Raw genomic sequence first — 72,089 nt, 5'->3', positions numbered from 1 at the left:
AGAAAAGCATTTGCATATTCTAGATTTTTTTGATTGATCAAGACTATTATCCCTCTGAAGTCTGATAAATATGTAACTGCTAATCGGTGTAACTGGCAAACGATTTCGGCACATATTTTCATAGTACATCTGGGCCTTAGAAAAGTATATATACAGCAGCGACGTTCCTTCCCAAAGGATGTATATTTAGTTTTTTAAATAAATGGTAACTTAAACCTTTTTTCTAACAAAGCCTAATTTTAATGTAAAAATATATCGTTTACTGCTCTCAATAAGATAGTACGAGCATCAGATAAGAGCATAGGAATCAAGTTTTCGGACTCAAAATTATTCTGCTAGCAAAGATAATCAATCTACTTCCTTGGAGTCGTTGTCACGCATAGTCACTTTAAAAAATCCATTTATTTAACCCGCAGCTTCAAAATTCCTTTTTCAAAAACATTTTTAAAATTTGAATTACTTTTCTTATTGCTTAGATCAGCGGTTCTAAACCAGTGGGCCATAAGAACATTCGAGGTGGGCCACATACCCATTTAAAAACGCTAGATTTAGTTTCATTGGTGTCATTATATTAAGTTTTACAGGAATAATGGCTTGGGGAGGAATTAAAAAGGAATGTAAATTTATCATTCAGCCGCAAGTATCTCACTAGTGCACGGTTGAATAAATAATCTGTTTTGAAATATGTTCTGCTGCTGTGTTTTGTTTTAAACCTATTTTACAGTTTTTTCCTTTATAAAACCATTGGGCCACACAATTTTTTTTTTGCAACGTAAATGGGCCACAAAAGAAAAAAGGTTGAGAACCACTGGCTTAGATCACTTCAACGTGATCCCGTCCCGCGTGCTTGTTTTCAACCATCAGTAGCCATAGTAAGCGTTGCCATTTTAAATCGTACTGTGTGTGTTACTTTCTAGATATTTGCGACATGGTTGGTTCCTCCCTGTCATCTTCCAAGACCGTGCTTCCCTGCCCGGCCAATTGCCAGGGTAATTCCCCAGTTGTGGGAACCGACGTGTACCACGACACTTCAAAAGTTTGCGCGGCCGCCATTCACGACGGGAGAATAGATGGTGAGATCTTTTATTTTGTTTAAATAAATTCATGTTTAATGAACTTGTTGTACACTATGCACGGATCTGTAATGTGGCTTGAAAAATAATATATTGACATCATCTTAATTAAGACGTTTCGATACGAGCGTGTATCATCTTCAGGTAATGCCATCTTCTGTTCCAAATTAACTGAAGATGATAGAAGCTCGTATCGAAACGTCTTAATCAAGATGATGTCGATCTACTCGACCTTTCTAGCTTTCCAATTCATTTTATCGATAAACTTGTATTTTTTTTCATTGCTTGCCCTTAAACAAAAGTTGTAATGGCAATCTTGGCTTTCGGGTTTTTCAGTCACCTATAAGCAAACATGGTTGAAATAGTGTTTTTTTTTCTGAGAAAAACAGCTGAGAATAGCCTTCGATTCGCAGCTTACTTGTTGCGTTTTTTTAACTGCACCAAAGTTTAACTACTGAATTAATCTTTTCGTTCAGCTCAAAATTAAAGTTACCAGATGGGAAAAAAACTATTTTGTGTTGTTACATATTGTTAGCAGCGTGCTGCTTTCCTAAAGTTTGGGTATTTTAAGTACATTTTTATTTGTAATTTTTTTTATCTAACCCAAAGCTCGGGGATTTCAGTAAGGTGAGTTGTGACTTACAACCATACTGTATGTTTTATGTTTTAGTTTCTGGAGGCTTGGTGGTGGTTTATAAATCTCCGCTAAGCTCGCAGTACAACTCGCGGATTCAACACGGCATCACTTCGCTCGGCAAAGTCGTTTCATACGGAGGCAGTTTCTTGTTCCACGGTATATATTTAACAATGTATTATAGAAGGATATTTTTAATATGTTTTAAAACAGTGGTTAGGCCGCGGCCCGGTCCAGAATTTCCCGGTCCGTTCATCTATATGGCCTGGCGGCCTTACAGAATGCTTTAAAAAGTTGAAAACAGACAACCAATAATTATACTTTAGTGCAAATTGAAACGGTTGGCTAAAAACATTTTAACAAAAAAATATCAAATTGAAAAAGGAATAGCTCGAAAATCACTATATTAAGATATAATCAATATTTTAAGATATGTTGTTTGTTTTCATTATAGGGATTACATTACCGTCAGTTGTTAATTTTTCGTATTCAAACCAAGTAGAAAATGCAACCTAATGGTGCCTTTAATAACTCTTGGCGGAGTACGCCCTTGGTTGTTTAACTTTTCACAATATTTGCTTGAACATTACCATTAGGCCGCGGCGATTACAAGTTTAAAATCCGACAACGTTTCATTATTTAAATTTAACGCCAAGTAACCCTCATGCACAATAGGTGTTCAAAATGCTTTACAAACTCGTTAGCAGGTATCCTAATAGGCCTACTTAATGCCAATTTGAAGAGTTTTCCAAAAACATTTTTAACAAGATAGTATAAAATTAAAAAAGGAATGGCTAGGAAGATCATTATATTAGGATATTTTGTGTTCACGACAGGGACTACATTACCTTTAGTTGTTACCCCCTTCTTTCTCCAAATGGAGGACAAATGGCAATCTAAGGGTACCTCACAATTTAGATTATTAAACTTTTAATTACCTTATTAACTTGAACAATGCCTCAAGGGGGAAAAATCCATACTCAATCTATCTCATGGCTTTCTCGCGATGATAAAAGCCAGGCTTTACCTCTGCACAGGTTTGGCACCATTTGACCATCTCCTCCACTATCCCACCTAACACTTGAATATGGTAAAATAACTTTTTGGGGGTGAAAAAAGTTATACACTCGACAAAGTTGCAGTTTTTATTTTTAACGCCAAGTAACCCTTATGTACACAGACACCTGCCAGTTGAAGGGCGACGGGATTCCGATGACCAGGTTCTCGCTGATGTGTGTTCCCGGCTGCGACCGAGATCCCGGCTTCGTGTTCGGAAGTGACGTTTACACCGATGACTCTTACGTATGCGCTGCCGCAATCCACGACGGAAAGATTAGAGGTTTGGAAACCTACATTTTAAAACCTCAATTGTTTTCCTTTTAATTACCCTGAAAACAAATCCTAAGCGGGTTTAAGGCAAGGCTGCAGAGTCCAACTCGGGACTTGATAGAGTCGGTTTGTTTTTCTGGAGTCAGATTCGGGACTCGAATAAGACCACGTGAGACTACCCAAGTTCCGAGTCCGACGTGCGCATGCGCAGCACCAACTGTTGAAACTGATATTGCCGCAAACTGTAAATAAATAAAGGTGGAATAAATTGTGTGGTAGATTTTTCAACCATGTATTGTGAGTGGATGAGTTATACGACATCCCTATAAGTGGATTGCTGTATATCCAACTTAACTATAAGTTACGTAAATAGATAAAATACAGGCTGTAGAGTCAGACTCGACAAAATCGCAAAGTCGGGTGATTTTTAACCGACTCCGCAGCCCTGGGCTTTAAGGTGTAAGCGTAACTTGCAAAAACGCACGGTGCTGAAAACAAGTAACATGCTAAAACACATGCTGCTGTAAAATATAATTTAAACAATGAAGACCTGAAGTCATTTTCCCGAAAATAAAAACTATAATGATTTGCGCTAGTTGTTTTGTTTAATATTTATTTTCTATTCATTACGAACCCGACTATAAGCATTTTACTATCTTACATGTTTGTGTTCACAGCTCCACTCCCTTTTTTGCGTTTATAACGAGGACTATATATGTAGGCTACAGCACTATTGCAATTTTGTTAAAAACAATATTAGGAAGACCGTTTTTCGAGAAAAATAAATAAGCAACTGTTTTGCGCAATTTGGCAACGTTATACTTCTACAGTATGCAGGTTTTCGATTTTTTTGACAATTTTAAACTACATGCAAATACTTTTTAACTTCCTTCTAGTTAACAATGTCCCTTTGAATCAAGAATGTAATGTAAAAGTTAAAAAGTTCAGTTTTGTTCCGCATTTCGGCCGTTTTGTTCTTTTGTCCCACGGTTTTCGTCCACCTTTACCGGAAAGTGTTAAAAACATCTATTCATTTGACATTTTTGAACTAGGACCACCTTATAGAACATATAAACAAACTTTTGAAGTCCTGACATACAACAACAACCGAGTTTTGTGGCACTAAAATCCGCTACATGGTAACTCGTATGGTTTATACCTTGGGCCTGGGGCAGCTCGTGTTTTGGGAATCATAAAATACATTGAAGTAAATTCAGGGGGTACGTCAAAATGCTGGGGGGGGGGGTCCTTGAGAGTGAGATTGAATAAATAGAATTTCTTTTAACCAAGGCACCAGTAGTATTTGAATGTGAGTAGTTTTGAATATGAATTCAAATACAAAATTGCTTTAGAAGTTCACTCGTATTTATAAATGAAGGCGTAATTTTGCAATGTTATTAAGACTAAAGTTAATAATAAATATTTCGTATAAAGCTAACGTGGGAGGCAAATAAACAGGCAACTATTTTAAATTGGCGTAATTTGGCAATGTCCTACTTCTACATTATTCAGGTTTAAAAAGTTTTTCTTGAGATTCAAGTATTTTTTTTTTACTTTCTAACTTCCTTCAAATTAAAATTTAACTTCCTTCGAATTAAAAATTTAGACGCTTTAAAGTCAACTGTTAATATTCTAAACGCTATACCAAACACATCGAACAAATTCAGTTTTGCAAACAAGCCTCCAATTGAACAGTTATACAAGACGTATTCGTTGTTTCAGTAGACCAGAGTTAATAATAGTTATTTTACATGCAGCTGACGTAGGAGGCATGGTCCACGTGAAAAAATACCCGGGTAGGCGAAACTATGTTGGATCAACACGTTACGGAATCACCAGCAACGACTTTACCAACTGGCACCGGTCTATGCGCTTCAGGAATGTTTCTCCTGGCCGTTAAATTTTGCGACAACCATGCTGCTAAACATGCTTGTCTAACATCAATATAGAAAAATATTGTTGTGTGTAATGTGTACATCTGCCGCTAAAAAAAAAAGATTTTCGACTAAAACTTATATCATTTTTAAATAGTTACGGGTTGTTACGCGAAAAAATATCACTTCTGTACTCCATTTGGATTTTACAGCAGTACCTTTTTTGTTGTGTGCAGTGTTTAGCGTATCGTTATAAGACAGAATGACAAAAAACAAAAAATGTTACTAAACATGCTTAAAACATTTTCTAATTTTAGGTATTTGTGTTTTACATTGCCCGAAAGAAATTAGTTGATGGTGATTTTATAAGTGCCAAAAGGATTCGATAAATTTAACTTTTTTGCCACAATTTGTGATCTTATAACAGAAAAATACCAAAAAAACCTTTGGTTTGTTTTTACGACTACTATCATATGTTGAAAAAACATTGTTGACCAACAGCTTCCTTATATAAATCGGGAATTAACAAATTAAATATACGCTTTTTAGACGTAAATGTGTATGTTTGTAAAAAGTAATGAATTTACTAAACTATAAATTAGACTTTTATGTCATTTTCAAGTGAGGGGTTCTAAAAAATAACACGGTGCAAATACCCTGGTAGATAACATAGGAATAAGTCAATGGAAAATAATCGGATTCATAATGACAACTTAAACGTCTATCTTTTTGGTGCGCTAAGTTGGTCAAAGTATTATTCACTTTAAAATAGTTTGGTGCTATAATAAATACATCAAGTTTAATGAGCAACAGGACATTGAAGGTTACGAGAAAGACAAGGCTGCCTAACGGAAGAAGGTTTAATGCCAACACACTCGACAAAGCAAATAAATTTATCGATGTCTTTGTTTTAACGGGTATAGTTGGTAAACACGGTAATGAGGTAAAACAGAAAGTCTTTTCAATTTAACAGGGCTGTTTTGTTTGATTAGTAGTTGTATAAAATCTAGGCATGTTTAGAAACACTTCCATTCATAAATGGGTGTTAACCAGTAATGAATATATAGGTGTCAGCTATGTTTATGTACAAATTTCTGATCAGGACAACACTTGTTGTATTCCTGTGTAAGCATCAAAGTAATGGACTAGATCGTAGTAAGTATGGTTTAACAATAGATCTAAACAGCTGGCAATAAAAATATCATATCATACTTTAAATTTTTGGCAGAAGATACAATACCGTTTAGCCCAATGGTTTATACTTAAGTCGTCTGATGATATCTGATCGGAGTCGATATCCAGTGCTAAGTGTTAGTATTGGCACTTTTTTGATACTCGTCAGTTTCGTTGTCGGTTTGATAGCAAATCAGTTGTGTATTACAGCCGTTGTTGTACTGAACCAACGTAGAATTTTCTACCTTGTATGTTTAATTTCCGATAAAACATTACAGTAAAAATCCAAGATAAAGAGGCTGTGTATTGGAAAATCAAATTTTGGCCTATCAAGCCTAAACTCGTTACGGCGGTTACCAATTCGATCGTTATTAAAGCTATTTTGACTGATCGACTTGCTCGTACCGCAATAGCTGTGAACTTGTGCAAACAGATGTAGCCTAAAATGAAAAGGAATTGTGTCTATGCATGTGGAATTTCTAGCGAATCGCGAAAGTTAATAAGTCTAACTAACATTTGCACCGCACTTGAAGTCTTTTTGTAGATTATTTAAAATACCTACTATATACGTAAGCCAAATTAAGGTCAAATTACATTCTGTTTTACCATTTCACCTCCTATAATCTCGCTTGTGTTGTATACAGGTCCTACCATTACCGACGAAGTGTGTGAAACTAACTCCTTTGTGCGAACTTTCAATCAGCCAAAAAAAGAACTATTTAAAATAGAGCAGAAACTTTCGAGATTAGAGGAAAAGCTACATTTTACACTACACACTTCAGAAGATAACTGTTCATTTGTTTTGGATAAAAACGTTTTAATCAATTGTGATATCGACACTGAAGGGGAATGTAGTAAATTTAACTTCACATGCACGTACTTCATAATTGGTAAATTTGTAACCGCTACCATCGAAGCTGCTGAGAACCTGGATGACATATATGCCAATACCACGTTAACGTCAATCTATTATAATGTTTCGAAATCAATAACACTGCAATGTGGGTTTATATTAATAACTTGTTGCATTTACGTAGTGTTCCTCGTGTACAATTACAATAACTTAAAATAATATATGGGTGGCATTATACAGAGGAAATGGCGATGATTGTTTACTTGTAGATTGCAGTCTTGATGATGAAAATTTATCAGTTACGTCAAATTTGTCGTATGGGGAAAGTGTTGATGTTCAATGTGTTGACAAGGGTAGTCACATCGTACAAGGCGAAAATGTCCCTTCTAACAATGAACTAACCTTAACATGTGATGAATGCGGCCAATGGAAAACAAATGATCCTGTCTATTGCGTTAAAGGTAATATATTAATAATAAAATTAGGACGCCTTTTCTGCCAATTTGGATTAACAACACTTGTGTACATAAACTTCCAATCGCCAACCCCTATTAACAAAAAGCACTAGTGTATTGGATTAATACTGTTTGCTATTGTTTTGTTCCACAAGATTTCAATAAAAAAAATTACATTTGAAATCCTTACGGTTCCGAAACATTCTTAGATAGGCATTACACGTGCATCTGTAAAGATAGTGACGTGCACTTTGTTTTGTCGATCACAGTAACACTTGAGACACAGCTGGTATATTTGGAAAACGCAACAGCGAATTTTATTTGCAAGAGTAATGAAGACGTTTGGTTGGATCGCCCTCCGAATTACTATCTGAATAGAGAGGTAATTTGCTTTATCAACCAATAAAAAACATGCTTCAAATAATATTTGTTGTAGAACATTACTGGGCAACATGACAATTTCTTGCTATATCGCCAACACCACAACAGCATTGGCTATTGCGTAATGTACTTCAACAACACAAACAAAAGTGCAATATTATCTTCGTTTAAAACAATTACGGTTCATTGTAAGTACAGCCAATTTTCGAATAATGGCGTAAACTCATTTACCTTTTAGTATTGTATGACCGTAGTTGCGATACTTTGCCTGTAAAACTTACGTTATTTCTCAGATCAACCGTATGACGTCATTGTTAACGTTTCGTCGACATACGTCATTGTTCACACCGATGACGATTTAGTTTTAATTTATGATCAAAACGTCATAGTACATTGTTCGAGTGACTCAAATCCTACGGCCAATTGCAGTTTTAACATTGGAAGTGAAACTATCAAGTTGGATGGAACGTGTGACGTGGCTTATCGGTTTAGCCAATCAGCTAACGTTACGTGTACAGCAAGTAACGAGTTGAACAATGTTACCTCATCAACGATTGAAGTAGTCCTACTTCAACCAAGTAAGTGTAATAGGTTTCAACATATGCTCACTTTAATGTTATAAATTAAATTCTTTATTTCAGATGCATAACTTTATAATTTAAGGCTATGTGATACATGCAGTGATGCAAAATGTGTACGAAATATTACATTTTTGTGTTTTTTTAAACGAAATTGAGATATTTTTTACAGAAAAAAGAGGAAGGTATTATTTCACATTTTTTTCAAAAATTAAGAAAGGTTGTTTTTACAGGGGAAGATTTTACTGCCAACCTTTCACAAACCAACCAAGAACCAATAACAGAAAGTGATTTGACTTTGGATTGCAGCATTCCTTATCAGGAAGAGCTCAGGACAATTTTTTCATGGACAATTCCATCAGATCGCGATTTAGAAAAAGGTCGTTCGATTCTTTATTTAGACAACCTTACAAGATTTGACATAGGCAACTATACGTGTACAACGTCCGACGTGTTTGGAGTCTCTTCAAGAACAACATTTGTTGATGTGTATTGTAAATAGCACTGTATTTTCATAAATGTTGAAATAATATCTTAAAAATGACAATTTTTAGATCCTCCTGAGGAAATAGAAAGCACAACTCAATGTCATTGGAGTGATGTTGAAAACAACGACTGCTTGGTAACTTTCACTTCTAATCCATCTGCTGAAATCTACACTCTTACACGAAATGGTAAGATGTTCGACAATATTGGAAAACGTCAACAAACAAAAAAAATAACCACGTTGAGTGGGACACTAAACATTGTTGTATAAACTTGTAATGTTTCTCGCTTTTTAGGATCAAGCTACCATTGCTCGTACTGCAGATGGGAACAATCGTTGGGGGATAAATACAGACAAACGTTTATACTGAAGCTGGAGGTAAATATGTAAAATGGTAACAACTATTTATTTCCCACTTTTAATTCTTGAATTTCTCGCAGGAACCAGATTCCCAGACATTTGTTTATCAAGTGCGTTTGACTTCAAGTTATCATCTCTTTGAAGATCTTATTGTGGAGTTCGTAGTCAAAGGCAGCGATGTCACTCCCCAAACTGTCAATCAGACTGCCCTTATAGTTGGGTGTGTGGTGGGCGTGGTCCTACTTTTAGGTGTTGTTATTGCACTCGGTTGTGTATATCACCGAAACAAAAATAAAGTGTTGTCAGAAAAAGAAATAACCGAGTTTTCCTCCACGAAGAAGCTACATGGGCTAAACAGCAAAGGTATATATTTTTATGTAAACAAAATGTTCTTTACGATTTTGCTATGAGTGGTTTTCTTCATGGATTGTACTATTTGGCTTTTGATGCAGACTGGTCATTAAGTCTTTCCAGAGTAATTATAAGCTGTTAAGACAGATCATGACATTGAAAACGATTTTTTTTATTCCATTTCAGCTGCAAAGTGTTCAGATGCCAACGTTTATGAAGATATAGATTTGAAGAAGATGAACAAGGACACAAATGATAGTAGTAAGACCAGTATAACAGAAACAATATTTAGGGGCGGGTAAGTTACATGGTATCAACTATTAACTTTATCGCAGAACAAGCGTCGAACGAAAAAGAAGATCGCTTAAATCCACTATATGCTGTTCGAGAGGATATTTCTGATGTTAAGAAATCTTCCACAACAACTAACTGTGACAAAGAGACTGAAAATAATAGCGGTATGGCAATAACCAACGTTTAGGAAAAAATACGTTATTATTATCGTGTTAATATTGCTAAATAGAAGGGTAAGTCTTTTTGTATAACCACTTGTAGTTTAAGGCTGTTCCTTTACCTGATCCACTGGCATTATTTATTTTCCTATTTTGTGTGTGAATTGCATTAATCGTGGATGTGGAGAAAAATCGACTTGAAAATTGAAACTTAAAACTTGTTATAACAATGCATGTATAAATATGTCCCTGAAGATTGATTTTTGCCCAAATATAGACGAAAAAGAAGACCGCATAAATCCTATTTACGACATTGGGCGCGAAACTCCAGTTGAGCACGTTTACGCCGAAGTGGAAAAAACGTCAAAAAAGAACATAAATTCATTGGACAATCCTAACGGTAAGCTGTGCAGCCTAATTTGTACAATTGTAGCCGATAAAACTGAATAAATCATTGTACGGTCCACTCCTGAAGTTGTATCCCTTATTAGAACCAGTTACAATCTGTGTTTCCAATTTTACAATCAGCTAATCAGTGCACTGATGATTAGCCTATACTTTGGAGGCTCAATTTTACACTGTAGCGCATGTTTGTTTAATAAAATACAACACAACAGTTTAACGAAGCGAAATCCCTTCATCCAACCCTTTGCTGCTTCCACGTGCTACAATTAAAAGAGCAACAGCTTCTTTCCAAAAAGTTGTTAACGAAGAAACACAACGTAAATCGATTGGAATTACTTTTTTTCTGATCTGATCTGTTTTACAGAACAAGAACAGAGCGAAAAGGAGGATCGAGTAAATCCACTTTATGCGGTGAGGGAGGAAAATGCTGATGGCCACCATTTATACGCGCAAATTGACAAAAGCACCAAGAAAGCCAACGAGAAAGGTGAAAAAAAATACTCAATGAGCAAATGTGTTTTTGTTTGGGAGGGGGAGGGGCGCTCTATAATACTAACACATGTCTTATATTTTGAACTACCGCATATATAAATTGCCTGCTGTATAAAACCTGCAAACTGATATTAACTTGCAACAATATACCAGTCTATAGTTTCAATTTTAGTTTAACTCGAAACTTTTGTCACTATTGCCTTATGCTGACATATGTAGAGATTGTAGCTTGTTGTCGATAATTTGATAAAACTAAGCTATTGCTTTGGGAGTGTTATAGAAAGTAGAAACAACTCGTTCAAATAATGTCTCACGTAGCCTATACAGAGCTAAACACACACGATTGCAAAAGGTCTTTGAAAAGATAATTAGGCCAGAAGCAAAACAGTCTTGTCATTTCAATTAGACTTAACCAGCATCCTGCGAGCCAAAACGTATTCTGTATTTTTAGGCCAAGTCGAGAAAGAAGAACAAATAAACCCATTGTATGATGTGGGGCAAGGGAAAGGGGACAAAAACGTTAATCTGGACGTTATGAGAAACGACACAGGTAAAATATTTAGGTGATTTAAAAATCGAATTAGCAAATATTTGCTATTTGTAATTTGTGTCCTGTTTCTGTTTTTAGGCCAGGAAGAGCAAGTGAATCCGCAGTATGGTGAAGAACTAAGGCAGAAAACAGAATTGGAGCACAACTATGACGAAGTTCATTTTTAAAATATCGTAGAAATATGATGTGACCTTTAAATTACTTTAATATCACATAAACTTGGTTTAAGTGAGTTCTAAAGCTCCGCTGATGCTATTACAAAAACTCTTTAATTTCAATAAAGATGTCATAGCGGTTCTTACATGAATTTAAATTTGATTTATAAAAGAATGATTCTTTTTGCCCGTTGTTCAGTGATTTTCTTTCCTGTTAATTTTATTTCAGTTTAAGAGTCCAAATGAAACCGATTTCAAAAGTCAATATTTGATTATGTAGCAACGCGTGATGCGATGTGTACAACGATTTGTTAAGGGACGACATATCTATTTTGGCGTATCTGTAACTACCAATGTTGTAAATTCTATATTGACCACACGGTTAATGTGTGTATACTCAACGATTTATTGTTGCTTATCGGTATTGCTTTAAAGCAGTTTGTGTATTCATAAAATTTAACCGTTAAAAAGAAACTGTTATGACCGGTAACAGCAATGTGTACTTTACATAAAATTCGAAAATAAATGCAGTGTTCCGCTATAATAATGTTTTATTTTCTCATTTTTTCCAGCTGCCTATACATGTCTCACTGTAGAAAAAGTGTTATTTCCTTCAATTAAGATCGAGCCACCTGTATTTGTTGGTTCCCCTAATCCGACAGAAATATACCTTTACAAGACGCACATACATTTCATATAGCGACTATTGTCTTCCCAATTTTGTGATAACTGTTGAACCAACTAATTCTATTCTATTCGCTCTTGATTGTGCAAAAATATATTATGTAAATATTACACACAAACCAATAAAACTTTTGTTCAGATATTTGATATTTTGTGTATTTGTCTATAGTCTATGCCATAATGATTAAATTTGTTCATACTGTTAATAAACAAACTGCAGTGCTTATCGTTATGTTATGTTTTGCAAATCTTATGGTAGTTTGTTTGTCTTCGCATAAGTTATTTTCGTCATTTCATTTTTGAAAACAAACTGTCTGGATTAAATCAAGGAATATGAAAGGTTAGAGTAAAAAAATCTAACGAAAGTTACGGAGTTAACTATAGGTACTATATTAATCAAGGAGTCGAACCGGAACCGAACCGGAACTTTATGAACCGGTTTTGGATCAATTTTTTCCGAACCGTAACCGAACCTGAACCGTTGATTGTAAGATTTTAAGTAGCCGAACCGGAACTAAACCGGATAATTTGAAAGTACCTAAACCTTAACCGAACCCGAACCTATAAACAAAAGCGGTTCACTCCAGCTAACGTCACAACTTCTATTATACAGAGTCAAGTTACGCCATTTTCGAAATTTTATGAAAAAAATATAAATATTGAATAAAAAAATCGTCCATTTTTTATTTTTCAGATATTTCAATATTGAGTTGCTGTCTTTTTAATAAGTCACGAAACTTAGATTAAATGACTTACAATTCAAAGATTATTCTCTACATTTATCGACCCACATTTTGAGATTTAACGCAAATTATATTGTATCTGAACCGGAACTTTATGAACCGGTTATAAAATAACGATGTTCGAACCGGAGCTGAACCGGAACTTTTAAATTACTCCGAACCGAAACCGGAACTGAACCGGAATCTGAAAAAACCTTGAACCCGAACCGAACCTGAAAAGTCAGACGGTTCGACTCCCTGATATTAATTGCCTTGGTGAAGGTTAAAATGCAGCACTGCGTCCTGCAGAACGTCTTGTGTATAAGAGCGCTCTGTGTTTGACTGACAGAAATATTTTAAAGTGTAAATGACTTAAAAACGCAAATTATTTATCGCTTATAAGAAGAGATATTTAAATTTACTTGTAATTTAGAAAGCTGCTAATTATCCAACGTGCCTATCGAATACTTCATATGAGAAGTTAAATATAAGGTTTGGGCCGGACATCAATTTTCGGTCGAACTTTAGCAACTTGATTATATAGTTAAACCAAGAAAATGTAAAACTACTTTGCAACAAAAGTGCTTTAATAAATTGTAGTTAGGTTTACAATTTTGTCAAAATTTAATTTGGAATAGCATCCAAAAAAGTTTAACAGTACTTTATCTTCATTAAGAAACATATGAAGCGGGCTGTATAATTATCCAGATCATGCGGGCTGCGGATTCGGTTAAAAATAACCAGAGCTCGACTCCGGCCAAATTTACAATTTCCAGTTGGCGGTCATATCAGTTTTAAAATTTGGTACTGCGCATGCGCACGTCTGACTTGGGACTCGGGTAGTTTTACGTGGTCTTACTCGAGTCCCGAGTCCAGCAAAACAAACCGACTACTCGAGTCCCGAGTCCGACGTGTGCAGTCCTGCTCACAGGTCGTAGTCTGGTGACCCCTTATTATAATCTATGGGCTCTATGGGCCACTTCAAAATAACACAAAATATTTATGTTCATTTGTATTTGACGACAATCACCGCATTTCGTTGCCTTTCATTGGCAACCAAACCATTGCAAGTCTTCCCTTTCAGGCTTTTCCTATATCATTCAAAATTTGTTCCGGAAAACGGAACATCCGCACCGACAGATCCTGCCGTTTTCCGTTTTTATTTTTTGGAAACGGCGCGTAAGTGGAACACCTTTATTTCTCGCTTTCTGTAACATTTGCTTCAGTGTCATCAGTTTTAGTATTACCCTTTTCCGTTTCCGTTAGTTGGCTTTGCTTTTCCGCTTTAGAGGTATCGCAATCATTAATAGAAGAATTGCCCGTTTTTGCGGCATCTTTTTCCGCCATCGCTTCCAAACTTTCCCAAAAATCTGTTGAAAGGGAAACTTTATTTGATGTTTCCATTTCCGCTTCCGTCGTTTTGTTATCGCCGGGAGCCGGCTCGCCCGACTTATTTTTGTTCTCTACATTTGTTGCAGCCTCGGCAGAATAGGAAACGCCGTTTTCCAATTCAGTCTTTTTATCATGGTCAGGTTTTTCCACTTCCGTCGTTTCATTATGGTCAGGTTTTTCCGCTTCCGTCGTTTCATTATCGTCAGGTTTAACGCCGTTTTCCGCTTTCATTTCTATTTCCGCTTCCGCCGTTTTGCCAGCGCCCGCTTCTATTTCCGCTTCCGTCGTTTCGCCAGCGCCGGGAGTGGGAGCTACTTTTGCTCCTCTCTCCTCCCTGGAGCGCTCCGCCTCCTCCTTGACCTCTTTCTCGTAGATCTGTGGGTCCTTGATGCGCTGGAAGAGCACGACCACCTCGCAGTGCTTCGTGTGCGGGAATAGATCAAGAGGTTGGGCGAGAAGCGGTTTGAAGGGAAGACCGACCAGTCGTTTCGACTGAGGGCGACACAGGCTGGAAAAAAGAAAAACATAATAGAGAGAAGGGGAAAAATAAAAAAGCGATTGTGATTTTGTAAACCCGAAACATCTTATACAATTTTGCTTGTACAATTTTGCATAACATTTCGTTTGCTTGTAGCTTTGTAGTTTATAGTTGTACAATTACTCCGGCTAATCGCACTAGCCAGGATCCACTACAAGCACCTTTCAATTGCAGTTGAATTGACGAGTTTCCTTCCGTATTTAAACACAGTTTATAGACTATGTTTGAATTTGGAACTTTACTTAAAAGGGAAACTTGCTGGAAAAGGAAAAAATATCGGCTTTTTTTGAAAAAATTATTTAAAATTAATTTTTTTTTCAAAAAAAAAATTATTTTTTTTATTTGAAAAAAAAAATTCACTTGTACGACTAAAATCTAATTAAACAAAAAAATACTTCAGTTTGCCTCAAAGTTTCAACAAAAAATCTAGTAGGACCGACCAGACGCTTCGATTGAGCGCGACAGAGACTGAAAAAAAATAGGAAAAAGGAAAAAATAGCGATACACAAACCCGAAACATCTTATACAATTTTTCTTGTAGCTGTTAGTCGTCGAGTACCGTATTTAAACATAGTTTACAGGCTATGTTTAATTTTGACACATTATTTAAACGGGAAACTTGCTGGAAAGGGAAAAATGGCAACTTGAAACTCCATGTGTGAAAAAAAAAATAATGCACATTTAAACAAAATATTCAGACAACATTTTAATGCCGCTTATGTAAAAGGGAACTTTTGTGAATTAAAATGTCTGCCGTAAAAGGAAACAATCATGCCATTGCCAGAAATAAGATTTAAAGTCGAAAATTAGCCGAACAAAAGATGTGGGAAAACATACAAGTGTTTAGATCAGTGGTTCTGAACCTGGGGGTCGCGACCCCCAAGGGGGTCGCTAGGGGTTGTCTAGGGGGGGTCGCCATGTGGAATTCCATAAAGAAAATAATTAAGAATTAGGCAATATGAACTAAAAGTTTAGCACTATAGAAGAAGCAAAAGCAATTATCTTTGTTTGGTTTTTGCTGCAGTGAACCTGTCGCGTTTATGACGTCATCATTACACTTATCAATTAATGAATCTGTAGCGGATTAAACGGGAACACACAATAAGACCTAAAAAGCAAAAATACCTAACGCAGAATAATCTATATAAAACCATAATATTAAGACCAACGACGTAATACAGCCATATACGCAGTCATATCCCGTACAGCATAAGATCAAAATCGTCAGGATAAGACCTAAATCTGTCAGAATAAGGTCTAAATTCATCAAAATAAAGACTAAGTTCATCGGAATAAGGCCTAAATGCATTGGAATAAGACCTAAATGGCCAGAATAACGCCCGAACCTGTGGGTAGAGTGTATGGGACGGTCGGGGGCCATCGGTCTGGCATCGGCCGTTTTAGTGCCAAGGTTTGGACGCCATAGTCTGACCGGCGCCGTCAGGGCGTCGCAGTTTTGGCAACGGATTTTCGGTCCTGTTTGGGGTTATTGGTGGGTAATGGGTGGGGTTAGAAAATGGGTTACTGTTGAAATTATTAGGGGAGTTAGTGATGTACTTAGGGGTGGGGTTTGGGGTTAGTTAAAGTGTTGTTTAGGCCTGATTCTGACCTTTTAAGTCTTATTCCTACGGATTTATGACTTCTTCCGATTTAGACGGTAGCAATACCATTAGGTAGTCCTATTTTGGATTATTCCGAATTGTGTTTTATTCTGACGTTGGTGTTGTTCTTATCTCGGTCTTATGGCTGGAGTCCGCTTAAACTTTGGAACTCTGTGACCCCGTCAACTCTGTCCATTCTGTAAACAGCTTGCCAGCTGAATCGCTCATGCTGTAACTTTAATTTCCCGTCGCGTGTTGTAATTTCGTTGGTCGTATGACTGATTTCCTAAGTCGTGTTATGTGTCGCGTTTTCTAACGAATTAGTAATTATTTACATCTGTCCGATGTAGGCTATATAAGAAATGTTGTAAATCGTTAATTTAGCAGTCTTGCATACTGTTCACTTAGTTGGAGTCAGATCGCGTACGTTACGGAGGTAATTATTGTATATATCGTAAGTACCTGTGTAAGTACTGTTTGTCGTTGGTTTATTTGCAATAAATTTCTTTCATTGTGGCTGCACCCCCAAAATCAAACTGCTATAAATGGAATTAAAACAATAAATTGTCCTAATTTTAACTGCTGTGCTAGACGGTTTGTAAATCATTAGGATAATAAGCTTTCTGTCCTAATTTGGCCTAATTTATTTGAAACATTTTGGGATATAGTGTAAAAACCACGAGCTCACGAGGCCTACAAACTTTGTTTATACCAACTTTAACAACATAAATACGATTTTGATGCGTATTTCTACATTAACTCTGGGCAGCTCAATCTGGGCAGCTCAAAAGCGTCAGGTCAGGTGTAGTATAGGACGCTCTAGTTCCAAATTGAAATTTGACAATAGGAAACACGGTGAAAACATACATGCTTTAATCGTATTTCTGCTTACTGAATCTACTAGAAATTTAGCTTTATGATGTTGTCAATCCCTACCTTTGCAAAGCACGTAAAACTGATCCTCCATAACCAAAAGCTTTACGCAACCCTCTAGTTCCAAATTGAATTTAATGGAATTGAAACATACACTAAAATTAGGGGGTCGCGCAAGTTATCGAAAACTTAAAGGGGGTCGCAAGAACAAAAAGGTTGAGAACCACTGGTTTAGATACATAGTAAGACAGATTTTACTTAAGCAAATAAAATACCGCCAAATTTTTTCAAGTGCAGAGCCTTACGTATATTCGCGAGCCCAGAAGTTAAACAATTCCCAGGTTTAAAATGTGTGAAGGTTTTGTCTTCGCCTTAAATTATGGTCAACAATACAAAGGCATCCACGTTTTTTACATTGTTACTTACTCTAGAAAGTTGTTCTTAGCTTGTGGTAAGCTGCACGAAACATAGACAATTTTCTTGATTGGCCGACATTGGCGAATCGTCTTTATAACCTGCAAATAATAGCAAGGAAAACAGTTGAAACGCAACAGGGTACTTTAATTTAGGTCCCCGGGGCTGCCATAAAGTTCCAGGGAAATCGCTATAGATTTAACGAAAGTTTTTTTTATTGTTTGAGTTTCAAACTGCAAATCCAGCCCGATTAGTTGGAGTCGCAAGTTATCTCTTGCCCCAGCAAGTCGGGTTAAGTTATTCAATGCAACATAAGGCAACTATAGACGTACATAATCGAAAAATGATTTTTAAGAATTATACAACCGAGCAAAAAATCGTTCATACTACCTTCTGATGGAGTCCGCACCTGGGCGGGTCGACCACTGCAACGATGTTATGGTCTTTCGAGGAAGCAAATGGGGCGATGAGGGTCGAAAGAAGGTCTTCCGCCTTGCCGCAATGAAACTCCGCGTTCGTGATAGCTGTGTTGACAAATTAATTGACGAATTAGGTATTGCGTGATCGACAGGCAGCCGTACACAGCGGTGTAGGTTTAGCTAGAAACCGGTTTATTTTTTCATTAAACTTAGTCAACACTGTTGATCTATCTAAAAAACAACATTGGACTTTTTAAGTACATCTACAAATCGATTTAAACCATAAACCGCAGCATACCTAAACTCTTTAAAATATGTTTTGATCTATTTTCACGCTTTGAAAAATCCGTTTGTCCAGTTATTTGGGCACTTACGCTTAAAAACCCGACCCGGTTCTGGCATTTTAGCTTGTTTTTCGTATATTTTAAAGGTCCGTGAAAAGTCTACGCAAGTCTACGCAGCCAGCAGTCATTCACCAAGCTTTTCCGCGCGGCGGCGGCAAAACTGCTTGCGGTTTATCGCTTTGCCCAAACATGAGAAAATCGCAGCACCCTGAAATTGGACTTCATCCCCATAGTATTGGACGAATACGAATAAAACGACCAGCGATTAAATGTACCTGCTCCGATTTGATACCGTCTTTTTTTTAGAACCTGTAAGTTTCTAGGGGTCACCAAACAACAGCGCGGATCAGATCCCGCAGAGTTTATTCTACTGGTCGTTGGAATATTTTCTCAATGAAGATAAAGTACAGATGAAAAGCGAAAAAATTATTTAAGCTCACTACAGTTTTTTTTCGCATAGGAAGGAAGTAATATATTGTTCATTAAACTGCAATCAAATTAATTAAATTAGACACAAACTTACATCAGGCCCGCGATTGTCAATTCTTACAGGCCTGCGATTGACAGGACTTGATATGCGACCCTTTATGAAAACGTTTGGTGAACCCCTGGTTAAATCAAACCGCTTTACGCGTATACATGGATGCCTAAACCCTGATATCTGTTTTAATATATTACAATTAAGCTCGACGTTCTTCTGTGCGTCTTCAACGGCGGCCGCGCAGCTATCGAGTCCGATAACTCGCTTCACGGCGCCGGCCAAGCTGACGCCGATGGTCCCAGTGCCGCAGCAGACGTCCAGAAGAATCGTTTCCTTGTTCTTTTCCGTCTCGTCGCTCTCCGAGTACTCGGTGCCGTTCACCAGGGTCTTGAGCGCCATCTCCCGGACGCAGTTGTACAGAACTTCGGCCGCTAGGGTGTTGCACTGCAAAAATGATTTGCCGATTGACTTTAACGCCAAAAACAAAACTAAACCTTAAGAGCCATCTTTACCAATGACGCCCTGTGCTCATTTGGAATTCAAGACTCAGTTAAATGTGTTCTGCTGCGAAACATTAGAAAGTGTGGCGCACGTCTTTTATTTTCGTAGCAAAGTAGTAACTTTCTGGGAATAGGTACGGTCAAATTGGCTCAGAAATCAGAACAGCCTATCGCCACTAAACATATTAATATGAATGACTTTCTCTGCAGATGGACATGGCTCTTTTAAAGCCCAGTACAATGAAGCCCGAATCCCCAGCTGTATTTTAATGCCTTCCTGCTAAATCGTCGCTTTCTGACATAAGTTTTATCTCGCCTTTTATTGCTTTCGCACTCCTTTTGTTGAATATAAAAGATAAAAACACGTTGAACACTGCAATGCGTCGACTAGATTTACGCTTCATAAAATGTTGGCTGTGTACTTAAAGGGTTATTTCAATTTGGGTGGGTATTAACAAAACCTATAACCTGTTTGATTGTAGCATTTAAACATTTTGCGTCATTTAACATAAATCTATATAAGCCGCCAATTCCTGATTCACAGAAGACAAACTAGTGTTAAAAATATTTGGGCTCCAAAACAAAAGAGAATCACATGTGTCTATTAATTGTAGGACAGTGGTTCTTAACCTTTGGCAACCTGTCGAACCCCTATGTCATACTGCAAGCGTTTGTCGAACACCAGATTTTCGCTCAGTATTCGTTTCTTCCTTCTAGCAACCGAAACCGGGCATATTCAAATTATAAACTTGCATCTACATAGGCTAAATTGGTCAAACTTTCAATTTATAACGTTACTTGACACCTTGCCCATAAAGAGATTCAAATTTAGCCTGAAATAACAGCATTTATGTTTCAGAGGACGTTCTCGCCGTTGAAACAGCTGCGTCGCACCCTGTTAAGAACCACTGTTATATAAGACCTTCTGTATAAGCTCATAAAAAGTGGGCCGTAAAGTAAAGGTTGTCAAACGTGAACCGACCAGATGGAAAATGTTTGCAGTCGGGTAAAAAAAGGTTGAAAAACACTTGGTTAGCCAATGAAGTAGAGTATATTAGCTCGTTCGGTACAAAAAAGCTCATAGGTCTAACATGTTACCTGAAAAAAGGCATCCGGAGAAATTTGAAATGTTAGGTCGAACAGCTTTTCATAAATTATCCCAGTTCCAGTTACAACGCTCATAGCGGACACTGCGTCGAAACCTTTGTGCGTTCCAACAGTCTGGAAGAGCAGAGTGTCAATGGGAACGTTTTCCGACTCGAAATGTTCAACCACTGAACGTTGTTCGGCAGACAACTCCTCTTCAGACAGTTCCTAGAAATATAAAAAAAAATTTCCTATAAGAATTTATAATTATAAAAGCGATAATAAGGTAAAGGCATATTTTTCTAAACGTTAAGGTTTGTGTCTAGGTATCTGTCTGGCAAACAGACAATGTAACCTAAAAAATTTAACTATTAGTTGTCTTAAGTGTAAACTGCTTTATGGGTCATTAATTTGTTCATCCGTGCTTGGAAATAAACAACCAGACTTTTATAAAAAATAATGTTTACGTATAAAAACCACTAAACAGAATAACGATAACCCAAGAAATGGCCGCGCTAGGATGGAAATTTGCAGACGGCATGCCAACAAATTTGGCGAGTGTTATTTCGTCTGGGCGAGTGCCAATTGATTGCCCCTCGCCCAGCTGGCAGCGAGTGTAAATTTTTGCTTAGGAACAACCCTGACTAATATCCAAAAGTGACAACAATTCTGATGATTAAGAAATAAAATTTCGAGCTAAAATATTTTTACAGAAACATTTATACACAAGTGTGTAGAATCGCAATGTAAACCTTCAGTAGTGGAAGTACTGCCAACGATACCAATTAAGAACGCCAGTACTCCAGTAGCCTTCAATACACTAACCCAGTGTTTACCAACCTTTTTACACTAATGCCCCCTTGGGCCCAATACACTTGAGGGGCGGTACCACCAACGTTGGGAACCACTGTACTAACCGAATCATATGATCAAGGAGGGATTTTTACAATGGCAGGCTAAAAAATCTATCCTGCAATGAAGTTCGTACTTAAGCCCTCTGGGACCGTCGCTCAACTCACTGAGCTACTCAGGCTGAGAGGAGAAAAGTCGACATAATTATAGCGCCATCATCTGGTGAAACATTCATTGCTTCAGTGATCTAACATGGATGATATAATGTCAGGAGTTTGGACCTTACAGCTAGTTAATTTTTTTAAACTGGGCTTACAAGCAAATTTTTTTGATATATCAACTGATTTGGGTTAGAGTTACATCTGAAGGCCCCCGATATACAATATGTTTTCTGTTAGTTATACAATTAAAAGTATCAAATTCATTGTAACATCACAAAACCATCTTTTGTTTACCTGTTTGCATAGGGAAATGGTGACCATTATCATGTCTTTCAGGGTCGTGCGGACGGTAATCTGCTTCCAATGTCCAGTGTGGTCAAACAGATTGTAAATGGTTAGCTTGGATTTTGGAATGTAGCGAGTAAAACTGGCCGCAACCTGCTTCATTCGTTCTGGAACGTGAACCAGACAAGTTGCAGCTTCCACGGCACAAACCTTTTCCCTAAATAGAAAAATAAATAAAGAGAATATAAAAAAAATATTAATAAAAATATGGTGAAGGAGCTTGCCTTTTAACTGATCGACTCATGACTGAAATAAAATAAATCATTGCGATTTAAATGTTCCATTATTTATTAGAAATAATAGCCAAGGAAATTTAGCAAATTAATAACCTTGACTTTAAGTCTTTTCAACCACATTATTGTAAACAATATTCACAAAATATGTGTCTGAAAAAAACTTATTTTTTGAAAAGTAGTTGTACGGGATTTTGCGGTACCTAGACTTAAATTAAAAAAAACGCTATTTAAATGTTTCATGATTTGTTAGAAATATAAGACAAGGAAACATTATGTAAAGAAAATAAAGAACCTTGGCTTTTAGGCTTTTCAACCACACTATTTTAAACAACATTTATAAAATGTGTGCCTGAACTGTGATTTAGTAATAGCTAGAATTAGCCCTTATTCATTGATAATTAGTAAGATGGGATTTTGCATTACCTATATTTTCCCAATCGGAATCCCACCATCGGTTTCCCGGAAATATCTTTGCCAATTGTGAAGCCGCATTTGTTTCTGTAATTCTCTGTGACTGGAGAGGGAAGAATGGTACGGACAGGACAGCAGAGACCAGTGGTATTTTTCAGTTGCATAAACCATCTGAAAACCTAAATAGATACTTACAAATTAATTTCCAATCCAATCTTTTTTTAGTTTTGAGATCAAGCCAAGCCTTTTGCCCGTTTAATTGAAAGAACTACGTTGTTTTGTGCATTCCCTTTGGTGACTCATTTCTTTAAAATAAATGGTATATTACTATATACTAACATAATAGTAGGTAATAATTCAAAAGCATAATGCCTTCTTTAAATAATTAAAATCTTCTCATTTAGGCCAATATATTTTTTTCCATTTTATAATTTTTGCAACTAAATATGCACTTCAGTACCATGTTTATAAATCAATACCCATACCTTATAGACTAATAGTCCTTCAACAAAGTAAAAAGTTCATATTTCATGCAAATCTTACCTCCAAATCGAGCTGTTTGATGTAGGTCATTTGCTTTCTTATTTCATGCAAAGTGTCACGGACAGATCGCTGTTTTTCTTTTAACTGTTCCTCATAGGAAATCTTCCACCAAGGTATTACAGTGTTCTTCAACAATTCTAAACAAAGCAAATTGTTTAGTGTTGGGTAATCTCTTTTAAATCTCATTTCTTAAAGCCATACATGTTAGTAATTAATGCATAACACCCTGAAAAGCGAAAACCAATGTTACTCATAATGTGAACAATTAGTCTCTATTGAAACCAATCAAAAGTTACCAGGTAAGAAAACAGCCAACAATAAAATTAAGATAACATTTTCATGCAAGTCCAACTTTTTTAGTTCTATTTCATCAAACCTTCTGGTTCCAGGTTTTCGTCTAACTTCGGCTTTTTTGTGTCTGTTATTTCAGTTCCGTCACCATGTCGCTTAAGAGCCATAGCATCTTGTTTAGGTCGTGCAGTTTTAACTTCTATCTGTTTGCCTTTGATGGTGTAGCTTACATATAAAAACAACATTTGAACAAGTTAGGAACAACTCTAACATGACACTTCACCAAACCATTAAAATTTTGCAAGAAACAGGTAATTTTTAAAGTAATAAAAATTGTACGGTCTAATGTTTCAATTCAATTCTAATATTTAAAGTAAATGAACATCCTTTACCCAGTCTGCATTATGTGGCAAGTTTTTTGGAAACCTAGGTTTTTTTTAACAATATGTGTAGACATAAATTAGTGAATTGAACACTTAAATTTTGGAAAATAAAGTTTTGTTGATGGGGATTCAGAACCCCAGGTGTGCTTAACAGCATGATTGTACACCTGGACATTTTTTACGGCACACAAGAGATCTTGGTTAATACACCAGACTTATCCTAAACTTAGTCTACAACCATTTGACACAAAAAATATCAATGACTTACTTTTGAAGCGTTTTAAGTGCTTCAGCTTTGTCTTCTTCATTTTTAAAAGTGACATATGCTCGCTGAGAATGCTTCAAAACATTAATTTTGTGTGGCTTCAATTTGAGCTTTTTTGAGAGAAGTTTCTTGCATTCTCCTATTAAGAAAATGTAAGATCTTGTATAGGTTGCACTGAAAATGAATTATGTTTGAACGTATTTTGAATACAGACCAAAATACTTACCATAACCAAAAAACCTTGGAAGCTTTGAAAGCTCGATTTTGAACACTTCAGAAGTGAAATTAGTTGCTTTGGTATAATCGAATTCCTCCTTTACAGGTTCTTGGTCCGGTTCTGGCGCGAGTTCTGCAGTAGGTGATTTAGAACCAATTTCTTCAATGGCCTCCATTGTTATTGATGCCATTCAACATTCAACCAACGATACCAAATAACCACGCGTTGACAACGTTATGCCTTATTCGCATTTGGCGCGAGACAACTTCGATTAATGTCGCTAAACTCCGCGTACCACATCAAAAGGCATTTAAAATAGAGTCCGCTTACCACATGCCAACGGAAGTTGAAACAACCTTTAAACAAAATTTGTACAAAATGTAGACAACTTGACGGTAAATATTTAAGCCTTTAAAACCTTTTGATACCGCAATGTAATATCGTTGAGAACACTCATTGGTTTAGAACAGGGTCACCAAACTTATTTTTAAAAGAAGCAGATAACTGCAAGATTGGTGATCGTGGGTCGGATAACTGTAAATATTGAAAATTGCAAGCTGCATATAAAATTTTGTATCGACCTTTTAATAAATTATTCATACCGCTGTTTTGAAATATGTCTCGCGGCCCTAAAGAGGTAAACGGGGAGGCTGGATTTGACTCTTAGGCGTAGTTTGGTTAACCCTGTTTTAGAAAAATAATAATAAAAAAAGTAGTACGACTCAACCATATGTACATTAATGCTATGTCATAATGCTTATACTATTGCTCTATTGTCAATACTGTATTGATCACTCAAGGATTTAAAGCATTTTTAAATCAAAGAGATTATAACTCTTTGTTTACATCCCCCTTTTTAATTTTTTAGGAATAAATTGATCTCCCGCCAATCCTATAAAACGGATGAGCGATATTCACAGTTGCCGATATGTAAATAAAATTAAAATCACAAATTTGTCCAAAACATTTTATAAGCATATGTTTGATAACTTAACGTTTATATCAAGTGCGTTCCAGAATATATGTTAGCACGTGCGTATGGGATAACTGAAGATGGTTTTGTAATGCTTTCATAATGAGTAGAATGTGCGATGTCGATGTGTATAAGTCTCTCGGGTTTAGCCTTGTGAAAAAACGTTTTGTAACTTATTGTGGCAACATCTTAAATACAGAAACGTTACCTTTTTTATTTTATGCGCACTCAAGTCAAATCCATTAACATCTAGAAATAAATTGCACAGTAAAAAATGCACAGTTTTCATCAGAAACTTGCAGAACGGTTCCTATAGCTAACAACAAATCAATTTTGCATGTAAAAAGCATTTTAAAGTCTGTTTTGCGACACTCAACAAATTAAGCTGCTATCTTGCAATTGTCAAAAATTATTATCTTTTACAACTCTATTTTTTTCATTTGCTATTCGTTGAATAGGTTGCATACAGTAGGTGAAGTAAACGCCTGGAGTGCAACGATGAATGGCTACCTCGAAAGTATTGAGGTTGAAAACTTCAAGTCTTATCGAGGAAAAATCGTGATTCCCTTTAAGCGATTTACAGCTATAATTGGCCCAAATGGATCAGGTACAAACTTGCTTTAATATTTGTTGGACTTGTATAAATCTATGGTAGATTTATAGATATTAAAAACACTGTTAGTATAAAATAGGAATATTTTTTTGTTTCAGACTAATTTTCCATTGAAATATCATTTGTTTTGTGTGTCACATCCTTTTGATTGAGTTTTATTGACACAACACCATGTGTCAACTTGTAAACATTACGTTACATTTGCATGAGTAATGATTTAAATGTTGTAGTAATTATTGCAGCATGGTTATAAATAATAGTTCTTGTTTATTTAGCCTCCACATTTAGGAAAATATGTGTACAACGCATCTAAATATAGAACATCCTTAGCTCTATAGCTTTTCAATGTATGACAGAGTGACTTTCTATATTCAACAAATTATAATGTGTTTTTTGACATATTTAGGAAAGTCCAACCTCATGGACGCCATCAGTTTTGTGCTTGGCGAGAAAACCAGTAGTCTTCGTGTCAAGAAACTGTCAGACCTAATACACGGAGCTCCTATTGGCCGACCTGTAGCAAATCGTGCGAGAGTGTCAGCAACTTACTGCGATGGCCAAGGATCCAAAACGGAATTTTCCAGGTAATTTTGCCTTATAGGTTTAGAAGTCTATATGCCTTTTATTATACTGCAACTAAAACTACAAAAATTGCACATCAAACCTTGAAATTTGATGTACATTATGCAATCCATTTTCCATATATGGAAAAATTAAGCCAGTTCTTAAAGTTTCAAATTGAAAGTTCGAAAAAATGACAACAAATTAGTTTACAATTCTGTACCGCGATATTACATTATGCCTGAAAAAATGTATTGCCCTACAGGTAAAGCTTTTGATGTATATTCCAGAACGTCTGGCAAAGGAACTATTACTAACCATTAAAATAATTTAATGGAACACCAAACAAAACTTTATAAAATGCAGCCATGTACAGTAATTCGAATTGTGAATTTAAGTACAGACAAACTGTGACATTAGCGTCTTTTAAACTATTATCCACATTAGAAATACAGATTGTTTTTTTAATTTTATAACAAATTTTAAATTTTGTTTGATATACCTTTTGTTTATTGTAGTAATATTAATTATATATTGTTTTTAAAACAAATGTCATGGATATTTTTTCTGACAAATTACCTTAAGTTTATTTGATGTCTAGGATAATCAAAGGATCTTCAGCTGAGCATCGGGTTAATGACAAAGTTGTAACACATGCTGAATACAACAAAGAAATGGAGAAAATTAACATTTTTATAAAAGTTAAAAACTTCCTCGTTTTCCAGGTTAATTATATTTATTTTTAATTTTCATTATCTCCTATTTTTTGCAAGATTATTTCATTTTTTTAATTTTAATCATAATTTTAGATGAATTAATTCACAAAAAAGATGTATATAGTTTCAAAACTTAACATTTTAACATTTTTAAATTCAAGAACATATTTGTGGTAGGGTCAAGTCGAATCAATTGCAATGAAAAACCCAAAAGAGCGAACCCAGCTGTTCGAAGAGATCAGTGGTTCTGGAGAATTCAAAGAGGATTATGACAAAATGAAGGTGGAGTCGACCAAAACTGACCAGGAAACACAATATTCTTACCACAAAAAGAAAGGTTTCTGAATATTAGCTATATTTAATGGTTAAAACCTTTTTAGGATTTTTTTATTCTAGTAATTAGTTAAAAGTCAATAAAAATTGAATTAAAAAAGAATATATGCATATATATATATATATATTTCAGATATCCTAAAATTACCTAATATTGTTTATTGCTGTTAGCATTCCTCTTATGCAATGTGATCTCTCGGAAAGAGTTATATTGTAAAACAGTGATTCTTAAACTGCAGCACACTAGTATTTCCCAAAAGATTGAAGTGCCCCACAAAACTTTTCGTAATTTGGGGAAATTAGTTATTTGTAATTGTATTACAACTAGGCATACACACAAGCATTTTAGACTTAAATACGCACTATCCTTTAAATATTAGTGAAATTGAGAAATTCTCATATGATTTGTCTTGTGTTAAGGGTGATTGTAAAATTACTCATTTGTTGCTCTTTTGTTGTTCTGTAAAAGTGTGCCGCGAACTATTTAAAAATTATTTAGTGTGCTGCAAGTTAAAATATTTGAGAACCACTGCTGTAAAACGTTATACAATAAACAAACATTAGTGATATTTTGTTTTCAGGTATTGCTGCCGAACGAAAGGAAGCGAAACAGGAGAAAGATGAGGCTGAGAAGTATCGAAAGTTGCACGACGATTACGCCTTGGCAAGACTCCAGCTCATGCTCTTTAAGCTGTTCTATAATGATCGGGAGATGGAGGCAATAAGAGAAGAAACTGATGTAAGATCTATAAATTAATTTTTGGTTATGTAGCTACAGGATCTTGCCAGCCTTCTGGTGAGAAGCATTTTGGGCCCAAATTCTTTGTTTTTTGGCATTCTCTTCAAAGTTAAAATCTGTGTTCACCTTTTATAAACATTGTCAAATCTACCTTTTTGTTAATTTTGAAATAATTTTATTTATGAAATTTTTTTAAAGTAACTTTTTTTGGAATTAATTTCTTCCGTTTTCTGACTTATTGTTTGGTCGCCAAGTTGCCAGCATTCTGCCTTACAGTGTAGCTATATATTTCCTTTTGTTGTTGCACATTGGTGTTTTCTGACTGATTTTAACATTGGCTGAAGTCCATGATCCTGTTGAAATCCTGTTCCTTAGTTGAATGTATTTTTTGATACCAAATTGTTTCAATAGATTAATTTATTAAATATGTGGTGAAAAAGCCTGCTAAAACTGGAATTCATAATGCTGTAAACAGTAAAATCTGTGTATCACATCAGACAAAAAAAAAGCTTAAATTGTTATAGCTCTTTTGTCAAAATTTTTGTCAATTAGATATTTTCCCTAGGGTAATAGATAATGTTAAACCATCCCTATATGTCTTATTTTTCGTGTGTGCATACAGACAAAGAACAAGGACATCAAGCATCACCTTAAAAAGCGCGAGAAGTGTGAAGATGAAATCAAGAAGAGAAAGCAGGAACAGGGAAAAATGCTTCGGGAACTTTCCTCCTTCGATAAAAAGATGTCGGAAAAAGAAACAGAGCTCAACAAAAAGAGACCAATGTATATCAAAGTAAGATCCAATATCAAACTTGTTATTTATAAATATAACACATTAAAAAAAATCATGACCTGTTTATCCATATTGATTTTCCTAAACTTCGACCATAATGGTTTGAGGTTGTAGTAAGACGTAATAAAAATATCAAAGCCCATACTGAAATAGGTAGCATCTTGAACGTTTCGAATAACTCTCTATTCATTTTTAGCACAGTTTGGTATTCTTATTACGTTTTTTCTAAACAATGTACAAAAACACAACTTTTTTTTTTCAGGCAAAGGAGAATACAAACTTTGTGATGAAGAAATTGGAGTCTGAAAAGAAGTCACTTCGCACTGCTGAAAACCGCCACGAGAGCCACATGCATGTCATCAGGGATCTCAAAAAACAACTCGATGACATTGACCAAAAGCGAAAGGAGTTTGATGGACAGGTATTTAATCAGCATTTTTTTAAAGTTCTTTATGCCTTAACAAATGTGTTAAAGTTAATAAACTATAAATTGCAAATAATATAAATGTTATAGATGTTTGGTTGTTAATCTTTTCAGGTCGAAATAGAAAGTCAGAGTGAAGGTCGTGACCTTGAACTTGAAGAATCTCAGATTCACGAGTACAACCACCTCAAGGAGGAGGCAGCAAAGAGATCAACCGCTATCAACACCGAGATTGAACGACTACAACGCGAACAGCAGAGCGACCAAGAAAAGTAAGGGCTTTAATAAATATAGCAATAACGTATAGATCAACGGTCTCAAACTGAGTTCCACGGACCAACTGAGGTTCGTACAGCAGTTTCAGAGGGTCTGCAATAAGAATTAGTCAAGTTTTTAAACATTAGGCTTTAGCGAATGTTTTTGAACATTAGACTATGTTTTAAACAAAATTATCTGTCATAATTATTAGTCTTTATTTATGCTTTATTATTCGATAATAAAGCGTGTTTTATGATGTCTCTTGTGACATCATAAAGCATCTAATATGCCGTACTACTTGCTATCAGCGAATCGTTCGCATTAGTTAGAAAGTTGTTACATTAGAAATTAACGTGACCGCACTAGGGTAAAACATTGGTCAACTTATCCTTAAATTTTTTTAAGGCCGCGAAATGTCAAAATAATTGCCAAGGCTCCAACAGGCAATTTTTTTTTGAAAAGTTTAGGAACCGCTGGTCTACGGTATTTATCAATAAAAAGTTGTATGCTTGTTGTAATGTTTCTTTTTCTAACTACCTAAAATCGATTTAAGGTCCTAAATGCAGTATTAATAGGCTATTTCTTATTTACCAAAACTTTTGTGTGTCACAATATTGATTAATACTACTATCTTGAAGAATGTTTAAAAAAAAACAATAAAAAAGTGTTCAAAAACAACCATTCGGGTAACTGGAAACATAAACAACATGAAAGCTTACGCCATTTTTTCCTCATTTAAAACGACGAAAAGCACATGTTTTGAAGAAGGCTGAGTCATGCGAAAACTAATGGCATTAAAACTGCTAATGCAAAAAATGTCACTCTAATGTAATTTGAATCACTTTATTTCGTTAGGCTTGACGCTGAAAGGCGAAAGAAGAGTGAGCTGTGGGCTCAACAGAAGCAAAAGCAGAAGGAGCTGGAAGAAGCAACTGCCAGGGTGGAAAAGCTAAGAGACTACATCGAGACAAGCCGCAAAACACTCCAGGAACACCAAAAGCTTAGAACTGAATTGGAAAACCAGGTATTCATCGGTGTAGCCGACTAAGTTGAGGCATTCGACTTCGTGCGCCCTTTTTCTAAGCAAATCAAATACGAAACCGTTGATTAGCCGATGTTCACACGAAAATGTATTTACCAAGCCAATGTCCAAACATGACTTTTCAATTTTTTTTCCATCAAACCGAGAAAGACCAATTTATTGAAGTTATTAAATCCAAAAGCTCAGTGTTCTTATTTTTGTAATCAGCAAGTCGATTTTTAACATCGCTTAAAATGAAAATGTTTGATCTTCCATTTGCATCTCATCAATGTCAAACAAGTCAAATGTTTAATACCTCCACAAATCTGACCTCTGTGGTCTCCAATAGTGATGGTAATAATGGCAGTACCACAATACAGATCGTATCAGTATACACATTGACAAAAACCAGTTATTTTAAAGCCGTATTATTATTATTTTAAAGTTATTTTAAAACCGTATTATTCCGGTTAACAGGTTCAAAGCTCGTTCGAGCGAATTCGTGAGATCAACATCGAGTTGGAGGAAGTGCTTCGTAAGCAAGGTGACGCGAAAGTTGATCGGACCGAGAGTTCGCGGCAGAAAAGGCGCCTGGAGTTGCTGGAGACGCTACGACGCCTCTTTCCCGGCGTGGTAAGTAGGGATGGAAACTTTTGTCAACCATGACAGAATGCTGGCGAACATGTCGGCCGAAGAAGCAGCCAGAAAACCGAATGAATTAGTTCCAAAAAATAATGTATTTAAAAATATTTTTTTCTGGTCACAACGTTTTAGATTACTATTTTCCATCCGAATTGCCATGTTTATCGCTAAACATGGCGCGGTTTATAACTGTAGAGCATTTAACTTTATCAAAAAGTATTTTTTTAATTCTTGGTTTTGACTAAAAGACTTAAAATGCTGCTGAACAAAGTAGTAAGATTACTAGAAATATCCAATTGTCCAATTCTGCTAATAACCATTGTTTCTCTTCCCATCAGTACGGCCGCGTCCTGGATCTGTGCGAGCCGGTGCACAACCGCTACAAGATCGCCATCACCAAGGTACTGGGCAAATACATGTACGCGATCGTGTGCGACACAGAGAAGACGGCTCGTGATTGCATCCAGTACATGAAGGAGCAGTGTGCTGAACCAGAGACCTTCCTCCCCCTCGACTACATCGACGCAAAACCTGTGAATGACCAGCTGCGCGAAATAAGGTGCTTATATAGCGTTAGTTCTTCTAAACCAGGGGCGGGCAACTTCTCCAGTCGGCGGGCTCGATATTGGAAAATGGAGTACTTGGCGGGTCGGATTACTAAATTGATACATTAATTGTGTATTTAGCCACCTATACAAGAAATAAATTGTTTTTAAAATGAATTTATTCAAAAAAATCAATCATTATTATTTGACGTAGTAAGTAAGTAGTTGGGGATTGCGGCAGAGTGTGGACGTGGGCCACATATTCATGTAAGACCGGAATCTGTCTGCGGGACGCTCAAAAACCCGTCGCGGCTGTCCACAGGGTTAGCTAATGACTGAAGTCTGCCTATTCTAAGTTGCAATAGCATCTAAACAATTATAGTGTTATATAAAAACGTTTTATTAGTATCACCGATTGCCAGAGTAGTACCCCCTCTTTTGTGGAATATCTTGGGAAATGCACAGTTACAAATCTGACCATTTGTTTTATTTGAAGGGAGCCACGAGGTGTGAAGCTGGTTATCGATGTGATAAAGTACGAACTGCCTGTGATAAAGCGAGCGCTCATGTTCACTTGCGGGAACTCACTGGTTTGTGAGAATGCAGACGATGCCAGGAAAGTCGCTTTTGGACAGGTTCAGCGGCACAAGGTACTTTTATGATGTTATGTATATGATATAATAATTGTCTCCAAGAGTCCGACTCCAACGAAATGAACGGATTCCCTAGCCCTGCTATGATAACAGCAAAGCTTACGAATTGTAACGCTCATAACCAAAATGCCTAAGTTATGTTTTTCTAGATTTTTTAGATGTTTTGCTTAATCCACTCCTTGTTAACATCCCCATCCATAGAAAAAGTCATATAGGCTTTGGATTTTATTCAGCTACCGATATTTATTTGTGAGTAAAATATACTGCATTCCAAACCCTTACGCAATACCTCATTGAAACGTACATATAGTACTTGAGTGGCTGTTGAAAGTATACTGACCACATGCGATTTAAACGGACTATTTACCACTATTATAACTAAACTATGTACATTCTTCGAATACTCTTTTTATACCATACACAACTCTTTTTAGTATTGTTACTAAACTATCCATTGGTAAGTTGTATTACACGGAGAGGTGAGAAACGTCACGTAATTTCACTTATTATAACAAAACTATGTACATTATCCGAAATATTCGTTCAGCGACACAAGGTACAGTTCTAATGTTATGTCTTTGATATAAGGGATGTCATATGTACTTTGTATTTTAATCCGCTACCTATATTCATTTATGAGCAAAATATACTGCATTACAATTACAAACCCTTGCCCAATACTCCATTGACAAATTCCTAGTATGGATTTATGATCTACTTAAACTGTATAATAACTGTCGGCCTAAATCTGAACTTCATTATTTTGTGTAACAACGCGTGAAACACATTTTGACACAATACAGGTCAATTAAGCATTATATATTTTGCACACATATACCATACTAAGCTCTCCGATTTCCATATGATATTGAATTTCCAGTTTGCAGTACATCTATTGTACTTGTTTTTAAGTGGCATCTGGTCAAGGCTAAGTGACCAATTGGATAACTTGAACGGACTATTTACTATTATTACGTTGTTCTTTCATTCTCGCCGAACATATTTTGCATTGCTAATGTTTCTTATGTATTGTTTGCTTCTTTTTTTTATCGTTGATATTTCCTATTTTTTGTTGTAATCTGAATTCCTTATACCATCAGGGTTAACTGACTCGATAACCATTTTGTGGTTCTTCGTTGATCCTTTGCTACTGTGTTCGCATTGTAGCAACAAAATAAACAGTTATTATAACTTAACTATGTATTGTACATTATCCAAATATTCTTTCCAGGACGGATTCGGCCAGCAAGACGGAGTTGTTAGGCGCAACCAGGTTATTTAGCGTGGCTTGCTGTCATAAGTGTGTAATGCAAGAATGCATGCCTGTCGCACTAACAATTTAACACTATCACGTTTTGCTTTGCATGTCTTTGTAGATTAGCAATGGTTGAACCAGCTGGGTCGTAAACTGTGCATCACCAAACTAATCTGTTGTTTACAATACTAATTACTAATCTGTTGTGTGTGCAAGTTTGGGAAAATAATTATTTTAATTTAACGCATGTTTAAACACGTAAAGAATCTTTGCCTTGAGGTGATCGTTTTCGCGTTTCAAACTTTTTTTTTACATAAGTGCAATGCGGAAAAATTTGATTCAAATTAAACTCCTATTTTCTGTTTTATTTACCAAAACAAAACTTTAGCAACATTTTAGTCTTTCTAACCGGATTTATAACTACGTTTCTGAATTTTACGTTAATGCTAGCTAACAATTACAGTGATAACGTTTTTCTTCAAACATCTATATAGATTTGCATAATCTGATTATATATAGTATATAAACTAAGATTATTTCTTGCAAACTCGTATGCACATAATGCATGACAACTGTCACCTAAACGCGGTGCACCTTTCCTGCTATCTACGTCCACTTCATAAATCTGTAATCTACAGATAGATTATAAAATATATATTTTTAGTAATATACTATTTACCATTGTCATGGTTTATGGTGCGTAAAAAAGAATTATTGTAGTAAATCACGTGTAGTAAAAAACTTTTTTTGCTTGCATTTGCAACGCTCATTTCAATCAGTGTTTTTAAGTTCCAGGGTGTTGCTGTTAAAACAATTTCGAAAAAATCATTAATAATTGTGTTTAGCTTTGCTTCACAAAACTATTTTTATTACGTTTTCTAAACTTTTTTTTTTAAGTCTGAAGAAATATATTGTAATGAAAGTTTTCCTGTAGGCTGTAGCGTTGGACGGAACTCTGTTCCAAAAGTCTGGCGTTATTTCGGGAGGAGCGACCGACCTTAAGAAGAAGGCTCAGCGTTGGGACGAGAAGGTTCTCGATCATTTGCAGTCAAGGAAGGAAAAACTTACCGAGGAACTTAAACAGGGTAATTTAGCTCGTTTCTGTATATTCACAGTCTTGAATCTTTGACAGTCTTTCGAATTGATTTACACATTAAAAAACTGTTTTTTTCTAGTTTTTGAATAATCTTTAAATTTATTTTATTTTCAGCTTAAGTTATGCGTCTTGAAAATTACGTTTAAAAGATATAAAAATGTTTTTTTTTTTAATTTTTGTGACCATGGCAGATTGGCAGTATTTTTTTTTGTTTACGAATTATATTCAAAAATTGTTTGAGTGATTCAATTGTAGGTCTTGTAAAACCTACAAATTTTCTTTTAAATATTTTTGAATGTTTACAAATTATTTTCCTAAAATTGTGTGTCAACTCTAGTTAACTATTTCAATTATGCTTTTTGTAACTTGTTGGTAAAACAGTAACACCCAAAATACAATTCCACCTTTATGTAAGTTTTTTAAATCACATTATTCTCCAACACCTACTTTTGCGTGTACACAAAAGTTCACTGATGATCTTTTTTCAGAAATGAAGAAAAAGCGGAAAGAGGCCGACCTTAAGAACGTCACAAGTCAGATCGGGGGTCTGGAGAATCGCATTAAGTATTCACAGAGCGATCTCGACAACACGGAACGCAGAAGTATGAAGGAACACGATGAGGTACATGCATTGAACACTGTAGTGTGCAGTCCTATTATTATATTTGAAATATGATCGCCCGATGAAGTACGGGTCTGGTGATAAGCTCCACAATATGACCTATATTGCAAGTCTTAATTCGTTGACCCCTCACAATTTAAGCCAGATCCCCCCTGTTTATTAGGGTAAAAATACGATAAATGTGTAAAGGCACGTTTACTGTATCTCTGATTTACGTAACGAAATTGTCTCTTTGAAAAACGCTTTTTTTAGTTGCAAAATGTGTCTACATACCAACAGTGCAGTCAATTTGTTGTGCTAGGACCTTTTTTAATTGGATTAAAGATTATTATTTCCTATGTCAGTGATTTTAACGTACCAGGCTACAATTAAACTTGAGGTAACAATAAACAGCTGATTAATCACGTGACTTTTTGTGGACAATGGGCTCAACCAAGCCAAGTACAAACAAAATTCCACGCACAGTTCTGCGCAGCGCAGCTGTAGTGTATACGGTTGCCAGGATCAAGCCTGCGCAGTCGCAGTCGGAGTCATAACCAAGTCAAGTATTTTCAAATAAATAACAAGTCCAGTCCCAGTCCGAATCAAGACCTTGACCTAAGAATAAAACGTTAACTGATAAACTCGTGAAAAAAATGTCGCTTAAAACTAAACCTTATAAATCTAACCATGTAAAGTACAGCAGTCGGCGACCCAACCAAATTATGCGACCTAAGTTTTACGTCACGGCGACCTGATTTTTTACGCCTGTTTTCATTTGTCAAACAAACTCAGCTTAAAAAAATTAAAAATAACACAAACAGCGCAAGACTTTCGTATTGTCTCGTCTAAAGAGGCATTTTCAAATCGCAAAACAGACGTGAAGAGACTTTTACAATTTGTATTTGCTTTCATTGTGCTCCACAGAAAATCGACGAGCTCGAACAGGATCTGCAGAACTTCGAACCTCGCTTCATGGAAATCGAAGAGCGGATGAGAGACCGTGAGAAGGACATAGACCAGTACAAGTCAACAATGAACGCTGTAAGCCGTACTAACTGCTATACAAATATAAATCTAGACCGAAAACATTTTGGAGTATAATATTTCATTTCTCCCAGCACCCAGTGATTTTAATTAAGTTCATGGCGCTTTTTAGTTTCTTATTTTCGGGCAATTTTACCCCTGGAATAATTTTCTTTATCTTTTAAATTAGGGAAAAAACATTATTTCTTCCCATATGTCTAGGGTAGCCAACCGACTGTCACATTTTAACTGGCCGATCGCGTCGAATATGTGTTACGTCATCACAGTAGCTGTCGCACACAAGCGGAACATTCAAATGACCAATTGTAGTCTGGACAAGCCTAATAAAGCGTTATTTGACTTAACAAATTAACCTCCATGGCTGGCTTGGAATGCAATTAACGCTCAAAATGTTTAATAAGTGACTTTTTTTACAGAACCATTCGATCTAGGGTCTCTATAAATATTTTAGTCGATCGCAATCAAACATAAGTCGGCCACACCTGGTATATGCCGTTATTGTCTGTCTGTGCAACCACGGTTAATTGATTATTATGACCCTTTTTCCAATGTTTTCTTTTAACGACTTTGTTCAGGTCGAGGACGACGTGTTCCGGACCTTTTGCGTCCAGATCGGCGTGCCAAATATCCGGGTCTACGAGGAGCGGGAGCTGCGCAGACAGCAGGAGACCCTAAAGAAAAGGTAGAAAGTGAAATTGTAAACGATGCTGTGAAATATTAACTGGAAGTTGAAATCTGATCGGCAAAAAAATCGTTTGTTACTTGGGAGATATATTCATGATACGATATTCAGCCAAATAACAATTTTAGCTTTTTTACCTGGGTATATGTATATTATATATCTTTCATCATTTATGGTGTTAAACATAGGCTCTTCAATAAATACACCCTTTTAGCTACATCACTAAAATTTTCACATACAAAAGTGGGAAACAGGCTGAGTTTCTAAACAAACTCAAATCAAGTCGGGTCGAAAAAATAAAAACAACAGATGAGAATATACAAAGTTACTCTATTCCAATAGAAAGCTGTTTCAGGTCGAGGGTAAAAAATAGAGTAATACGGGTCAAGAGTGAAACAGATAAAGTAATCGGCCAGGATACGGCCTGATTTTACTCCAGCGACTCAAAATCAAGGTTCTGCGGGCTTCTATTCCGCCTAAATTCGACAAGAACTTACATAGAGCAACAGATATGAGAATGTCCACGAATTACTTTATCCAAATAGAAAACTAATTTAGGTCGAAATTGAAAAAATAAATCTTAAGGAGTACTACTCTTAAGGAGCAAGAGTATAAACAGATAAAGTAATCGGACCGGAAGCGGACTGATTTAATCCAGCGACTAAAATTCGAAGTTTTTTGCTTAAATTCGACAAAACGCGGGCTTTAATTGCGTCTAAATTCGACAGGAACTTACGCACTTTAAACGATTTCTGTCAGGCTCGAGTTCGACAACCAGAAGTCTCGCCTAAGCAACCAGCTTGAGTACGAGAACTCGCTGGACACTTACCAGAACGTTGTCAAGTGGCGTGATATGATCAAGAATGATGAGAGCAACATCGAGCATCTGAAGCGGGAGGAAAAACGAGCCATGAAGGTAATTATCACTGCGCCATTTTAAACCATAGGTAATTTTATCTTTGATAAGCAAATTTGGGTGAATGCATGGCGCTGTAAACATTTCTAATGTGTTTTTTTTTAATGTTTAACCTCCCGTAAGACTTGTTTGTGAATATGATATGCTTACTGTCTTAAAAAACTATATATTCGAACATGTTCGAGTGAGTTACAATTTTATCACTCCTTTGTTATACGACGTCCTGATAAAAAAAGAGTCGTTTTGTTTAAGTAGCGGTCTTGTGATACTGATAGGTGTCGTTTTTGAAAGAGAACAAATGTCATGCGTCTTTGCTACAAATTTTTTTTTACAAAGATGCGCTCTTTTATATATTAGAGTAAAGTTTTCATTTTTGTGCAAAATCTCAAAATTTTAATCCCCCTCCCCATCTTCCAGATGATCCAGGAAACAGAGGATGAGCTTCAAGCTCTCAAGGCCTCCAAGATCCAGAAGAAACACGAGAGTGATGAGAAAGCATCGGGGGTGGAAGATGCCAGGAAGGAACTCGCAAAGATCAACAAGGTGGGTATCGCTGGAAATTATGGATCGACCGATATCATTTTTTTGACCGATAACCGATATCAACCCGATTTTTCTACGTTTTTTGCCAACTGATTTTTACCTGTAATATAGTCAAAATTTGAATCAATTGAAATTAAATCAAAATAACATTTTAGTTTATTTACTATTTTGCATACTAACTTTGCATGATGTTAAATAGAACAATGTTGGCAAAAAAAAACACGAATCTTGCTTGATCTTACGAAAAAACTGTATCATATTTTCTTAGTAAAATATCGGCCAAAATTTACCGATAACGCAAAATATCGGCCGATATTATCGGTATGTCTAGTGGAAACGCTGCCCAAACGATGTTAATGAAAGAAGATTTTAGGATCGACAATTGTTCTGTATGTTGCAAACGTACTTTTGGACTCTTTTGCGAAGTTCGTTTTTAAGGGTTTACATAATAGGTATACTGTAGTAGTGTTTCAGCGTTTGGTATTTTAACCCATTTTAAAATCTACTGTTAAGTTATGACTTGAAGCGTTCAGGTCTTTAAAATAAGATTATTTTAAAAAACTTAAAATTGTATTATTTTTACAGGAGATGAGTCAGTACCAGAAGCTGATCACAGCTCAGGAGTTGAAGCTTGAACAGAAGAAGGAAGTTCGCCACTCGCTCCTCCAGCAATGCAAGATGGACGACATCCCACTTCCCTTTAAGAAGGGCGATATGGAAGAAGTGGAGCATTCGGTGAGTGGGATAACTACTCACTAGCTCAGATAGAAAATGCTAGAAATTTTGATAAAATGACGAGGGGCTTAAAAATTTTAGGAAATATGGTATTTATCAGATCTTGTGCGAAAACAAAATAAAATGGCGTAAATTAGCGATTACAACGGCAAATAACACACTAAAATGTTAGAAAGATTCTACTGACATGAAAATGTCTGACTTTAATTTTAATTCTTGAGAATATTTTTTTGCTAAAGTAATGGTTGTCATTTAATGTAGTTTATGATCAAACCCGAATTTTTCTATTACAGTTTTGTTTTAAGTTTATGATTTTTTATAAAACTTCGTCTATAAGTGATTTTTAGCATAAAATTGCAAGGTTTAATTTCCCAACGACTACTCACTAGCTCAGAAAAACAATTGCGCTACCGATGTGTTACGTTATTTATCAGTGTTTTTAGCAAAAAAGAATAATTTTTTTCCCAATGTAGACTGTTAAGGTTAACAGTGAGTTTGCCTTGACATTGTAGTTTCTCTACCAATCAACGGTTATGTTGTATGACACGTCGATAGTTTTCATACATTTCTTGTCATGCACTTTTCACAGTAGGTCCTTGTTCTTTGACAGGATTTAACGTCGGAGCAGTCAAGCGTGGCCACCAGCAGTCAGCACACTAGCGCCATCTATGAGCGAGAGGCAAAACTCGAAGTGGATTTCAAGAAGCTGCCGCACGATTTAAAGGTTGGTTCCCTTGTTGGAATAACAAAAAAGCTATTTTTTTTAAGAACATGGGTTGTTCAAAATGGAACCTTTATTCAAATTCCAAGATTTCAGAAGTCGGCCTGTAGCACCACAGGAGTTTTTGGAAAAGTGTTCGTAGACTGCATCAATGGTCTTTTTTATTTTGCCCCCTTTGTCAAATTGGCTTGCAACGTCTATACATTCACTAGTGATAATAAGGTGTTTCCCAAGATCAAAAATGTATAACTGCAGGCAGAGATTTTGATGTTCTAATTTAACAAACTCCCTTTAAAAAACCATAAATATTGTAACTGTTTTTAAAATACATTGGTTATGAAATAACTGAGACTTTAAATATACTGCTTACTGCTGTTGCCAGACCTTGTATCAATTGTAAAATTGTTCATTCTGGGAATATTTTTTATTAAATATGACAAGACGTTTTGAATCTATACAGGAAATCTTCATCAGGAGCATGATATTGCAACATGGAGAAAATATATAAGATTTTATAAGAATATCCAAGCCCATACAGAAGTAGGTATCATTTTGAACGTTTTGAAAAATTCTTTATTCTTTTTCAACACAGTTTGACATAGTCCCAACTCCCAACATAGTTAAAAATGAATAAAGAGTTATTCGAAACGTTCAAAATACTACCTACTTCTGTGTGGGCTTTAATGTTTTTATTACGTCCTACTACAACCTACAACCATTATGCCCCAAAATTTAAGACTTTATTTTGTTTAATACTTTAAAACGGTGTAATTGTCTTGAACCCTAGACACAAACATGGACAATAAAATTTCATAAAAAAAACTTGCAGCACCTTGATTTGGACGAAGTTAAACGGGAGAGCGATCGTCTCCAGTCACGCATGAACGACCTCTCGTCCACCATCCAGCGGATATCTGCGCCCAACATGAAGGCAGTCTCACACCTCGACGAAGTAAAGTCGCGATATCACGAGACAAAAGACCAGTTCGACAGCCTCCGCAAACGCGCAAAGAGAGCCAAGCAGGCAAGTACACACCTGCCATGTTTTGTCACCTTATTCTGTATGGTAAAATTCGCTTTGTTTTTTAACCCAATTTATATCCGTGAAACAGTTTGCTTTTGCTATACATTACGTTGGTGTTGTTTGCAGATCAAAATATCACTTCGACGGGTTTACCCTTTTTTTCTATATTTAATATTTTATTTTGATGAAAACCATATAAAGCCAGCCCTTACCTTTGTAGAAGTTGAGTAATTTAGCCCATGCTTTTAGAGATAACCATTCAACTCTTCGATCCTACGAAACTTAAGCAAATCATTTTAGATAAAAGAAAGCAATTCGACGACCATTCGAAACATTTAGGAGAAGGATATTTTGACTTATACTGGCATTGCCAGTCTGATTTCAAAATAAGTTTGACATTTTACACTTTTGAAAAGCATTCTGTTTGGCATTGCTTCTTTAAAGTGTGCGGAAACTACCATTTAGAATATATAACCCAGTGTTTCCAAACCTTTTTTGGCGGCGATCAAAGTATTAGGCGTCAGTATAACAGGGAAGCTTTGGCGACACAATTTCCTTCACTGAACTTTTTGTAAGTGAACAAAACATTAGACAAATAGCATAATTTAAATAATAAAGGCCGTGTCGTCATATTGCCTCCACACTTTCTTCAAATTTTGAAGAAATCTTCCTCAGAACCAGTCTCTGATATAGTTTATAGTAGGCGACCCAACCGCACCAAATCGCGACCTAATTTTGCGGCACGACCCAGGGGTTGGGAAATACTTATCTAACCCAATCCGAGCCTGTTTTCTATCATACCAACCACCGATTGACAAACACGGATAGTTTCTAGATAAAAAAGTTAAAATAAAGAAGATTTAAATAGAGTTTTGAAAAGTATCTGTCTAATTCTAAACCAAGCGTTTTTTAATTTTTGCCAACCAAACCCTTGTTAAAGACCTTGACTTGATTATTTGTAATTTAACCGAGTATTTTTTAGTTCAGTTATCATACCCTAATAGGAAACAGATAATGAAATTCCTGTTGCTAAAGTATAACACCAGCAACCAATTTTCGCGCAGGATTTCGAAATGGTGAAGAAGAAGCGTTTCGAGCATTTCAACCAGTGTTTCGATTACGTGGCAACCAAGATTGACGACATTTACAAGGACCTTTCGCGAAACAACAGCGCACAAGCTTTCCTGGGGCCCGAGAACCCAGAGGAACCTTACCTGGAAGGTGGGAATTTTTTGATACTTTACATTTCGTTAAAATATAAACGTCAGAATTTGTGGAACGTTTATCCCACTTTTAAGATTTAATTTGATATTTTTAGCTTGTTTAATGTTTCGAAGTAAAAATTAATTTGTCAGAAAAAAAAATTAAACAAAATTTAAAGAAAAGTTTTGTAGAATAAAATAAAGTGTAGAACTAAGTAGCATTTTGAACTTTTCGAATAAATCTTTATTGATGGATTCGTGTTTTCTCACTACGCTGAAAATGAATAAAGAGTTAAAGTAGTAGTAATTAGTTCATTTCTATGGTCCTTATTTATAAAATTGTTTACATTGGATCGTACAATGGCCCGTTAGCCATAATTTATACACAACAGTCACCTTTAGTAGTTAACTTTCCCCAAACTCCCATCTTTGAAGAATATTTCGTTGTGTTGGATTTAAAACGACGCGCAATTTGGCAAAACTGATTAACACACTTTGTCTTGTGCTTAACCGTATTGGTAACTTGTTTCACAAACACAGACACGTAATGTAAAACGCTGAGTATACCCAAAAAACGCACCATCGCTTGCTGTGCTTTTAGTTTAGTGTTAAATGGCAAGTTTGGCAAAAATACTGTACAAATTAAAAAAAAAAATAGGAAGTGTGTCACCCTCCCTAAAATCTCTAGAACCGTTCCGCTTCGAACAACAATTATGGTCTTTAAATAAATATGCATTTCGTCATATAAATAAATGGCATCATCAGTTTGTCTTAATTGGAGTGAATATTTGAAACACAAAATTGAGTTGTGCTTCAATTAGAAAAAAATAATAGGCAATTTTTTTAATGTGATGCCAACAACTTCTGTCATCAGAATATTTATATTAAAAGTTTTAGACCTTGCTGACTGGTTGTTGTTGTTCGAAGCGGTGCGCTTCTTAAGCTTTATAAGATAAGTGTACGACTTAAGCGAAATCTTCTCAATGGTCTCTATTCAATGGTCTCTATTTAAAAAAAATATTTTCAAATCCTCCAGGAACGACGTACAATTGCGTGGCACCTGGCAAACGCTTCCGACCAATGGACAACCTCTCTGGTGGTGAGAAGACGGTGGCTGCACTCGCCCTTATATTCGCAATACACGATTACCAGCCTTCACCTTTCTTCGTTCTCGATGAGATTGATGCCGCCCTTGGTGAGACGGCTTAATATTGCGTTTAGTTTTTAAATATATTTTTACATTTTTTTCTTTTCCTATTGCTTCGTGTTTCAGCCCTCTAATCCTTTTTTTTATTTCACTTGTTCGCTTTTACTCATTTTGTTTTGGTTTTAGTATTTTTAGCATGATTTTCTCATTAATTAGTTTTAAACTAGTTTATATCATTTTTACCCCTATTTTAATTTTTATTTTGGTACTTTTTCTGTTTAACTTTACCCTATTTAACCCAGTTTTATACCCTTTTTATTTGCTGACCCCGTGCTTAGTATACCTTGTTTCTCCCAATGTAAATCGTTTTTGTCCTAAAAGGTCTTTCTGAGTTGCCTAACAAGTTTATTTTCAATATTTTAAAACGAACTTTTAAATGTAATTCATGTTTCAATTACTCGGTTTGACACAGCGATTTCCAATTTACGTTCTTTCAGATAACACCAACATCGGCAAGGTGGCAGAGTACATCAAACAAATGTCGACCAAAGTGCAGTGCATCGTCATTTCACTGAAAGAGGAATTCTACAACAAAGTCGACGCCCTGGTCGGCATTTACCCTGAGGTAAACATAATTGTTGTTCTAATGCCCAAAGCAAAGTTTTCATTCATTTAATGTAACTTTGTTCAATAAAAGCACAATCGCACTTTTAGCACAGCATGTGATGTGGTTTTGATAAAACCTGCCAGAAACTGCATCAATCACCTACTTTTTTTGACTTTCTGTGAGTGTTCGTCCCAACCTATCCACACAAACACCAATTTCGCTTTTTTTTATGCTGTTGCAAATAACCGGACTTCTGAACAAGGGGGGGTTACTTAGTTTTATTTCTTGATTACTTTGTTTTCTTTCTTAAGTTGCAAATCTTAATTCAACGCAAGCTTTGTGTAAAAAACTAATCTATTTTAGACTGCATAAGTCAGGGATGGCCAAAGATTGTTCCAATTTCAATACCAGATTCAATTATAGTATCAGCAGTCATCCTATACTAGGGTATTATCGATGCTGATCCAAGAGCAGATTAACAAAATTAATTTCAGTTAAGATTTTCGATCTAACTCCGTGATTCCTCCCAGAAAATCTAAATTTATCAAACAATAGTAGGACAGGGAGTAAATAAACTTCTTTAACGCCAAATATTGACTTTTTAATCTATAATAAATTTTTTTAGACGGTTTAATTTCATCTATTTCTCTTGGGCATAGTAATGACGTCATTTAGTATCGGTTCGGCTCGAGATACTTTTTGTCCAAAATATCGGGAAATAATATCAAAATAAAATATATCGAACACCCTAATTGTTTGCAAGCAAGCCAATTTCGCTCGAAAAGACTGCAATGAAAACTCACTTCATGTCCGCAACCTTGGCAGCTCAGTAATTGTAGCTGCTGTGCCTGAATGGACGAGTTAATAAAATCGTAAGTTAGACTAATAAGACTATCATGAAAATTTCGACTATTTTGAAAATTAATAAAGAGTTATTCGAAACGTTCAAAATTTTACCCACTTCTGTATGGGCTTTGATTTTCTTATTACGTCTTACTACAACCTCCAACCATTATGCTCCTGTGAGTTTCTTTCTAAACGACCTTGTTTGCAAATAATATTTACCGCGTTACTGGTTTACAATCGTTCCAAAACAGTGTCCTATTGGGAATTAACATAACTTCTTTGCTGATTGTTAAAATTTCAAACAGTATTTTTAACGATATATATTTCACTTTCTTTTCCATTTAACAGCAAGCAGACGGCTGCATTGCCAGCAAGGTCGTCACCCTTGACTTATCGTGCTACCCCGATCAGCCTGCCGAGTGATGATCAGCTGTTCGTGGACCTACAATTGCGAAACTTTGCACCACTGCCTTTGATTCGTGTTGCCGGAAAAACAAGATGTCCATAAAAACTAAAAGTGCTATTGCGTTGTTTTCATTGCAACACCACGAAGCTATTTCTTGACTGGGACCTGTGCATTTTTTAGCATATCTATTGTACAATATACTAAACAGTTGCTTATCCAAAGTATTGTGACTGAACTTACTACACACATAATAGATCTTGTTAACTTTTGTACCCCTAAACAATGACTTAATGTTTATAAATCATCCGAACTGATTTGTTCCATTGTGTACAGAATGTTGTTACCATTTCTATCCGTTGGTTGCCAACACGAATGTTCTCTCAATCTCTTGGTTTGGTTCACGTGTCAGTTGAAATGGCGTAAGTCAGTACTAGCAATAGCATTGAGCGAAAGGGTTCTACAAAGACTTGTTTCAAGTTGTATTTAATTTTGACTAACGAAAACAAGGTAATCAAAAGCTTTTTATCTGGAACTCGTATTAGCGCAATGTTGGCAAAAATTCTCCACCAGAACCGGCGTATTCTATCCGGGAACCACTTCTTTTACAAACTGGAGGCAATTTCGCTTAATTTTTGTCTAGTTAAAGCAGACTCCACGGATTCGATTTATTTCGCTGGAGTCGAATTTGCGACTCTGGTAAGATTACGAAAAACTTTAGGATTCGACGGGCGCACGCAATCCGAAACATGGCTGAAAACAGTAAATTATAAAGGTGGAAAATAAAAGTAAGAAGGCCCATATTAAACATTATCCGTCCCTCGTTAGCATTTGTTGAAATTTCCTAACATACACACGTTTCCATAACAAAATTGTCACTTCAAGTTTGTACGACCCTGGAGACCTTCACTAAGTTTGGCTTTGGCCCGCGACTAGAAAAGTTTGCCGGTCACTACTCTACACAATGGTTTAAGTTACTTCCTCCATACCCACACGTACGCAAAGCTTTCAAACGCCACCAATTTGTACAACTGCAATTTTATTATAACATTCGATAAAAAAGCATCACATAACAAAAAAACGACCGTATCAAAATGAACACGAACAGTGCCAGCCTAGTCCTTTCCCAGCAACTTCGGCAGAGGCTTGACGAGAATACTTTCGATGTATTCGAACACAGTTTGTGGATCCTGGTCGGCGTTGATACGAACAGCCTTCGAAAAATAAGTAGTTATTGTGTTTAAATAAAACCTTTGGCACGGTAAGCTTCGCATAGTCCAATAGTGTATGAAATACGTTTTGGGTTTAGGTGTCCGTATAGCAAGGGTTCTTAAACTGGGGTCCATGAACCCCTTGGGGGTCCGTGGAGTGGTTTTAGGGGGTCCATGAATGCCTAATTGACATGTTAGTGTATATTTAAGAAGTAATCAATTTTTTAGAAATTTTTTTTTTAATTAAACATAAAATGGTTTTGCACTGAATGTATTTAGACTCCATTTCACTTTCACATTTTGTGGACCCAAATCAGGGGATTTATGAAATTTATTTGTATTATGAGGTCAATTTATGACGTAATCTCTGGCAATTCCTTGCCTACCGTGGTCCACGCGAAGCAAAATAAAATTTTAGGGGTCCGCGGTAAAAAAAGTTCAAAGTCCCCTGCCTTATAGCAATGTTTCCCAACAGGTCGCCTTTTGATTCGAATGAGTCACCGACTGCGATAGTTTGATATGGTTAGATTTATGAAGATTAGTTCTGGCAAAAGATTATTTAATTCTAGAAAACATTGCGAGATACATGCGAAGAAATGACTTAAATTAATTAAATTTCTTTTTAACAAAAAAGTTTAGTGAAGGGTATTGGGTAGCCAAAGCTTAGCTCTTATACTTACGCTTGTTATTTGGGTCACCGCGAAAAAGGGTAAAAAATACCACTGTACAGTAACACAAAAATACCACTGTACAGTAACACAAAAACACCACTGTACAGTTACACAAAAATACCACTGTACAGTAACACAAAAATACCACTGTACAGTAACACAAAAATACCACTGTACAGTAACACAAAAATACCACTGTACAGTAACACAAAAATACCACTGTACAGTAACACAAAAATACCACTGTACAGTAACACAGATGGTAAGTTGTCAAATGCAAGGATACAAGCTACCTACCTACAAAGCAATTATTGTAGATTTTGGTAAACGTTAAGAAGTGTCAATGTTTATCCGGAATCTGGTTACGTCGTGTGTTAATGTTTTGAATAGATCCATTCACGTTTCATTTATTCAGCAATTGTCGATATTACGCCAAACCCAATAAACCATGAACTTCAAGAATATTTTTTTCAACTCGAAAGTTTCAACATATTAAAAACGATGTGAACGTCAATATTTTATTATTTTCCTTTATTTCTCACGGGATTACAATCCAAAACACAACCGCCGCTGTCGGTCGTGTAATCCCGCGTTTTTTACTCACCCCTTCATCCGAATAGTAGTCTGTTAGTTCCTCTGAAAAGCTCCTGTATTCCTCCATTCTAGCAGTCACCATGGGTGGAGTGTCCTTTGGCCGCTGCTGGCATCTCGCCTTTACCTGAGCGTTCGGCGCGGGGTTGTACACAGTATGGTACCTGTGAAAGTAGGCGGTTTACGGCAAAGAGTACAAACAACACATAACAGTTATTCAAAAAATGTCACTGTGTCCTGTCTGATCTCATTTCATTCACTATAGCAGTGGTTCTCAACCGGGGTTCCACGGCACTCTAGGGTGCAGAGAGATATATTTCAAATTCTTAAGAATTCCAAGTTTTGCTCTATTGGTAAGTTTTCTTCGTTTTGTGTACGATAAAAGTGCTGATAATTTAAAAAAAAAAAAAAAAAAAACCTTGTTGCACAGTTAATGTAACGTTACAAATAACCACTCAGCAAAAATACGAGCAAGGGTGCCGCGAACTACTTATAATTTCAGTAGGGTGCCACAAGCCAAAAAGGTTGGGGACCACTGCACTACAGTAGGGACAGTATACGTGTCGTCGTGTCATTCATGTTCATTAGCCTAGCAATATAACAAAACTATAAGGTCACAGCCTTTAACAGAAAATAAAAAAAGTTTAACTGGTGATCCATACCTTGAAAACTTTGTTTTTTTGGTAAAATTTGGCCACCACTTACTTCTTGTAAGCAATGCATACAAAACATGACTTTGAAAAACCGAGTTATTTAATATTATGTTTTTTGTTTTTATTTTGTCAGTTCCTCGGTCTATATACAAATTTTTAAATCAAATTCCTTAAAAAGTGAAGATAAGTTGTTCATGCATTTGACAAAATTTTCTAATTACAAAATCCTAGATACAAACCGCAGTCCTTCAGTAGAGCATGTCTGATATAGAGTAGACCACTGATTTTACGGCAATAATTAGTTAAAACATTGTAAATATCTCTTTAATTTACCTTTCGCCGCTAACTGGATCCGTCATGCGGTAGCAGAGTCGCTCAATGATGCAATCATCGGGAATATCGAGGAAGTAAACCCGGTTTGGGCGCAAGCCTTCGTCGGCCAGACTCTGGGCGTTAAGGGGTATATTGAAGTGGTTGAATATATAAGTTACGAAAAGGGATGGCTGCATGTTGTTCGCTTTTGCGGCAAGGTGTGGTTTGAATCCGATTTTACGTTTGTGGCATGCGGTTTTGAATTTTAGTATAAAAGGTAACCTTTAAAAATTCCGAAGGCAATCGAAGAATAGAGCGGCGTTGCTGTATTATCAGCAATAACAGTAGTTAATGAACAACTTTTAAACCCAGCTTTTTTTGTCAAATGCTTTAGGCACCTAAAAAAAACACCAAAATATCTTCTATATCTACCACCTAAAAAAGATACACACACCACACATCTGACTACGCGACTCAATACACGCAGTCTCCCCCCAGCATAATTGCTGGCGTGCAACAGCAAGATGACCTAATCAACGTCACACTCGAGTTACCACACTGCAGATGACGAAGCGTACAATTGCCTTTTTCTTTCGTACGTTTTCGCCGTTGTCACTCATGTACATGTTATACATACTTCTGTGGGCGGTTCATACAAGCATCATCCCTACACTATACAAATATCCCACAAAACATATTTTCCTTAAATCACCCGGAAAAGTAAAATAAAAAAGCTTCCAAAAAGGCCAAAAACTACCTCGGCCTGCTCTTGACTGAGCGGAAAGCCATGAAGCACCCAGCCCTGGGTTGAGGCGTCCAGCATGGTCAGTCTGTCCAGCACGATCTTGGACACGAGAGCGTTGGGCACACGCTGGTCCTTCTCCACAAAGTCCTTGACCGCTTCACCCAGCTTCGTCTCGTTGGCGATTTGCTCGCGAATTATTTGACCGCAGGGAACTGAAAATAGAGAAAGGCTTTGAATTAATGTCCAATGTTAGGGCAAGTTAAGATTGAATTGACATCTAATGTTGGGGAAAGAGATGGGATTGTACAGGCTGGACGGGGATAGTTTCATGAAAGTCAAAACAACTTAAGTTAGACAAACTAAAATAACCTATTTTCTTTACCAGCTCAACCTTTTCTACCTGACTTCAGTTTTTACTTTTATCTTGCGGGGAATGTTTTGCTTTTTAAATACGAAAATTGTAGCGGGTTTTGTGAAGTACAAAAACTTAATTAAACGTACAATTCATGCTTCTAAAATTAATTTTTGCCTACATATGTTCGTTTAGGGGAGCAGTTGGTTTAGAAATACCGTTTTCACACATTTTCGTGCGAAAACGTATGCAGCCCCTGGAATAGATTTTACTATATTTTTAGTCGCTCAAAGTATACAAAGTATTGAGGTGATTTAAGCAAGATATGGGATAGTGTTGTCAAAGCCAAAACAACATATATTTATGACTCTATGTAAACGTATCAATATATATCAGCATTGCATAAACGTATAATTAATGCCGCCCTAAAGTCAATTTTACATATTTTCGTTTTGGAATGGGTTTTGAAATAGCGTTTTCACACATTTTTATACGGGGACGATTTTTTCGCAGAAACTGACTTTGTAATTTTTATTTTTCCTTTCCATGTCTGTAGCCCCTGGTTTTAATTTTACTGGATTTTTTAGTAGGTCAAGGCCTAAAAAATATTAAAATATCCAGTTCTGACATATTTAAAAAAATAACAATAACGCTTTAAATAAATCGCATGTCTTCGGAACACCATTGTCGGTTGACCTTACAGCGACTGTAGTTCTAGTTGTGGTAGGATAAACTCAGCCTACAGTAATGCATTTAGCTTCATAAGAAAGAAGGGTAACGCCATAAATATCAAAACAGACGCAATCTCTCGGCATGCTACAAGCACTTGCGGAACGACTGGAGGCAAAACGTTGTCCCTAATTCTTTTCTTATCGTTTTGTTGCTCGCGTTTTTTCTTCCATTTTTCCCTTTGTGTATTTTCTAGGTAATGCACGAGCGTTTTGTGTCATTCACCCTGCCAAAGGCAACTTGCATAGGTTGCCAAACGTTGGTGAAAAATTACAATTACCAGGCGAGCTGTTTTTTGATTTATATTATGCATTTAGATTATGTTATCAAAAAAAAAAAATTGACATATAGTTTGTTATTTTTAATGGCGCTTACCGTCCACAAGCTTGTATTTCTCGGCCAGTTTGGCGGCCATCGTGCTCTTGCCGCTACCGACTGGACCAATCAGAACGATTCGGGGTGTGTGGGGGGCGTCGCTGCGGAATTGTGAGTTGACAAAAGTCAGCGTCTGCCAGAATATAAAGTTAAATTATATACCTACCCGGCGTATCTTGTCTGGAGCAATTCAGTAATCTTTATTTCAAAAAACACCAAAACCCAGAAAAAAAAGTCAGCGTCTGCCAAACGAGTGGTAAAAATGTGGGTGTTTGAGAATCGGCTGCGTAGGTTATACCTGGGCCAAGGCATCAGCTTTCGGTTGGTCGGCGTTGATCATCTTATAAGTGCTTGGGTAGGTTGCCTGTAAGCTTGCCACATGTCGAGCGTAGTCCGCCTGAGAAAATACAATATAATTCAATATCAATCAAACGACTATTATTAGTCATTTTCTTCGTATTCATTTCGTGCACGGGTGCTTTTTAAAACGCTAAAATTTTACTAATACGTGTTTCAGGTCAACCGTAAAATACATAATAACTAGTGGGCGATTAGTTTTTGACTTGGCAAAAATATGTAAAAAAAATGTGTAAAAAATTTGTCAAAAATATTTTAAGTCAAACTCGTTTACCAAATGCACAAAATCGTTAACAAAACTAACACAAAAAAAAAGTTTAAAATTTTATCAAAATTTAGTCTTAAATTACATCTAACAACATTTTAACTGTATTAAATCTTCAATGAAGCAATATACGGAATTTTGCGAGCTGGCAGAATTATCCATGCATGCTTACTTTATCGCATTAGGTTCAGCTTAAACTTTTAAGGGGTGGGTTCTTTATTTCGTTAAGTCATATCACCAAAACTACTTGATGGTCAAAGTCTAGTTACGATTCGCTCACCAATCTGACTTTCATGTCTTTCTCCGATATACCGGCGGGTTCTAGCAGCCTGGCCTGTATCGTGGGATCCTGTGGCCAGTCGAATGTTGTGTGGTAGACGTCCCCTGTGATTGGATCGATTCGCTTGCCAGCTTGCCGCTCGATCAAAACTGCGTCTGGTGTCTCCAGCATTACTGGGTTAAATAAGGGTGAATTTAGAAGCATGATCAACCTTGAAACTTTGATTTATAAAGAGAGACAAACGCACAACTATCAATATATAAAAATATATAAACTGTTGTTACCAAAAATAGTAAAATTAATCAAACAACAGCTCCTCTGGTAATTGTAATTCTTCACCAACGTTTCGGCAACCTATACAAGCCGCCTTCTTCGGGGTGAATGACACCGAACCCTGACGAAGGCGGCTTGTATAGGTTGCCGAAACGTTGGTAAGAATTACAGTTTCCAGAGGAGCTGTATTTTGATTAATAGTACAACTATTAAATATCTGAGTAAAATTAGGTTTAGAATAAAGTGATGTATGTATAGGTGCTCTGCATTAGATGCATTCACACAAAAACATCATTTAACCCTCAGTTCACACAAGGGTATTCCATTTGGTTAATAACCAAATGAATATCGTCTTCTAAGACACGGGCATGCATCAATTTTCTTATGAAAGAATTATTACAAGGATCCAGGAAGACTCTTCAGGATTCAACACGTTAGAACTAAGCATCATACAACTTTTAAATGAGATGACTGATAACTATTGCCTTCTTTTTGATGTGTTGGGATAAATGTCAATAAGTGACAGTGGCTCTGTGTGGTTAATTTTGTCGTCTTTCAACTGAAGGACAATTTCAAAATCCTGATTGCAGTTTTTGTTAAATTTGTTAACCACTTATGTGTATTTTCTAATCCATTTTAAATGGAAATGATTTTAACAAATTTTGACCTAACATTTGTATTTTTATTTTTTTGCCAAGTCAAAAAATATTCACTGATTCATAAATTTTTTTGCAAGAGACCTACCAACATGCTTAAGTAGGATTCCATTAGCCTGAAGACCCATTCCCTGGTGTCGATTTTTCGGGAAGCCTTCAAGGATGTAACCTCTTCGAAGACAGTCCTTTCGTTTTAGCCTTTCTGTAATTAGTTCAACCTGCACAAAACAGTGATTAAAACTTAAGCATGTGGATTTAAGTGGCATTATGTAGTGTAAACTGGTAAATGGTTTAATCACACAAAAATATCAAACAGTGGGCCTTTGATTTTTTCAAACCCCAAAAACATGTGTTCTAGTCTTTAGCAACCTTGTTTTTGAAAGTCATGCATCATTACGTAAAAAAATACAACAGAGCAAATAGTAAGGAAGCTCACTATCCAAGCACTCAAGGTTTTCTTTTCTAGGTACAGGTAAATAAATTAAGATTTTCGCAAGATGAACACCACTAATTTTAAAAAGAATGTGTGGTATACCTCCTCAGTTTCTGCTCGCTTTGAAGACTTTTTGTAACTAAGCGGTACTTTCTTTTTGAAAAACAGCAATTACAAAAATGATGATTGTGTTTTTATTACGTTAGTAAATTACAACACTTAAACCTCAAACTATGTACCTCGCTAGTTTGTGAGTGTTCACAATAAAAAAAGTTTAAAGCTCCCATAGCAGTACTTGTGAAAGTACATTTATTTTTATATAATTCCTCTATTTGGTTGTGATTTCTGACAACTGAAATCTAATTAGATTAGGTAATCTTCAATAGAAGACAAAGTTGCGTTAAACTACAAAAAGTTAAAAAAGTATTTTACTAAATACAATTGTATTATATAATTAAAGACTGTCTGTATAAAATAATAAACACATAACATGAATATAAGTTTAAAAAATATAATTTGTATTAATTTATCGACTTAAATTTCAACAGTTCTTACCCACAAAGGATCAGGTACTGCTTCATCCTTTGATAAGTATGACTTGACTTTTTGTGCAACATCAGAAAGTTCGTCATCTAGTAATGCTTCTTGGTGAATGTGAACTGAGTTGATCTTCTTACTCAGTTCAACGCTCTAAACAAAATTCCCACTTTTTAAAAAAATGTGAGCTATCATCTTTTACATTTTAAACATTTATTAGGAAACATATTTTTTTTTTTTTTTTTTTTTCTTTTTTTTTTATATATATTTTTTTTTTTTTTTTTTTTTTTTTTTTTTTTGACCTTTATTGGCTGTTCAATAAACTTTCAAAAGTATTCAACCTATAATTTTTATTTGTCTGTATTGCCATTACTATTAAATTAATTGTGGATATGTGATTATAAAATTGAACAACTCTTTAGGTAATATAAGCATTTAAACTTTTCAAAAATCAGAACATTAAATATATTGAAGTACAGAAAATGTGTGTTCTTAATAAAGTACCACAAGGCACTTGCATGTAACATACAGATAAAAAGTATGAAATATACAATTAAGTCAAACTTACAATTCCACTTTTTCCACTGGCAGGAGGGCCAAGAATTGCAATCTTTGAAACTAAACACAAAACAAACTAAAGTTAAGAGTAATTTTTAATAGTAAACATGATACAACCATGTAGAAATAAACCAATATATTGTTTTATCGATAATATTGGCCGATATTTGGCTTCTACTGATATATCGGTATCAGTAAATGTAGGCGATACTTTGGCCGATATCTTAGTACCAAAATATGGTACATAATTTTTCCTGTACAACAAACAATTTACCTTTTTTTGGGTCAAACAATTTGAGTTTTAGCATCACGCCAAGTTAAAATGCAAAATAATAGTATTAATCAATAGAGTTATATAATCCAAAACAGTATTTGGATTTTATTTTCAATTATTCCAAGTTTTGAACATTTACCAGGTATATAAAAAAATTAGTATCGGGTATCAGTTGGCAAAATTGTAAAAAATCGGGTATCGGTATAGGTCCAAAAATGTTATTATGGTCGATCTCTTCAACCAAGAATATTTCACTATGCGCTGGGAAATTTTACTCATAAAAATCAAAATACTTTTCAATCATACTTTTAAACATTGGCGACTGACATACTTTTACAAAGAACTCACCATCATCACTATCCCTCTTTAGCCAATCTATCATAAACTGGATTGGGTCTTCTGGCTTCTCAATAATCAACTGGCCTAACAAGCGCTAAAATAAAATGGATTAGTTTACTTTGCAACTGTTGACACTGTTAGTTGGTTGTATCATGTTACAGCCAAGTCATGAATTCCATTTTATTTGAAAATTAAATATTAAATGTATCTTTAAATATCTTTTACTGCAAAGCTGTGTTTCTAATATTTATGACTTAAGCCATAGTTTACTGACTAAGACATTTTTAAAAAGCCTGAAAAGATTTTATTTAATATAAATTTTAACGGATACCAATAATAATATAATAAAAAAGCTTTCATTTTAAAATAATCCAATCACCTATCCAGGTTTTTTTTAATGTTTGGTTTGGGTGACTGCTAAGTAGTTTTAAGAGACCGCAAGTGTTTCATTTAAATACCAAAAAGTTGCAAGTCCAAAATTTGGGAAACCGATGGAAAAATTTCAAAACACCTTAAAAAAAACACTGCACCTATCTAACCTAAGAAATTCTTTCAAACAATTAATACATCAACACACATTATTTGGCTTAGGATGTGGGTTAGCGTATGGGGTGAGGTGGGTCAAGTATTATTAATATTTTTAAAGAAGTAAAATTAAATTGATGTTTTTTTTCAGCTATATTAATGAGATAAGATAAAAAGTAAGATAAAAAATGCGCAAACTTGTTTATTCATATTTAGATGACGTGAGTTCCACAGTAGTTGAATTTACAACATTGATTTACCTTAAAAGTGTCGAATACGTTATGTTCTTCTGCATATATGCCAAAAGCTGGAGGAATTCGAAGTGGCTTTTTTGTAGCATCCATGTTTTACTTTTACACTAGTTTGAAAAATACGATTTCTTGCTTATCTAGCTAGAGTTATTTGTTGTTACTGGTTACAAGTAAATCCCATTCGAGCAAGTGTTTAAATCCAATGATATCTGAGGAGACTTTCAAAATGTTTCCAATCTGGTCACTGCACACAGCAATCTTGTCGGGTCTGTTATGGAACATGATATCGGTTAAACGTCATAACGTAATATGGTTAAAAACATTTGGAAATTTTTCTGGAACTGTTTATTAAAAACACAGTTTTCTAAATGGCATAAAAATCGAAAATGCACAGACACATATATTGCCTATACTTGCGTAGTATAGAAAGATATCCTATATTTGCATATTCTTGAGCTTCGCAAATTTGCGCAAGACAATCAAATTATTGATATCAATAATTAAAGCAAGATTTATTTGATTTACGGCTTTACGCTATATTTACAACCCGTAAAAAATAACGTTTATTTTAAAATCTAACGCGAACTTTTATAGAGCCGCAACAAAAGTTTACAAATATACACCAATTAGTCATAAAATGGCGTTCAAAAGACCGCTGGCGAATTACGAGATATATTTTACTAATATTGCAGCATTCGGTATTTTATTTAACTGATCAAAAATTCCCAGTCGCGTAAAGCTTAAATTAAACGTGTCATGTGTATTTCATCTGGCAAAGCTCAACCTGAATTTAAAATGTTGTTTCAAATATGACGAATCGAATCAAATCAATCTATTGCCAAGAAAGATATTTTCCAAAGAACTGTAAGTATTAACTACTAGGTATGTTCGATGCTTGACATTTTCCGATACCCGATATTTCGACAGAAATTGTCGCAATTCGATACCAAATTACGTCATTACTATGCTCAAGCAAAGAAATAGAACAAATTGAAACGTTGAAAGTTCAAATAAAATTTCGATTTATTTAAAATTATCAACAGACAAACGCCCAAGATAATAAAGTGTGTATTTGCAAAAATATATACCAAAGCCAATACAGAAGTAGGTATCTTTTTGAACGTTCTAATTGGAAGTATTATATCAGGAGTCACTCCACACATATTTTAAAGCAGATGTCTACGCAGATACAGCTAAGAAAATGCAACATTAAGTTGAAAAAATCTTACGAGCTTCAAATATTTAAACTTGGGACGTCTCTAATTTCATTGAATAATGAACAAATAGCTTTTAAGCTTTGTTTCTGGACTACGACTTTCCTATTTCCACAAACCATAATAAAGTTTGCTAGAAACAAGTCACTTCAATAAAAACACTAACTAAACGTAGCATAACCAAAGTCTGTGGGCAGTAGCTCGTTTCCTTGTTTTTTTCCGCCAGGGAGCGCAACGGGGCATTATTTCTTTAAATAAAGTAAACTTTTACTTTTTCTTTAAATAAAGTAAACTTTTTTACGCGTATTCCTTGACCTGTATCGGTTGCTTGGCAATTAAATACCTGTGCGCAGAATCTCTAATTAAGGTAAATCAACATAAAAATCAACTTTAACTCACAGAAACTTTCGGTAAACTCAGTCGCCTACAACGCGCGGTGTTTAAATTATATTTGTAGGCCTGAGTGCAATATTGGCAATTTACGATTGCGTTTGCTGGAGTCGAACTCGGGAATCGGGACTTGGGTATGACCACGTCAAACTACCAGAGGCCCCAGTCCGACGTGCGCATGCGCAGTAGCAAATTTCGGAACTCATAAACTGTAAATTGTCAAGATGGAATATTTTACAACCCTACTGTTGGGTGAAGAGTATGACACCCTTATGAGTGTATTGTTGAATACCCACCTTATTTTAGTTACGTCAATATATAGGCTGTAGAGTTGTAACTGGACTCGTGGTCTAGTCACTGGGCGATAGTGACGACAGGTTTAAAAAAAATATATAATTAAAATAATTTATATATTACACCAAATTTATAAAGAATAACTATACCAACCGTCAAAACATGCGTGTTGTGTGAATGCATTGCAAAACACGTTCAAATACGGACAGTTAGCGACATCGAACGAACGAGGTATTTATCAAACGACATTATTGCAAATTTACGAATATCACGAAGCAAAAATTTTAATTGTGTGCAAAAAATCGTAAAACGTTTAGAACCGCAGGTGAGTTGTGTTGCAGGCTTTTCACTTGGCCTGTTTTACTATCATAACCTTGCTTGCATGAAAAGCGTTTCAAAAACTCTTGGACCTGTTAAGCTCTAACAGCGTCTCGGCATCTTTTTGACACCGTAAAAATTCTCATTGGTGAAAACCTTTTTAATCATAAAGAGCGTCAGATTGAATAAAGACACATTAACTCTTTTGCATAGATATACATTACATTCGCTGAAGAAAATGAAGGACTATATGCAGTGGTGGGATTCAGCCGACAAAAAATATAAATCCCACCACTGACTATATGCCATCACTAAACGTAATACGATTAAATCTGCCGACTGTCATTGCTTTTCCTTTGTTAAAGCGACAGGCAGTTCGCGCAAAGGCGCTTCTTCCGAATTTAAAACAGGTCAGGATACATTCTCTTGGCGTACTCCTTGACTTGTATTGGTTGCTTGGCAACGAGAGACTCGTGCGCAGCCTCGCATATCAAGGTGACCGACATGACGTCACGCGCAGTGATCTCCAGCACACACTCGCCTGATGAACGAAAAGAATATTGTTATGGTTGTGTGCGTAAATTGTATACTTAAAGGCGTTTAAAATAAAGATGTCATTGAACAAACGAAGGCTAGAACAGTGGTTCTCGAAGTTTTTTTATATTCCACCCTAACTAGCCCAAACACTTTTCTCGCCAGAAAAACCACCAAGTATTCTACCCAACACTTGTAACATAATTTGGATGCGCTAATCATAGCTATGTAAAAATGCCTGCATTGATGTATATTTCTTAAATGGCTATAACTGTAAAGAAACAATAGACTTATATGTAACTGTGAAGAAACAATACACTTAGATTATGGGCTAATAAACTTTTTACAATACTAATCAATAATCATTACAGATCAAAAAGCTTTTCATTGCATATATCCGATTAAATAACTTCTTTTTTATCCATTTTCCTCCCTAATTCCTCCCTGGAACAAATCCTCCCCCTAAAAAAAATCATCCCAAGTGTGTCTTTGCGAACCACTTGGCTAGACCAGTGGTCTCCAACCTTTTCAATAAGCGACCCCAATTTAAATCAAATGAAATGAGAATTTATATTGCGACCCCATTTCGTGTCAAATACGAATAAAAATATTTTAAATAATACTGGAACAAAGTAACACGAGAGAATATGCGTGAATTATGCACAATTTAAAAGAAATGTGGCTGACATGTGCACCGAAATGTAACCTTTAGGGAGTTTTATATAAAATATGAATTTGAATTTAGCACACGAACGAACACAAATAAATGAATTTGGTTCAACAATGAATTGCATTCAGTGCGATGGTTGCGTAGTAGGCTATTTACCAGCTTCTGCAAACGCGGCTACACCATGTCTTGCTCCACTTTTAAGCGTTTACAGTGTATCGTATTCAACATGCCCATTTCGCTGAATCCCGCTTCACAAAGCCATGTGGTTGGAAACGCAATGAGTACCGGTAGTTTAACAGCTAAATGAGACAGAGTCGGGTACGTAGAAATTTAGGCATTTTGCCGCTGCTTGGAATATTTGCGAAAGTCCAACCTCTCAGCGCAGCGAAGAAATGATGCATTTCCTGTTGGTACGCATCCTCGTAGCGTTCAATAATGTTCTGGAATATCTCTGAGCTGGTTTCGCCCTGTTGCGTGTGGATTTGCGTCGACAGCCCGCGTTTGTTTTCACACGTGACCATGCCCTTGTCTCCGAATATCTGAAACAAAAATCTAAAAAATTACGGAATGAAGGTTATACGATTATTTCCGTTGATGACTCAAGTGCAAAAAGTTATTGCAACAGTACAATCTGGTATTTGAGTTCATTTTAATGCAATTTTAAATTATTGTAATGCACTGTCCCGTTGACGCACTTGCGCATACGTTTCTTGCGTTTTTCAAAAGCGACAATTCGTAGGTTTTGCAAGTGTAATTGACAGTATAGAGCATTACAATAAAATCTTACACCAGTCTGCAGTTAAACTCAAGTGCACTTAATCACTTTTTCAAATGACTTGACTGTCTAGTTTTGGACAAGTTGCTCTTTTGACTCAAGTTATTGTTTCAAATACCTTGTTTTTTAAGTATTTTTAACAAAATTTTTATTTATTTAAATTTGTACACTTAAAGCACTTTTTGCTGTTGTTTTTTAATAGAGTAATTGCTTAACGTTTTATTTTTGTATCAATGACTTGACTGGCACTTGACTTGGGCAATGGGTGACTTGGACTAGGACGTGGCGTTTTTTTTAAATACTCAAATTAGACTGCAGATATTTTACAAAAGACTTGACCGGCACTGAAGTCATTTCAAAATGACTTGCTTACAACACTAATCAATTGATAAAGCTAGTAATTCGGACAGGTTAGGAACTACCAGTGAAGTAACCACTTACGTATCTGTTTTTTCAAATGACTTGACTTGACTTAAGTCATTTGGACAAGTGACTTTGGATGAAATAAACTGTTTTCATTAAGTATTTTTTATAAAATTGAGCTATTTATCCAAATTTTGCACATAAAACAATTTGCTTGCTGCATATTGCGTTTGTGTTAATTTTTTAGTTAAATTGCTGCTCATAATCCAAAGAGTTTACAAATTTTAATAGTTCAACGTTTAATTTATTATGCCAATGACATGACTTGAAGTGGACTTGCTCTTAAAATGACTTGAACATATAATGACAAGGATTGGGACTTGACTTGTTATATTTGCAAAAGACCTGACTTGGACTTAAGTTATTTTTCAAATGACTTTACTGGGACATATTAAAATGACTTGTTTACAAAACTGGGCACTACTGATTTACTGTACACCCTTGTTCAATTAATTATTTCTACCTGTCCGGTTTAATCTGTCCTACCTCGATTCGGTTGTCATGTCCGTACTTTGCCTCCCGGTTGGCGTCCACGTGACCCATGGCGCTCGGGAAGTCAAGCGTGATGTAAAGCTGGTCCACGTCACCGATGTCCCGGATGTCGTCGAAATACGCGTGACCTGCGCCAAACCCGGATTAAATAGTTGAAACACACGTTAAACACTACCTGTTGGTCTAGCTAGAACATGGGATTTTAATCGGTAGGTCAAGGCAAATTGGGGGGTCCCAAGAGAATCTTGAGGTGGCGACAGCGCATTTAAAAAATTGTAAAGTTGGTGAAAATTTTAGTTTTATTTGTTTGAGTTTTAAGCTTTTTTTACAGTATATTCTAAAGCTTCGCATTACCAGTTATGTGCGGGTTATTATAAAATATTCTTCTTCTTTTCACATTTTGAAGTAAATCGTAATTTGATTATAAGCACATTGATTATAAGTAACCAATTTAAGCAGAACTTTAAGAAGTGAGTTACGGAATACTTTCAACACAAAAGTGGTCCACGACCATGAAAAGGTCATGAACCACTGGTCTAGAAGTTAATTAGCGTTCGTTAGCCCAGGGGTCGGCAACCTTTTTTGCTCTGCGGACCGGTTTTACAACTTAAATTTGTCGCGGACCAGCCTTAAAAAAACAAATGTTTAGTAAAGGAAATTTATTTCAGTTTTTTCAATGAACTAATACAAAAAGAGCGGAGATGTGGGCCAGTTGGTCAGTTTAGACGTTTTTGGATCTGCAGGTTTTATTTGCCTCGTAAAATTGGATTTAAAAGTCTTAACATGAAATTTAATCTATAATCATTCAACATACCACAACATTTAACTCAAAATATAAGCAAAAAAGTTGTTTATTTTGCATGCAAAAAATGCTACTCAAGTGAACCATTCGTTTATGGGTTGGCGACCATTGGTTTATATTTTACAACAACAAGAAAAACTCAAGCACCGTCCAATAAAATTGCAATTTTTATCTGCATTATTTGCTCATTATCTTTATTACTTATACATGGACTTGCAGGCTACCACTAACTTTGAAAGTTTAGAGATCCGTGGAAAAGATGTTAAGAAATTTGCATGCCTGATTTGTTTACTCGGTAGACTAACAATACTGCTGAATCAGAACCACCTGCCCCCATCGGGTTGTGAACCACCGGTCCCCATGGCGGCCATTGGCACCTGGCGTGAGTTCAAACTTAGACTAGCTTTTCAGGTGTACTATTTGCCATCACAACTAAAATGCAATAATATTTTTTCCTATTAAACAACGTTTCTAAAAGCATTTGCTTTAGTACAAAATACAATTCTTTAGGAATTAATAATTTTACTTTTTTGCCTCAAAAATCGTTTTACTGTCTCAAATCTTACACAAGTTTCCGTCTTGTTTGAAACCTCGTAGACAAAGATGGCGTTGCATCTAGATACCACAGCCAAAATGCATTTATGGATATTGTGAACGTGCTATGTAGACCTAACTCTTGAATCTCACGATTCTTATAACTAAATGTGATTTTCTATCATACCAATCGACCATGCATGAGGTATATCTAAATTCTAAACGAAAGTTATTGTGATTTGAATATAAAAAGACATTCAATTGTTGTTGACTTTTTGTTGTTTTTTACGAACTGTTTGTGTTTAAATCAAAGTTTTAATCTGGCAACCCTGTTACGGACCGGTAACGAACTCCTCGCGGATCGGAACCGGTCCGCGGACCGGCGGTTGCCGACCACTGCGTTAGCCAATGCAGTTTTGCTTTGCTAGCAATTCACCTTGGACGTAATGGCGCATTGCCTAACACAACACCGAATTCCTTCGCGATCTTTATAATGTATAAGGCTATCTGCTTTTATGCTCACTAGCTTACTTACTCTTTTAGGCGATGCGGAACTCACGGCAAAATATGGAGCAGAACAACTTATTGAACCGTTCTTGATGTAAATTTTAAGAAGCGTAAATAAAATGTATTGCCAAAAGGGATGTTTTTGGATATCGCCTGTGCCTTGCTACAGAATACACTGAATTATTATGAGAAAAATGCAAAATATGTTTTAGAGCAGCACTGGTAAAAGAGATGATGTTACTAAAATAAATGATGTCATACACAGCTGTTGTATGGCTGCGAATAAGCTCTTAATAATAGTATGTTTTTAAAGCAGCAATGAAAAATACATCATCTTGCGAAGAAAATGCTATCAAAAACAGCTGTTGAATGGCTGTTATTTCAAAGGTGGTTTTAAAGCAGCGATGTTAAAATACGCGGTCTTGCTAAAAAAATGATGTCATACACATACACAGCTGTTAGAAGACTGTGAACATTCTTTGGCTAAACACGCACAAAATCCAAAGGAAGGAAGTTAGTGCTGTCGCTCAAAGCTTGCTATGAAAGCATAAAAAACAGTCAAAGTGTCAAAAGTCTGCTGCGTGATTGGTGATGGGGCATTTCTAGGAAAAAAAAATTTTTTTTGAATTTTTAAAACTGAATTTTTTCACTCACCGATCGCGTAAACAGTGTCCGGTTCTTCCTGGACAAACCACCTGATCATGTCGACGTCATGAATACACTGGTCAATGCACATTCCGCCTTGGAAAAAAATTATATTGTAATAAGAGCGCCAAGCCAATGAATGTGAAGTATCTATTTTCGTTTCATTTTTTACATTTGTAACGTCGCGTCACTTTAGACGCTTCCCTCAAATACAAGTCACAAGAAAAAGTTTGCAATACAAAGTGATGGTTTAAATCAGGGGTGTCCAACTCAAACATGCCTACATGCCAATTTTTATCTTATAACTTCTTCGCGTGCCAAAGTTTAGCAACTATTTTTTTTCCTAATATTAAAAGCGCTTTCATACAAAAATAATACAGTATAATGTTATAATATCAGAAGTAATTGTTTGTTGTCGTAATTGGTGGGATTATTTTGTATTGTGAATCGACATTGACAAATTGGCTGTATAACAAATTTAGCTTTTTTGACAATTGGCTGTATTTTGGGGGGACTTGCGTGCCAACGCGTGCCTCATGTTGGACACCCCTGGTTTAAACCAAAGATCTGATGGTTTAAAGTTAAACTATTACACATAGATGGCTAAAACCACAACCAGGATTAGGCTATAATTGTTTTTCTTTCAATAACATTGGAACGTCACGAGGCTTGAGATTTCGGAACACATTTGTATCTTATATTTTTTAATTTCTCAAACGTTTCTTTAACGATCAACGGATGTTAATTATCTGGTAATTTTCTACTTGCTAAAATAACATAAGAGGAAGGCCAGTCAAGTCACATTTAGCTTAGCTATATTTCATCATTTGACTCAACTTCTCACCAGATGTCTTCAGGTACTCGATACCGGCCCTAGGGCTATCTCGTGACGTCACTTTAATGGATTTCAATTTTCCAACCGCCGTTTCTCGAGCCATCCATGCGGAACGAAACGTAGGATCGTACCTGTAAAACATAACTAGATTTACAAAAATGTTTTTCAAAATTAAAGAAAATTAAAACTTTTTTTTGCACTGAATGTATTTAGTCTTCATTTCGGTATTTACATATTTTGGACCGAAAACAGAAGGGTTTTTATGCCTTCTTGTTTTATAAATCTTTTTTATGAGGTCAGAAAACAACAACAAATAAACGCATACCGACCCTGGAAAAAAACTTGATTTGCTGAAATATATTTTCTATAAATATATAAAATATGAATTAGGGACATCAGATAATATCGCATCTACGACGATATCCCTTGCCAATTTGTAGTATTGCAACTCGTCCGATACTATAGAATGGTGTCGGCGCCGATTCGATAAAAAAAAATATTATAGTATTTTGTTGCTTGTCTGAGCACATAATAATTGATTTATTTGATATGGGACAGTAATACTTCGGAAAATATCGCATATCGCAGTTTAAATTCCAAGCTACAACGCCAATTTAACGGAAAAAATACAGACATCACGTTTCACTGCAAGGATTGTGTTGAGTTGCATTTCACTAAAAGTTTTGTCCATTTAAAAGTTCAATTGCACTTTTCTTAGCACTTTAAAGGGAATAAGTTATTATATAAATACCTTCTGTTAAACGCACAATATAGAAGCAAGTTGTTTTTTTCTGCAATTTCGTAGCAGCTTTTTATTGCTCGCAAGCTAAACGCCAATGGTTTTTCGCACATCACAGATTTTCCTGAAAAAAAAATGAAAATCGATCAATTAGGGCAGGGGTGTCCAACATGAGGCACTCGACCTAATGAAAAATGGCACGCAAGCCCCCAAAAAATACAGCCAATATCAAAAAAGCTAAATTTGTTATACAGCCAATCGTCATCCCAGCAATTACGAACAAATATACAATTAACAAACAATTATACTTCTGATATTATAACATTATACTGGTTTTATTTTTTGTATAAAAGCGCTTTTAATGTGAGAAAAAAAATTGTTGCTAAACTTTGGCACGGGAGGAAGTTATAAGATAAAAATTGACACGTCGGTATGTTTGAGTTGGACACCCCTGAATGAGGGATTCTACACGCGGAATTGGACATAACCAGCCTTTCCTAAATGATTTTAATAGGCACTTTAAAATTCTGGGAAATATATTTGGGGTGGGCCTTTTTTAACTGATTGTTAAAATTACAAGCATACCTTTCAATCACATTTTTCAACATTATTTACAGCAGCAAATTGCGTTGCATGACAATAATGCTTAACAATATATACCTGCTTTTAGGACATAAAATTCTGCATTTTTTTCTTTTTTTAGTCACTGGGATACTTAGTAAAAAAATATTTATTGATGACCTGCGTTAAGTCACCCTTTGGTCGTCTCAATATAGGACGACTGTAAAACCGCAATTCAGAAGACAAAATAATATAATACGTCACATTTTCGGCGGATTCGGCGCGTTTAATCAAATCGCTCATTTTTCTCTGAGCAGCTTATGTATTTGTTTATGTTGTCTATTGTCGATCGACATGTATTTCGTAGGTGTGCCGCCAAACTGTTTTAGTTCTGTTGGTGAGCCGCAAGTGAAAACAGGTTGCGGAGCTGGTCTTTACAGCAAGCAAACCTCCCTGAACCGATCATTTGGTTAGCTTAAATTGACAATAAGGCTTGAGAAAGTGTATGTAGGACATAAATAATCTACATTTTCTCTAGAATACTTTCGAATAAAAAATTATTCAAGTGGCATTACCGACCTGCGTTGAGTGCGTTTTTCACGTGTTCCTCGTGGGACGATGTTGGAGTACACACGATCACAGCATCAACTCTACACAAACACAAGCTTACAATATCCCATGAATACAATATGTGGTCTTTAATGAATGGGAGTAGGTCCGATGACAAAAGCTCCGATTAAGACAGCATTAAATAGTATTTTTAATATATTTTAATACACGGATTTTATACATTATCCATGCAAATAAAATGGGATAAATGCATACCTTAAAGGCAAATCCTGATCGATACTAAAATAATTTTAAAGTTGTAACGTTTTTTTAGGCTATTCACATCCCTATTCACAAGTGTGCTATGTAGAGATTATATTTTATAGTTTGTATCCAGTTTTCAAGCACTACTGTAAGAGCTCAATCTACCTACTAGTTAAAGGAGGCTACATATACGTATCTTACCACACAAAATCACATTTCTTAGCCGCGTAAGACAACGAATTTTTACAGTCAACGCTTGCACTTGGTTACAGACTAAACTATTTTGTTCAAATTTACTTGTTCACAAAAACCACGAAAGAGAACACCAAAAAAAACTTTTCTTTCATAGATAGTCGCAAATTATATATTACAGCTTGATTTAATATGACAAAGACAAAATATAAATAACGGTTGAGAAACACTATAGCTCAGTGCTTTTCAACCGGGTGTATTGTACACCTCAGGGCGTACCAGAATTGTTAAAGGGTGTACCACATTAATAGGGTGTACAGGATACCGCATTACGATAAGCCTATATGATCAGGTTATATAATAAATAAACATATTTATTACCAGACTGACTGAAGCGTACAATACATGGCAGAAATGTATGTAAGCGTACGTAGCTTTTAAGATAGTATATTCTATTTGTGCTATTATAACCCAATAAGTCTCTTGATAATCGATATTGTGAGGTACTAACTAGTTCTTCTAACGGTTAATAGTTCTTTTTACAGAACCACAGGGTGTATTTTTCTATAAGTTCAGTGCATTGCGTTAACTGGAGTGCACAAGTTCGTCAGTAAACGTACTGTTCCAAAAGGGTTGACAAGCACTGCACTAACTTAAAGGGTGTCAAATTCCTTTTAGAGAGCAAATACCATACATAACACTTACTCCTCGTCATTGTAAGCGACTTGCGCATCTTTAACGTGCAAAGCAGTGGTGTTCCGGAGGCCATGTTCGCCGATATAACGCTCTACGGCCTCAACAAAAACGTCCAAAATGTACTTGACTCTTACTGAGGATAGAAATCTGCTGTTACAATCGCTGGCCATCAAAATAGTGTTTTAAGGTATAGACAAATGTGGCCGTAAGGTACAACGTACGGCGCAGCCTTTGAATGCGGCATGCCACGTGATAATTTCTGTTTATTAATGCTATTTCAAAAAACTGTTTATGTATTACAATCGTGATATCAACAAGATATCCATAGGTCGTATCGAAAGTGACCTTGGTTTTCAATGTTTAACTTGGCGATATGTCTTCATATATAACAGGCAGTGTTTTAAACAAGGCATTTTTAAATGACCTAAGTCCCAGTCAAGTCATAATTAGAGCAAGTCAACTTCAAGTCAAGAAAATAAAACTTAAAAAACTGGTAAACTCGTCCAATTATGAGCGCAAATAAACAAAAAAAACGCAACAGATGGAAAGCAAATTGTGTTATGTGCAAAAATTAGATAAAAAAGGGCATAATAAAAGCACTTTATTTCAGACCAGGTGATTTGTCCAAAAGACTTAAGTCACAGTCAAGTCTTAAAAAAAACTAAAAACAAGTCATTACAACACTGTCAGCAGGGGTTTAAAAACTATCGCTCGCGAGCAAGATTGGGTTCGTTTGATAACGGCGTTTGCACGACTTTTACTGAACAAACTTTTTCGGTAATTTTCCATGACGCAACAAATTATTCGTAAGAATTGCCCAAAAATTTGCGAGCGTTGTTTTTCTCGCTTGAATTGATCTTGTTATTGATTCCAAATTACTTGACTTGGATTTAAGTTCTTGTAAAAATGACTTGACTTGGTAATGCATTTTTTTCTCAATTCGCACTTACAAATAAATACAAATGCACACAAAGTGGTCAACCCTAACCTATATCTGACTTAAATTGCTAGTTGGCCATTATGGCTCAGAATGCAACTGATGAACAATTACATTGATCAATACTATGGTGTCAAGCCGCCGAAATGTCAACTTACCGTTATGCATTTTCAGAAGGTTGCTGACGTGGACTTTCCCGATCCGTCCGATTCCTATGACCATAACAACTTTTTCCCCATTTCCATTCGACATTTTTCTACCTCATAAAAACTTACAACCGCGGCGTTTCAAGCTGCAAACAAAACTTGGGAAATTTAACGACAAAAAGTTTATAAGAAAAGCCTAATTGTCATATTTCAATAAAATACTTTGCCAAAAAAAGAGTCCTCACTTCAAACTGCCAAATAGCAGTCCAACATAAATCGATGCACTCGCAAATTTAATGACTAACATACATACAGTCCAAGCTTGCATTGAAGCTCGTATGCAGCGCTCACAGGGTATACTACTATATAGTACAGGGAGTGTTCATTGTTGTTGTTAGCTGTCTAGTTGTTTTTTATTCGGTATCCGGTCACGACACAGATACTGCAGCGCAATGCACCCCTGAGCATGTAGACATAAGCGTGAAATAAAAAACAGAAGCACAATTGGTTTTGTGTGGTATGACCGGGGCAAAGGGCATCTGGTTGTGAGAAAATGTGTTTGGTTGGTTCTGGTTGGTTGGAAGGCTGTGTTTACTAAACCTTGCTAATTCTCAGTACTATAGTTCAGTTGTGATATACTTTTGCCGTGCGGTCTTTCGCGGTTGTTCGATTTTCCGTTGCTCAATCTATTGTGAAAAAAGGTTAATGTGCATCATTCATTATCACCCGAATTTTGGGATTTTTTCAGCTGCTACCCTACCATTAGTAAAGCTTTGAATTTGGCAATCAATCCTTAGTTTACCTAACTTTTAAACTCATATTTAACGGAACGAAGACTCAAAAGTTTATCTAATGATTATAAATTGGTAATTACGTTACGACAATGCAACAAATTGAACCATGTCCTTTTTTAATTACTGACATTCAAGGCCGTTAGGCCGAGGACTGCCCTTCTATTAAAAGCAAAATTAAAAACCGGAAAAATGCACTAAAACTACAGACAACCTTACCGAATGTTGTGGCTTGATTAACCACATAAGGTTTTTCAAAGTGTTGTTACTTTTTAGCCTCTTTTATATCAAACGAGGAAAGCGTATTCGCAATTTTGTTGCAATTGAATAAATTATGCCTATTCCTGCACTGTCACACAAACCTAAAGCTATATATTGGAATTGATGAAACCTCCAAAACCTAGCCGAAATATCGATATACAAACAACTTTTTTGTGAATGATTAACAATAGGATCGTTTGGGTTAAACTTAGCCTACTTTCTTTAGCAATTTAGTTGAGTTCATTGTAGCCGTTGTATTTTGTGCATTTGTAAAATTTCCTGCCTTGCACTGTTTCCTGCTATCAAAGTGGTTGTTGCTGAAAACTTGCACCAAGATAATTTGCAGCTTTGGTTGACGGTGGTAAACCTTAAGCCCAAGGGACATTCCTTAGCTGGCTATCACAGACAGCAGCTCTCACAATATTTGTTAGTCTCGCAAAAAGGTTCTTGTGTGTAAACGCTTTAAAAATCCTTGCCCTAAAAGCGTGGTTTAAGCTGCATTCGCTAAACGCCAATTAAAACGACAATCTCGCTGTTCAGTGTAAACTTTTTTCTCGTTCTACCAACCTTTTTTCCATTCTACCAACAGATACAGCGCAAAGGGTGAATGTATAGGTAATGGCTTGCTTACTGCTGCTGCGGTTTGACTTTTCCCCTGTATGGTTGTGCAATGCATCCTTAAACAACTAAATACGTAAACAAAAAAAAGGAGTTGGCTCCACCAGGCAGCTTTCATACGTTTTGGTACATAAGCTAGCTAACGCATTATTATCGTTTTATTCATTTACCCTGATGAAGCCAGCTGGTATCTGCTGTCAAAACGTCAGGGTTTATAACATCATTTAAACCAGAAGAGCGTCTCCATCTAACTAAATACTTTGTTGACTTTGCTTGACTTAACTTTTCGACTGCATATATTTTGTCTAGCTAAATCCAGCTTTTCGCCGTAGATAATAATTATAATCAAAACTGATGTTTAAGCTTTCAACAGAACTGTTTGAAAATTGGACGTTAAACTGCAGTTGCAAATTACCCTGGAATCTTTTGGCAAATAAATCAGCATTTTTGTCCAGGTTCAGCTTTGAGATGTACGCACTTGATTGTTCATAGAGCTTAAACTTTGCCAGACGCGCTCTCTCCCACATTCCCACACTCACACACACGCTAATGAATGAAAGACCCGGCTTTTGTTTAGTGCGCAGAAAAAAGGCAACCTATTACGTCCGGCATTAAAGCAGTCAATCTTTTCTGGTTGCTGGTACATTGACCAACGGCGTTGCATTGACAGGATACTTGTTGTGCCACGTTGTTTGTATTATAAGTGTTTTACTGTGTTAATTAACTTATAGTTTGGGAAGGATTGCATGCAATAAAAACTCTAGACGAAAAGAAACATTGCTGATACACGTGTTTAAACTTTATGGGCATTTACAGCAAAGTACTATTGCGCCCATATTGTAATGTTTTTAGACTGCAGGAGTCCAGGTGTTTCTCTGTAACTTTTATATGAGGTAATTTTTATCAATTCGATTCGTTTCAGGGTGATTCGTACTTAACATGTTTTGAAACACTGTTAGTGAGACATTTGCGCTTGTGCATATATTTACATTTGGTAAATATTGTTTACACAATGAGACGTACACTTGTGCATTGCATTTAATAATACCAAAAGCTATTTATAAACCACAGTTTACACCCTAGCACTTTTAACAGCAAATGTAGGTGGCCGGTTACGGTAGAAAGGTGACTGATAATAAAATCAATCAATGTACAGTGAAACTGATAATTTATTGTACAATAAACAAGTGGTAATTAATTGATGACTCATTGCGATGAAATAACAAAACAAAACAAGTGTGGCCTCCGTCTACAAAACAATAAAAGGGCATTTGTAATAAGGCAGCATTATAAAAAGGGTCAAAATCACAAAGTGTCTGAAACACGCATCACAGCAAATGATAGCTTGAATAAATACTTAAAATGGCTCTACAGATTGCACATATTTTTAACTTTATATAAATCGTTCCGACTTTTCGTTAAACTAAAAAAGACACTGGTTCAGCATTCGGTTTGCAAAGCGTGAGGACCGTGCAATTAGAATTACACAAAATGAAAACGCCTCAATTACATTACAATTACATTAAAAACTGTAATATTACATCAATTACAATTGACCCAACTCTGCTATGTTTTGCGTTTAACCAAGTTCAGTTCAGTTAATCCTGTTTAGCATAACGATAACTATATTGGAGATGTGCATACTTTTTCATTAAGTTGCTTTGACGAGGCAAATCGCTAATGTCAAAAACTCATTAACGGTTACTATCGAGTGAATATAAGGATGCTTGAATGGATGTCGTTGACGAAATGGCCGCCTGGTACAGTATTCCTGTCTTGTATAACGTGCTCCGGCAGCTTGTTCCACGCTGTGTCAAGCACATAACTCAAATATGACAATAGCTTAGAAAATCAATTTTAAAAAAGGTAATTTCGGTTGTTTATTTGCAAGCGGTTTAAAACTGTACAAAACAATCAATTGTTTTAACGAATATAAAAGGCGTTAAGTCAGGTTCAAATGAGAAACCCAATTTGTGTCAGAAGACCTTACAATGGATTGCATTATTTCCAAATAGAATTACATTTTTGCACCTTAAATATTGCGAATTAAAATTTTGTG

General features: G+C 35.8%; 4 protein-coding genes across 4 annotated transcripts; 1 reads left to right on the top strand and 3 right to left on the bottom strand.

Annotated features, from left to right (window-relative positions):
- Window positions 1–14,202: 14,202 nt before the first annotated feature.
- Window positions 14,203–24,605, bottom strand: LOC146170317 (tRNA (uracil-5-)-methyltransferase homolog A-like). The gene is made up of 11 exons (XM_083388209.1): window positions 24,370–24,605; window positions 24,147–24,282; window positions 23,581–23,720; window positions 23,205–23,341; window positions 22,674–22,840; window positions 21,964–22,171; window positions 20,669–20,884; window positions 19,268–19,514; window positions 18,217–18,350; window positions 17,839–17,927; window positions 14,203–14,908 (listed from the first exon to the last, which is right to left on the bottom strand). Exons 1-11 carry the CDS (start codon window positions 24,548–24,550, stop codon window positions 14,203–14,205), a joined length of 2,361 nt encoding a protein of 786 aa, XP_083244335.1. The 5' UTR covers window positions 24,551–24,605.
- A 1,190-nt stretch (window positions 24,606–25,795) lies between these two features.
- LOC146170316 (structural maintenance of chromosomes protein 1A-like) lies at window positions 25,796–45,821 on the top strand. The gene is made up of 26 exons (XM_083380431.1): window positions 25,796–25,940; window positions 26,353–26,530; window positions 27,109–27,232; window positions 27,401–27,560; window positions 28,138–28,295; window positions 28,918–29,088; window positions 29,351–29,509; window positions 29,627–29,784; window positions 30,626–30,794; window positions 31,269–31,424; window positions 31,772–31,992; window positions 32,475–32,628; window positions 33,863–33,904; window positions 34,821–34,971; window positions 35,471–35,604; window positions 36,511–36,627; window positions 37,206–37,312; window positions 38,072–38,228; window positions 38,646–38,771; window positions 39,357–39,506; window positions 40,117–40,230; window positions 41,057–41,251; window positions 42,316–42,472; window positions 43,490–43,648; window positions 44,098–44,225; window positions 45,402–45,821. The coding sequence occupies exons 1-26, from the start codon at window positions 25,832–25,834 to the stop codon at window positions 45,474–45,476; spliced, it is 3,729 nt and encodes a 1,242-aa protein (XP_083236557.1). The 5' UTR covers window positions 25,796–25,831; the 3' UTR covers window positions 45,477–45,821.
- Window positions 45,822–46,484: 663 nt separating this feature from the next.
- Window positions 46,485–55,972, bottom strand: LOC146170315 (adenylate kinase 8-like). The gene is made up of 12 exons (XM_083388975.1): window positions 55,853–55,972; window positions 55,077–55,161; window positions 54,465–54,514; window positions 53,915–54,049; window positions 53,015–53,144; window positions 51,998–52,170; window positions 51,394–51,492; window positions 51,096–51,228; window positions 49,652–49,851; window positions 48,916–49,028; window positions 47,943–48,093; window positions 46,485–46,670 (listed from the first exon to the last, which is right to left on the bottom strand). Exons 1-12 carry the CDS (start codon window positions 55,934–55,936, stop codon window positions 46,572–46,574), a joined length of 1,452 nt encoding a protein of 483 aa, XP_083245101.1. The 5' UTR covers window positions 55,937–55,972; the 3' UTR covers window positions 46,485–46,571.
- A 1,979-nt stretch (window positions 55,973–57,951) lies between these two features.
- LOC146170314 (uncharacterized) lies at window positions 57,952–68,506 on the bottom strand. The gene is made up of 9 exons (XM_083388200.1): window positions 68,373–68,506; window positions 67,287–67,410; window positions 66,156–66,226; window positions 65,028–65,139; window positions 64,286–64,407; window positions 63,451–63,537; window positions 60,948–61,081; window positions 59,637–59,802; window positions 57,952–58,600 (listed from the first exon to the last, which is right to left on the bottom strand). The coding sequence occupies exons 1-9, from the start codon at window positions 68,464–68,466 to the stop codon at window positions 58,461–58,463; spliced, it is 1,050 nt and encodes a 349-aa protein (XP_083244326.1). The 5' UTR covers window positions 68,467–68,506; the 3' UTR covers window positions 57,952–58,460.
- Window positions 68,507–72,089: the final 3,583 nt, after the last annotated feature.

This window comes from Ascidiella aspersa, chromosome 1 (genome assembly GCF_963924565.1).
Source record: "Ascidiella aspersa chromosome 1, kaAscAspe10.2, whole genome shotgun sequence".
In the NCBI taxonomy this organism is placed as follows: domain Eukaryota; kingdom Metazoa; phylum Chordata; class Ascidiacea; order Phlebobranchia; family Ascidiidae; genus Ascidiella; species Ascidiella aspersa.
The sequence above is the reverse complement of the archived record's forward strand: the minus strand, read 5'-3'. Positions and strand labels throughout refer to the sequence as shown.

Excerpts from the sequence above, each read along its gene's own strand:
- LOC146170316 (XM_083380431.1), top strand. The coding sequence starts at position 25,832 with ATGAATGGCTACCTCGAAAGTATTGAGGTTGAAAACTTCAAGTCTTAT. Across the intron at positions 30,795-31,268 it reads GAACTGAATTGGAAAACCAG|GTTCAAAGCTCGTTCGAGCG; the intron begins GTATTCATCGGT and ends TCCGGTTAACAG. Across the intron at positions 42,473-43,489 it reads AGAGGAACCTTACCTGGAAG|GAACGACGTACAATTGCGTG; the intron begins GTGGGAATTTTT and ends CAAATCCTCCAG.
- LOC146170317 (XM_083388209.1), bottom strand. The coding sequence starts at position 24,550 with ATGGCATCAATAACAATGGAGGCCATTGAAGAAATTGGTTCTAAATCA. Across the intron at positions 18,351-19,267 it reads GAAGAACGTCGAGCTTAATT|CTATCACGAACGCGGAGTTT; the intron begins GTAATATATTAA and ends TTGTCAACACAG. Across the intron at positions 17,928-18,216 it reads GGTGCGGACTCCATCAGAAG|GTTATAAAGACGATTCGCCA; the intron begins GTAGTATGAACG and ends TATTATTTGCAG.
- LOC146170314 (XM_083388200.1), bottom strand. The coding sequence starts at position 68,466 with ATGTCGAATGGAAATGGGGAAAAAGTTGTTATGGTCATAGGAATCGGA. Across the intron at positions 64,408-65,027 it reads TATTGTGCGTTTAACAGAAG|GTACGATCCTACGTTTCGTT; the intron begins GTATTTATATAA and ends TATGTTTTACAG. Across the intron at positions 58,601-59,636 it reads TTTCTTCGCTGCGCTGAGAG|GCGAGTGTGTGCTGGAGATC; the intron begins GTTGGACTTTCG and ends TTCGTTCATCAG.
- LOC146170315 (XM_083388975.1), bottom strand. The coding sequence starts at position 55,936 with ATGGATGCTACAAAAAAGCCACTTCGAATTCCTCCAGCTTTTGGCATA. Across the intron at positions 54,050-54,464 it reads CCAGTGGAAAAAGTGGAATT|AGCGTTGAACTGAGTAAGAA; the intron begins GTAAGTTTGACT and ends AATTTTGTTTAG. Across the intron at positions 51,229-51,393 it reads AAGCTGATGCCTTGGCCCAG|ACGCTGACTTTTGTCAACTC; the intron begins GTATAACCTACG and ends ATATTCTGGCAG.